The sequence below is a fragment of the Pongo pygmaeus genome, chromosome 3 (assembly GCF_028885625.2).
Source record: "Pongo pygmaeus isolate AG05252 chromosome 3, NHGRI_mPonPyg2-v2.0_pri, whole genome shotgun sequence".
Lineage (NCBI taxonomy): Eukaryota > Metazoa > Chordata > Mammalia > Primates > Hominidae > Pongo > Pongo pygmaeus.
Window position 1 is genome coordinate 68,744,499 of NC_072376.2, and position 72,089 is coordinate 68,816,587.

General features: G+C 42.2%; 1 protein-coding gene, 1 non-coding gene and 2 pseudogenes across 2 annotated transcripts; 3 read left to right on the forward strand and 1 right to left on the reverse strand.

Moving 5' to 3' along the window:
• Positions 1-9,933: 9,933 nt before the first annotated feature.
• Positions 9,934-10,037, forward strand: LOC134739543 (U6 spliceosomal RNA). Its single transcript, XR_010126322.1, has one exon. It is a non-coding gene; the product is annotated as a U6 spliceosomal RNA (small nuclear RNA).
• A 13,884-nt stretch (positions 10,038-23,921) lies between these two features.
• LOC129032742 (proline-rich protein 36-like) lies at positions 23,922-36,569 on the forward strand (annotated as a pseudogene).
• Positions 36,570-37,718: 1,149 nt separating this feature from the next.
• On the forward strand, positions 37,719-43,204 carry LOC134739508 (putative uncharacterized protein FLJ44672; annotated as a pseudogene).
• A 1,103-nt stretch (positions 43,205-44,307) lies between these two features.
• Positions 44,308-47,384, reverse strand: LOC129034771 (protein capicua homolog). Its single transcript, XM_063663708.1, has 2 exons — positions 44,823-47,384; positions 44,308-44,347 (listed from the first exon to the last, which is right to left on the reverse strand). Exon 1 carries the CDS (start codon positions 45,525-45,527, stop codon positions 44,871-44,873), a length of 657 nt encoding a protein of 218 aa, XP_063519778.1. The 5' UTR covers positions 45,528-47,384; the 3' UTR covers positions 44,308-44,347; positions 44,823-44,870.
• Between the last annotated feature and the right edge of the window lie 24,705 nt (positions 47,385-72,089).

The window sequence follows — 72,089 nt, forward strand, 5'->3', positions numbered from 1 at the left end:
ATCCATTGAATTATTTATTTATTGTTTTTGAGATGGAGCCTCACTCTGTCACCCAGGCTGGAGTGCACTGGCACGATCTCGGCTCACTGCAACCTCCACCTCCTGGGTTCAAGCAGTTCTCTGCCTCAGCCTCCCGAGCAGTTGGGATTACAGGCGCCAGCCACCGCGCCTGGCTGATTTTTGTATTTTTAGTAGAGACAGGGTTTCATGATCTTGGCTAGGCTGGTCTTGAACTGCTGACCTCCTGATCCACTCACCTCAGCCTCCCAAAGTGCTGGGATTACAGGTGTGAGCCGCCATGCCTGGCCAAATGTTTTTTTTAAAATGAATTATTTCTCTTAGTCTGCTTTGTTAAATTTGGAATTCATCTGGGCGCAGTGGCTCACACCTGTAATCCCAGCACTTTGGGAGGCCAAGGCAGGCAGATATCTAGGTCGGGAGTTCGAGGCTAGCCTGACCAACATGGAGAAACCCCGTCTCTACTGAAAATACAAAATTAGATGAGCGTGGTGGTGCATGTCTGTAATCCCAGCTATTCGGAAGGCCAAGGCAGGAGAATCACTTGAACCCAGGAGGCAGAGGTTGCGGTGAGCCAAGGTTGCACCATTGCACTCTAGCCTGGGCAAGAAGAGCAAAACTCCATCTCAAAATAAATAAATAAATAAAATGTTCGGTACTCACCAAGATGCCCCTGTTGTCTCTATTTTTATCTTGATGTATCACTGAATTGATGTTAGATTTCAAATTCATCATTGCCCTTATACTATTCTATGCTGAAGCCACCTTTATATAATGATGAAAGAAATTAGCGATTTGTTATTATCCTCTCTGTTGGTATACATCAAATGCTCACCTAAAAAGAGCAACAACCAGTGGAAAACACATGATATTTTTATTTGGATGACTACTTGTAACCTACTAGCAAACTATAAAATTGTATGATATGCAGAATTTTAACTGAATTGCTTTAAGTGGACATTTAAACATGATAAACCATATTGATGGTATTTACGTTAATATACTTAAAATGAACATTTTTCTTCATCATGAGTAATATAACCTACTCCTCAATGAAAACCTAGCATTAAATTTGCTAATGAATTCAATAACATTTCCATAATATTTTTAGTTACATGCTTAAGGTTCTCCTAGTGTTTCTCCCACTTTCTAATAGCTTATGCCTTTTTCGCCTTTGGTTTTTTTTTGGTTCATTTTAAAACAAAAATCTCACAACATGTGACACCTGGAAACACTGTAACCTAGTGGTAAGACCATAGGCCCTGGGGACACAGGCTGGCCATGCCTCCTCTCCTGTCTGAGCTTTAGTATCCTCTTTTGTGGTCATGGGAACTGAAGATCTGTCCCGAAGATTTCATAAGATAGTAAAGTGCTTCACATAATACCAGACATATAAATACACAGTAAATGCTTCCTCCTTATATTTTTATTGATTAATTGATTGAGACAGAATCTTGCTCTTTTGCCCAGGCTGGAATGCAGTGGCGTGATCGTGGTTTCTGCAACCTCCACCTCCTGGGTTCAGGCAATTCTCCTGCCTCAGCCTCGCGAGTAGCTGGGATTACAGATGCCTGCCACCATGCCCAGCTAATTATTGTATTTTTAGTACAGATGGGGTTTTACCATGTTGACCAGGCTGGTCTCGAACTCCTGACCTCATGATCTGCCTGCCTCGGCCTCCCAAACTGCTGGGATTACAGGTGTGAGCCACTGTGCCCAGCCTGTCTTTTCTCTTCACATCCACAGTTCATGATGAAATATTAAATATGTACTAGTGGATATTACTTTGCTGAATATTACCTAGTGAATATTAAGTATTCTCACCTTTCAGACATGAACTTATGAATTCAACAGGTGAAGATTTACAACTTGATAAATCAGCTTTGTGAGGTACATCTTCAGTCTTAAGTCAGATTAGAAGATTATGTGAAGTAATTAACACTTAACATTGATTTAATGGCAGCTTCCACATGAAATAGTATGCCTCTAAGTATTAATTATGTCCTAGGACAGGAGAATTCATGTTGTCAAAATTCTCATACTCTCTAGAACAATGAACTCATTTTCTTTTTATTAGTAGATATTGCATTTATGGGTAGACAAAACTGAAAGAACAATATTTGTTCTACTTTTGAGATGCAAGATTCATCTGGCATAATGCATTGAACAGGTTATTATTGAAGTCTACACCAGTCAACTGAATAAGCATTCATCAAATGTCCATGATATGCAGGACATAAGTTTTCTTTTAGAGTATGGAACCATGCATATTATCTTTTAATTAGATGATTTAGTTAGATATGTTTTTAAAGAAATAGAAATATAATTGATTTTCTTGTTTTGGCTCTGGAGTGGAGTGGGGATGAAACAGAATGAATTCACACTGTTTAGATTTACTAAAATGGAAGGATTGCAGCAAGATGATATCTGTAGTCCCCCCGTAGCAAATGTCACCTGCTAGCTGTTTTTTTTTTTGTTGGTTTTTTTTTTTTTTTTTTTTTTGGTGAAGTTTTGTTCTGTCGCCCACGCTGGAGTGCAGTGGTATGATCTCAGCTCATGGCAAGCTCACTTCCTGGGTTCAAGCAATTCTCCCTGCCTCAGCCTCCTAAGTAGCTGGGATTACAGGCCTCTGCCACCACGCCTGCCTAATTTTTGTATTTGTAGTAGAGTTGGGGTTTCACCATGTTGGCCAGGCTGGCCTCGAACTCCTGACTTCAGGAGATTGACCAGCCTCAGCCTCCCAAAGTGCTGGGATTATGGGTGTGAGTCACTGCACTTGGATTTAATGGGATCACTACAGACTTTGGTAAACAGAATATTAGCATTTTTGGTGTTCTTTTTATTTTACTCATACTATTTTTCTTTGGACTCAATCACAATAACAGAATTAAAGATCAAAGTGTAAAAGTTAAAGACCAGTACAGATTCAATAATTATTCTTTTCTACATACTGTGTTTAAATGATATCCCTTTTTCTTTTTGTTCTTATAGCTCGAGCTGTAAAAGCCAAAGATCCGGTGATGATCCCATACCCTTTTTTCCAGTCTCACGTTGAAGATTTTTATGTAGAAGGCCTTCCCAAAGGAATTTTTTTTTTTTTTTTTTTTTTTTTTTTGAGATGGAGTTTTCACTCTTAATGCCCAGGCTGGGGTGCAATGGCGCAACCTTGCTGGTCACTGCAACCTCTGCCTCCTGGGTTCAAGAAATTCTCCTGCCTTAGCCTCCCAAGTCGCTGGGATTACAGGTGCCCACCACCACACCAGGCTAATTTTTGTATTTTTAGTGGAGATGGGGTTTCACCATGTTGGCCAGGCCAGTCTCAAACTCCTGACATCAAGTGATCTTCCCGCCTCGGCCTCCCAGAGTGCTGAGATGACAGATGTGAACCCATGCCTGGCCAGGAATTTTGTTTTTTAGAAAGGCTTTCTACTAATGGAATTCCTGGCCTTGAGAGGATATTACTTTCGAAGGAAAGGATTTTTTTGTTATTAAAAGGTCAGATTCTTAGATTCTTATTGGACTATTATCTCTGTTATGAGTAATCCATCTTTAGTCATTCACCACTAGGGTTGTATTTAATTAAGTCTGAGTTATTTTATGATGGTTTTGTTTTGTTTGTTTTGTTTTTACCGAATTTTGTTCTCATTGCCCTGGCTTGAGGGCAATGGCGTGATCTCAGGTCACCACATTCTCTGCCTTCCTGGTTCAAGCAATTCTCCTGCCTCAGCCTCCTGAGTAGCTGGATTTACAGGCATGCACCACCATGCCTGGCTAATTTTTTGTATTTTTAGTAGAGATGGTGTTTCACCATGTTGACCAGGCTGGTCTAGAACTCCTGACCTTGGGTGATCCACCCGCCTCGGCCTCCCAAAGTGCTGGGATTACAGGCATGAGCCACCACACCCGGCCTGGGCCTGCTTCTTTCTCTTTTTCTTTTTTTTTCATTAGCAGCTTAAAATTGGTGCCTTATTCAGACACAAGCAAAAGGACATTAGCCCAGTTTTGGAAATAGATGTGAGCCCATATATGATTTTCCTAGTTTCTCCTCCCCCTTTGCTTTTTGCTCTCTTGTTAGTACGTTAATTGTTTTCACTCTCTGAATCTTTTTTCCCCATTTCTTTGGCAGACATTTTTACTTGTCTTGGAAGAGTAGGTGAAGAGCTGTTTTTAGGACTCTTTGAAAGGGTACAGTATGGGTGACAGTCTTGGCTAATGGTAACATCCAGGGAGCTGGGGTCAGCGTGAGCTGGAATCAGTTCAAATTAGCAAAGCACTGGCACTCGGTGGCAGGAATACAAGTGACTGCAAAGTGTTAAACACATCTGGAAAGGGATACTGACATCATCCTCAGAATCTGTGGGGAGTTCACATAGCCAGTTAAGACCCATTCCTCTTTGACCCTATAAAGATTCTTTAAAGAATAATACCCTTAGTGGTTTTCTAGCCAGCTTGCCTGCTTATTTATCTTTGAGGACGACATGCCTTGTGGAGCTCCACAGGCCCCAGAGGGGTATGGATTCTGCATTTGAAAGTGCTGAAGCTGAGAGACTGGGTCTTGGTGGACCACAAGAGGTCTGTTTCTCCTCTACTTATTGTTCCTTTTTTTCCCAGCAGCTGGCATTGCTGTTTAAATGGGTTGTTCTTTGCTGTTTTAAGTTGTTTCATAGTGGTGTGTCAGGATTTGGGTTTTCTGAGTACTTTCCAAGCTGGTGACTTGAGTGGTGGTTAGGGAGGAGCTGTTTTAGGGCTGTTCTGGAGCTATAGAGGTCAGGTGTCTAGATACTCCCAGCTTGTCTGTTGAGGAGAATGCTGTTCTCATTGTGCTGTCTTTGGTGGTGCTGTGTGTGGCTCTTTAGATGTGGTTGGAGGTGAGCTGGGGGAGTTAATGAGATCTTTTTTAGGTGCTTTTGATAAAGTAGCCTGCACTACAGGATTCATTGTGACTTTTTCCCTTAACCTGTGCATTTCTGTCTGCTAGCTTTTGCTGTCTTTCTCATGCCTTTGATTTTCCCAGCTCCTCTTGGTTGAATTAAGTGCTCTGCTATGGTTTAAATGTGTCCCCCAAAGTTTATGTGCTGGAAACTCAATCCTCAATGCAACAGTTGGGGTGTGGGGCCTAATAAAATAGCCTTTATGAATGAGTTAATGTTTTTATTGTGGTAATAGATTAGGAATCACAGAGTGGGCGCATTATAAAACAGAATTCAGCCCCTTTTACCCTCTTGCTTTCTTGCACTCTCTTTTCCTTCTGCCTTCTGTAGTGGGATGATGCAGCAAGAAGACCCTTACCAGATGCAGGCCCCTCAACCTTGGACTTCCTAACATCCAGAACTGTTAAGAAATAAAATTTATTCCTTTCCTTTCCTTTTCTTCCTCCTTTCCCTTCTCCTCCCTTTTCTTCCCTTCCCCTCCCTCCCTCTCTCTCTCCCTCCCTCCTTTCCTCCTTCCCTCTTTCCTTCTTTCCCTTCCTTCCTTTCCTTCCTTCTCTTCCTTCCTTTCCTTCCCTCCTTCCCGTCTTCCTTCCTTTTTTCCTTTTTATAAATTATGCAGTCTGTGGTATTCTTTTATAGAAGCATGAAATGGACAAAGACAGACTCCATTTTCAAGAGCAAGCACTTTTGTAGTTTCTGAGCGAATTATGACTGCAAAGGAAGTTCTATAGATAGCCTCAGATCCACTACCTAGGAAGCATGCTACCAAGGAGACCTAGGATCTAGGATTTGATCAAGTGCTGGGCAACATGATACCACTGCAATTTAGCACCTCCGTATATACCTCCAGTTGGCTCAGCCCATCAGGGCTAAAACTACCCCTCATATCTTAGTGTCTCTTGTAGGCAGAAGCCTTGCCTAAACCCTAAGCTGCTTGGCTCACATTCTATCATGTGCTTTTTTTGTAGGGGGTTCAAATACACACAAAAGAAATATGTTGAACCTCCATGCACCCAACCCGCAGATTAAGCAGTTACCTCCATTTTTCCAGATTTGTTTCATCTGCTTCAATCTCCCTAAAAATTTATGTTTGTACAGGAAAAACTGAATAAATGACTAATTCTCCACCCTACCTCTCACCTTAAGTCACTTTTCAGAGTAGTGAGTTAGTGACCTAGTAACCTTCCCTCTAATGACCAGTAGTTTTTTTTCTGAATACCATTATGAACTCATAGATTATTGTTTGCATTTGATGTATTTCAGGCCATTGCAGTCTTTATTGTTTTGGATGCTTACATTGTCTCATCTAGGTTAATAATTATCTCTTCAAGTTGACTTTCATGTCTTTTTGATGTGATCCTGTTGGACTTTGATGGCTTCCTTGCTTTCTGGCAAAAAAGATGTTCCAGGATCAATATACTGCACCATACATGGAGTCAGCCATTTCTCTAGGGAACCTTGATTCCTTTTAGTAAAGAACACAGTTTGAGGTCTTGGACTGAATGACTTTTGTGAACCTCCTCTCCTGAGACTACAGCCTGCATCCCTGCATATAGCCCATTTGGAGCTCTTGCTGGGCACCAACAGGTCTCCTAAAACTGCTATATAGTTCTGCCTCACTCTTACAAAGATTCATCTCTTGAGAGTTTTGTGCTCTACCCCCAGATGTGGTCTTTCTGGTTCTGAAGCTTTTGCTTCAGTCACCCTGAATTTTGCAAGCCCTATGCATGCTATACCTTGGATTGCCAACTTGCCCTCACTGAAGCCAGTTTCTCTGGTTAGAATAGTTGCCCCAACCCATGCCTAATACTCTAGTAAACAAGGTTCTACCTGGGCTTAGGTTAACTTTTGCTCCTTTGGGCCCTGTGTTCTACCAGCATTCTATTTATCTGAAACTCTCCCTCACCTTAAGAACTTATCTGTTCTTTAATGATTTACTGCTGCTTCCTGGGTTCGAAAGAACCCAGTTCAGGAGTTTCTGTTTTAGTTTGAGATCTTATAGGCCTGTCTCATCAGGTTGGTGTCAGCCCAGCTAGGATTAGGCAGAATTGGGTGGGGGCTGTAGTGCATTTTTGGCACAGCATGTACCTATCTGACTAATTCTCTGTCTTTTCTTTCTTGTTGCAATTCATGGGTCTTAGCATCTTCTGAATGGTATTTAGTAGGTCATCCTGTTGATTTCCTGCTAGGGAGTAGCATACTCTGGCTCTATACCATTGGCCAAGGGACTTAAGGATAGATGAAGGGCTACAGTTTTGTTAAATGGAACAACATGAAGAGATGGCATTGTAAAAAAAAAAAAAAGGCTTGGCAGCAGGGCCCATTTGAATGGTTGGTCCTTGGCTCCTGTGTTGATATAGGCAGATCCTTGATGGGAATTTGGAATGATCCCAAATATGGTATTGGTACATCAAGTCATCCTCAAGGTTGTCTGTGTAACAGTCTTGAATGATGTTTTGTCAGTCTTTGGAGATTCTCTGTATAGGGTGTAATCATTTAGTTATTTCAGTTGAGCCTGTTTAGTTTCTTTGCAAGGAGGTAAGAAATGTGAAAGAGATGCAGACATTAGGGAAAAAAGTCCGGAGCCTTGTTTCCCCACCCTCTACTTGGGTTCTGGAACTGGACTCATAGGTGAGTAGTGAAGAGCTGGGCCCAAGCACATTAATCCTAGATGTAGCTCTGCTTTGCGCTCGCTCCAGTTCTTGTATCAAATTCACTTCAAGCCACCCAGAGCAGTATGTAGAGGAGTCATTCAGGACCGTGCTTATACTTCATTATATCAAATGGGAGATCCAGTAATTTATAGCCTATTATTTCTGGAGCCTGGAGATGGCTCTGCATAAGATTTTCTGAAGCAAATTTTATTACATTAGAAGAGAACCTAGCTGGCTGCATCCTACACTGGAAGCTTTTAGATGCTAATAAGGAGGTCATGTAAAGGTCACAGAATGACTCTGGAATCCATTCCCCGCCAAGAAAGAATAATGACAATTCTATGTTGGCCTCTTTTCATTTCTCTTTGATTTTGAGTAATAAATTCTCTCCTCACTTCCCAGCTGAACGGTTTGGGAGTCTGTATTCCCTAGAAAGACTTTGGTCACATACCCATCAGATTAAATTAGGTGAAAACTCTTTGGCCTTCATGAATGTTGAAGGATTTCAAAGGGCTAATGGAAATTCTTCTAGAAGTAACTGCAACCTCCACCTTCTAGGTTCAAGCGATTTTCCTGCCTCAGCCTCCCAAGTAGCTGGGATTACAGGCGTCCACCACCATGCTCAACTAATTTTTGTATTTTTAGTAGAGATGGGGTTTCACCATGTCGGCCAGGCTGGTCTAGAACTTTTGACCTCAGGTGATCCGCCTGCCTCAGCCTCCCAAAGTGTTGGGATTACAGGTGTGATCCACCGTGCCCAGTTAAACTTCAGTTTTTCATGTTCCATGCATAGGTCAGGGTCTTAGGGAGTGATTCATTCTAGCAGAACTCCCTGGATTTTAAGGCAGGTGTTCCATTTATTAATTGACAAAGGAGGCATATTTCTCCCCTGGTAACCCAAAGATTTAGGTCGTTTTCCCAGAGACTCCATTTCCACTGTGAGGGTTCTTGGAAAACTAAGCAGAGGATGAGGAAAAGTCTGTGAACAAGCTTGCTGGTTTCTCCCTGTCCTACAAAAGAGCGTACATCTTCTGTAACCCAGAAGGCCCTTTTGATTAGTCAAGGCTGGACAGACTGAGATTAGGGGTGTGTGTGTGTGTGTGTGTGTGTGTGTGTGTGTGTGTGTGTGTGTTTGTGTGTCTGTCTTGAGACAGGGTCTCACTGTGTCACCCAGGCTGAAGTGCAGTGGTGAGATCAGAGCTCACTGCAGCTTCCACTTCCTGGGCTCAAGCGATCCTCCTATTTCAGCCTCCAGAGTAGCTGGGACTATACGAATGTTTTACCGCACCCAGTTCATTTTCTAATTTTTTGTAGAGATGAGGTTTCACTGTGTTGCTCAGGCTGGTCTTGAACTCCTGGCCTCACGGGATCCTCCTGCCTTAGTCTCCCAGTGGGCTGGGATTATAGGTATGAGCCACCTCACCTGACCTGCAACGATTTTTCAACAATGTAATTTCTCTTTTACAGAGCCACCTAAGCTGAAGATTCCCTTGAGAACAAGTACTGTCCTGTGGTTTCATGACCTTTCTTCCATTTGTGGTTCTTGTGAAGTGGAATTTAAATGACATCTTATCAAGATGGATAAACCCTAGTTTCCCAGTGCTGGAATATAGAAAATGATGGACAAGTAAATCGCACTCAGCACCCATAGTCCAGGCATGGGGACCTCAACACACCTGAGCCCCAGACATCACCTTTCATTGTGAGTAGCTCTGAGATGACACTTCTGCTGTTCCCAATTCCAGCATTAATTGAATTAGATAGTTATTTTATGAAGAATTTTCATATGCCACAATCCTGACCATATCTTCAAGTGAACAGAAAAATTCTATTAAAAAGTCAACCTTCTGTCTCACTCTGTTGCCCAGACTGGAGTGCGGTGGTGCAATTATGGCTCACTGCAGCCTCAACCTCCTGGGCTCAAGCAATCCTCCTGCCTCAGCCTCACAAGTAGCTGGGACTACAGGTGCTTGTCACCACACCTCACTAATTTTCCCATTTGTGTTATATGTGGATTCCACAGGACTGACTTCGAAAACTTGAGTATGTGTGGATTTTGGTATACACAGAAATGGGAGAGCTGGAACTAATCCCCCCATATACCAAGGGACTAATTGTATCTGTTTTTACAATTTATACTGTAGGAGACATTATGTTCCATGACAATGGTAATTTTTAATGACAATTTTTAATTGAGTGAAATTACCATAAAAATAATAATAGCAGCTAATATTTACTGAGCTGTTACTAGGTGCCTATAAATAGCATAGATTTTTAAATTCTCCATAATTCTTCCTTATTTCACTTAACCACTCTATCTTAAATTACTCATGCTTGCCTCAGTAGCACACATACTTAAGTTGGAACAATAGAGAGATTGGCATGGCCTCTGTGAAAGAATGACATGCAAATTTGTGAAGCATTCCATATTTTTTAAAAAAAGAAAAAAATTACTCCCAGATTTTCACTGTGTTTGTGCATATGACCTTTTGTTTAGGTTGAATTATATCCAAAGATGAAATTTCCAGAAGTGAGATTACTGTGAGTCACAGGGCATGAGCATTCTTATTACCCTTGATGTAAATTGCAAAGCTTTCAGGCATGGTGGCTGTCAGCCTGTAATTCCAGCACTTTGGGAGGCTGAGGTGGGAGGATTGCTTGAGGCCAGGAGTTGGAGGAGACAGTATAATGAGTCACTGTCTGTATGATTTAAAAAAAATTTCCAAGCTTTATCCTGGAAGGCTTATATACATTTTAAATACCACTAATACTACAAGAAAATGGCCATTTCACTGCACCTTCGCCCACACAGGTATTATAATTTAACAAGTTATTTTCTGTGTGATAAATGAAACACCTCATATTATTACTTTTACTTTGTCACCCATTTTTTTTTTTTTTTTTGAGACGCAGTCTCGCTCTGTCGACCAGGCTGGAGTGCAGTGGTGTGATCTTGGCTCACTGCAACCTCTGCCTCCCAGGTTCAAGTGATTCTCCTGCCTCAGCCTCCTGAGTAGCTGGGATTACAGGCACATGCCACCATGCCCAGCTAATTTTTGTATTTTTAGTAGAAACGGGGTTCCACCATGTTGATCAGGCTGGTCTCGAACTCCTGACCTCGTGATCTACCTGCCTCGGCCTCCCAAAGTGCTTGATTACAGCTGTGAGCCATGCGCCCAGCCTATTTGTCACATATTTTATCTTTCCTTATGTTAGCTTATTAGCTTTATTTCTTTATTGTCCTTTTTTTTTTGAGATGAAGTCTCGCTCTGTCTCCTAGGCCTGAGTGTAGTGGCACAGTCTCAACTCACTGCAGCCTTGACCTCCTAGGCTCAGGTGATCCTTCCACCTCAGTAGTTGGGACTATAGGTACATGCCACTATGCCTGGCCAATTATTTTTATTTTTTTATTTTTACTAGAGACGAGGTCTTGCTTTGTTTCTTAGGCTGGTCTGGAACTCCTGGCCTCAAGCAATCCCCCCACCACCCCCTCCCAAAGTACTGGTATTATAAGCATGAGCCACCATGCCTGGGGTATCTGTGTCTTTTCCATTTATTTATAGAGTTACTTTGTCTTTTACTAATTCAATGATCTGTTTAATCTTTTATTAAATTATAAAAATAGTAAATACTTTTAAATAAGTGAAAATTTTCCTTCACTCTTTAGACCCATAATCTTATCTCAGGAAATAATTGCTATTGAGAAAATGAGCCATATCCTTCAAGATACGTACATGGTGATTGAACATCACCACATTTTCATATTTCCTGGACATTTGTGCCAATACCTATTGATCTATCTTAATCCTTTTCATGGTTGCATAATATTTTATTATATTGATGTATCACAATTTACCAGTACCAGTCAACTGCTGGAGGCATTTAGGCTCCTTCTAATATTTGCTTTGAGCTCTTTATATAATTAAAAATTAACCCCCTCAGCCGGGTGTGGCAGCTCATACCTGTAATCCAAGCACTTTGGAAGGCTGAGGTGAGAGAACTGCCTGAGTGTGGGAGATCACCACCAACCTGGTCAACATAGCGACACTTTGTCTCTACTAAAAATTAAAAAAAAAAAAAATTAGCTACACGTTGCAGTGCACACCTGTAGTCCCAGCTACTGGGGAAGCTAAGACTGGAGGATCACTTGAGTCTAGAAGGTTGAGGCTGCAGTAAGCTATGATCACACCATTGCACTTTAGCTTTGCTAAGAGCAAGACTGCATTTCTTAAACAAAATAAAAATTAGATGGGAATATTGCTCAAGCCCTGGAGGTTGAGGCTGCAGTTAACTGTGATTGCACCACTGCAGTCCAGCCTAGGTGATAGAGCAAGACCCTTTCTCTAAAAATAAAATAAAATAAAAATTAATCTTCTATCATATTTCCCAGTAACACCTTCCCTCCTACGTTTCTCCTAGAAGCCCTTAAATTTTGTTTTCCACATACCATTTAAAACTTTTAAGTGCTGATGTCTGTCTGTGTCATCCCTTTTTTTTTTTTTTAGAATGTCTTTTTGTCACTTCTAGCTGGACCTACCATGAAAGACTTCTGAATCCAGGAAGAGAGACTGACTGGGCAACATGTTATTCAGGTACAAAAAGACTTGGACTGTAACTCAAAAATGATCAAATAATAGTGCATGCATCAAGTGCAATGGGAAGCTCTTCTGGAGAGGGAGAGAAGCTTCCAGTTAAGGTGACATTGAAACCAAGTCCTGTAAGATGAGGAAGAGTTGTATGAGAGTGGGGAGGGAAGGGAGAGGTGGAGGGATGGGGATTGGGCTGGGATGGGATGGAGTGAGCTGCCCAGGCAGGGAAACCAGCACTATACAGACCTGAACAATGAAGATGGCACATTTTGTTCAGGGAATGGTGAATTAAGTGTGGCAGGAATGCTTTGGAGAGATGGTCATTTGCTTGTATGGAATTTTGCCCAAGAGACCTCATTACAGTTTCTAATTTTTTGATGTTATCATGCATCACTGCCCTCGTCAGATAGTATCATGATCACAATAACATCAAGCATAATATTTCATTGATTCTCACAAAAACAGGTGGGTGCCACAGTTATCCCCATTATATGCACAAAATGATGAAGACTTGGGGTTAATGAGCGATTTGCCCAAGCTCACCTGAATATTAAGACTGAGTCAAATGTTAGTCTGGTCTGACTTTAATGCTTGCCTTGTTCATGAGCACCATCCATTGCCTCTCCTATGCAGTTAGGCAGGTAGACAGATGAGAGAAGAGCCCGTGTGATATCGGGGGAAATTCACCCCTGATATTTCATGTAGGTTCTTTTCTATTTTCCCTGAGTGTCAGCCAGTCTGAGAAATAAAGGGAAAGAGTACAAAAGAGAGAAATTTTAAAGCTGGGTGTCCAGGGGAGACATCACATGTCGGCAGGTTCCGTCATGCCCCCTAAGCTGCAAAACCAACAAGTTTTTGTTAGTGATTTTCAAACGGGGAGGGAGTGTACGAATAGGGTGTGGGTCACAGAGATCACATGCTTCACAAGGTAATAAAATATCACAAGGCAAATGGAGGCAGGGCAAGATCACAGGACCACGGGACCGGGGCAAAATTAAAATTGCTAATCAAGTTTCGGGCACGCATTGTCATTGATAACATCTTATCAGGAGAAAGGATTTGAGAGCAGACAACCCATCTGACCAAAATTTATTAGGCGGGAATTTCCTCATCTTGATAAGTCTGGGAGTGCCACATGAGCCCGGGGCTTATTTCATCCCTTATCTATGACTGTAAAAGACAGCCGTCCCCAAAGCGGCCATTTCAGAGGCCTCCCCTTAGGGATGCATTCTCTTTCTCAGGGATGTTCTTTCCTGAGAAAAAGAATTCAGCAATATTTCTCCTATTTGCTTTTGAAAGAAGAGAAATATGGCTCTGTTCCACCCGGCCCACAGGCAGCCAGAGTTTAAGGTTATCTCCCTTGTTCCCTGAAATTGCTGTTATCCTGTTCTTTTTTCAAGGTGCCCAGGTTTCATATTGTTTAAACAACTTGTGCAGTTAATGCAATTATCACAGGGTCCTGCGGGGACATTCATCCTCAGCTTAAGAAGATGACCGGATTAAGAGATTAAAGTAAAGACAGGCATAGGAAATCACAAGGGTATTGATTGGGGAAGTGATAAGTGTCCATGAAATCTTCACAATTTATCTTCAGAGATTGCAGTAAAGACAGGCGTAAGAGATTATAGAATTATTAATTTGGGGAACTAATAAATGTCCATGAAATCTTCACAATTTATGTTCTTCATCCGTGGCTTCAGCAGGTCCCTCCATTCGGGGTCCCTGACTTCCCGCAACACGTTTCTCTCTACTCACAGACTTCTGACCAAATGTATGTGTGGAGTTTCTACACCAATTCTCCAACTCTCTGGATACCAACCGCGTATCCCGCAATTGCATTCTGACACTATCTAGAGTTAGCACAGAACCCACAGGTTAGGGGCTCAGTCCCACAAGACCACCCTCACTTCAGATGCCAGTTGCAAGTCCTATGTTGTCACCTGTATTTTGACCAACCAGTTAGAAATCAGGGTTTCCCATGACCTTCTTCTTGAGTTTAATTATTTACTAGAACAACTCACAGAACTTAGAAAAACAGGTTTTTTTCTTTTCTTTTTAAGAGACAGGGCCTCGCTCTGTTGTCCAGGCTGGTGTGCAGTGGTGCAGTCATAGCTCATTGAAGCCTCAACCTCCAGGGCTCAAGTGATTCTCCTGCTTCAGCCTCTCACATAGCTGGAATTATAGGGTTCCCACCACCACATCTGGCTAATTTCTTTTATTTTTTGTATAGATGGGGTCTTCTTATGTTGCCCAGGCTGGTCTCAAATTCCTAGGGTCAAGTGATTCCACCCACCTCTGCCTCCCAAAGTGCTGGGATTACAGGCATGAGCCAGCACATCTGGCCACCTTATTTTCTATTACTGGCCCAATGTAATGGCTCCATCTCAGGAACAGCCAATGAAAGAGATGCACAGGACAAGGTAAGTGGGGAGGGGCACAGAGCTTCCATACTCTCTGTTGGGCACACTACCCTCCCAGGACCTCCTTGTGTTTAGCAACACAGAAGCTCTCCAAACCCTGCTGTTTGGGTTTTTATGGAGGCATGATTGATAAAATTATTGGCCATTGGTAGTTAAGTCAATTTCCAGTTCCTTTTGCCTCCTGGAGTTCAGCAGGTGAGGCTGAAAATTCCAAGCCTCAAAAAATGTGGTTGAGGCCAGGTGCGGTGGCTCACTCCTGTAATCCTAGCAGTTTGGAAGGCTGAGGCACATGGACCACTTGAGGTCAGGAGTTTGAGACCAGCCTGATCAACATGGTGAAACCCCATTTCTACTAAAAATAACAAGAATTAGCTAGAAGTTGTGGCACATCCCTATAATTCCAGCTACTCAGGAGGCTGAGGCAGGAGAATTGCTTGAACCCGGGAGGTGGAGGTTGCCGTGAGCTGAGATTGTGCCATTGCACTCCAGCTTGGGCTACAAGAGCCAAACTCCATTTAAAAAAAAATGCGGTTGCTTTCTCTGGCAGCTAGCCCTCCTCCTGAAGCAGTCTAGGAGCTTGCAGCCACCCTGTTAGCTCAACAGCATCCCACATGCATTCTTACCATGCTGCAGATCTGAAAGAACTTAGAGGCCCTTGTGTCAAGAACCTGGGACTAAGACTAAATATCAAAACAGAAAATGCTCCTATTACCTCTGTCACAAAGGGCTTTTTAAGAGCTTTGGAAGCTCTGTGCCAGGAACCAGGGGCAGAGACCAAATGTATATTTCTTTTCTTATATTTGAGACAGAGTCTCACTCTGCCACTGAGGCTGGAGTGCAGTGATGTGATCATAGCTCACTGCAGCCTTGACCTCCTAGGCTAAAGCAATCCTCCCACCTTAGCCTCTCTAGTAGCTGGAACTACAGGCGTGCATCACCATGTCCAGCTGATTTTAATTTTAATTTTGTAAAGACAGGGTCTTCCTATTTTCCCCAGGCTGATCTCTAACTCTTGGCCTCAAGCAATCCTTCCTCTTTGGCCTCCCAAAATGTTGGGATTACAGATGGGAGTCCCCATACCTACCAATCACAAGGATCTTTATAAGAGAAGGAGGTAGGAGAGTCAGAATTAGAGAAAGTGTTGTGGTAATGGAAGAAGAGGTCAGAGAGGGAGATTTGAAGATGCTGTACTTCTGGCCTTGAATATGGAGTCACGAGGTAAGTCAAGGAATGGGGGTGGCTTCTAGAAGCTGGAAAAGGCAAAGGAGCACATTCTTTCTAGAGCCTCCCCCAGAAGGAATGCAGCCCCTCTGACACCTTGACTTTAGCCTTAATAGACCTAGTTGGGCTTCTGGCCCCCAGAACTGTAAGATGGTAGATTTGTGGTGTTTGAAGCCACTAAATGTACGGTACTTTGTTGTAGCAACAAACAAAAATGAACGTGAAGCTGGGACCTCATGTTACAGTTGCTGATGCCTGTAATCCCAGAATTTTAGGAGGCTGAGGTAGGAGGATCGCTTAAGCCCAGGAGCTTAAGACCAGCCTGGGCAACAGAATGAGACCTCATGTCTAAAAAAACTTTTTTTTAAAGGCCAGGCTCAGTGGCTCACATTTGTATTCCCAGCACTTTGGGAGGCTGAGGAGGGTGGATCACGAGGTCAGAAGTTCAAGAACAGCCTAGCCAAGATGGTGAAACCCCATCTCTACTAAAAATACAAACATTAGCCAGGTGTGGTGGTGGGTGCCTGTAATCCCAGCTACTCAGGAGGCTGAGGCAGAGAGTCACTTGAACCCAAAAGGCAGACATTGCAGTGAGCCAACATCGCACCCTTACACTTCAGCCTGGGCGACCGAAACTCCATCTCAAAAAAAAAAAGAAAAAAAAAAAAGCCAGGTGTTGTGGCATGCAGCTGTAGTCTCAGTTCCTAGGGAGGCTGAGGCGGGAGGATTGTTTAAGCCTGGGAGGTTGAAGTTGCTGTGAGCTGTGATTGCACCAGTGTACTCCAGCCTGGGCAATAAAGCAAGACCTTGTTTCAAAAAGAAAGAAAGAAATGAGCATGGTGGGAATGGGGACAGATGACAATGTTAAGTAGAGTGGTCAGGGTTGGCCTCATAAGTGAATATTGAGCAAAAGTTTGAAGCAGGTGATGGAGCTGGCCAAGGTGCTGAGGGAAGAGCATTGTAGGCTGAGTCAACAGGATCTTTATCCTGTTGGATAAAGGAGGAAATTCTCTAGTGTGTCTGAGGCTCTGGAAGGAGGCCAGTGGAGCAAAGAGATAGAGGGAGCAAAGTCAGCAAGGAGGCCAGGGAGTTACTGGGCTGGGATTGGTACAGATCGTGTAAGCCCTGGGATGCTATTGCTGGGGCTTTGGCTTTTACTCTGACTAAAATGGGAACCACCGAGGGCTTCTGAGCAGAGAGGCGACATGGTCTGTCTCCTGATTTAAAAGCACGACCTGGCTGCCAAGTTGAGAAAGACTATGGGAAGATTTGGGTAGAAGCGTGGGGGCCAAGCTGTGGCAACATCCCGGTTGGAGATGATAGTGATCCTGACCAGGTTCACGGTGGTGGTGAGAGATGGTCAGAGCATGGATACATGTTGAAGTCAGTCAGTAGGATTTCCTGATGGACTGGATGTGAGCTGTCAGAGAAGGCAGTGGTCAAGGTTGAGTTTGATTCTAATTGAATTATTAAGTAATTTTAAAAAACACTACTGCCTTTCCCAATCCTACCAAGTAAAGGATGCTAGATAAAAGAAATCTCAAGTCAGTCCAGGTGCAGTGGCTCACACCTATAGTTCCAACAGTTTGAGAGGCAGAGATGGGAGTATGTTTTAAGGCCATGAGTTTGAGAGCAGCCTGGGCAACATAGCAAGACCTCCTCTCTAAAAAAACAAAAAAAATAAATTTAAAAAAATAAATATAGCCAGACATGATGGTATGTACTTATGGCCCCAGTTACTCATGTGGCTGAGATGGGCAGATCTCTTGATTCTAGGAGTTTGAGGCCAGCTTGGGCAACATAGCAAGACTTCTCTCTCTACAAAAATGAAAAAAAATGCCTGACATGGTGGTACTTGCCTGTATTCCCAGGTATGGGGGCACCTGAGGCAGGAGCGTCTCTTGAGCCCAGTTGGTCAAGGTTGCAGTGAGCTATGATTATACAACTGCACTCCATCCTGGGTGACAGAGTGGGACCCTGTCTCAAAATACAAATACACATGAAATCTCAAGTCAGACCAGTCCCTTCTAGGCTATATAGGCCTTGTAACCACATAGCTGCATGATCGGGTTTGTGTGGCTGTGGATGAGGAGACCCCTGTCCAATTGTCGGCTTTGTAATCAGTTTATTTTTCAATATAGTAATCAAATATATTTCATCATACTTGATGGTCTCCGATATGTGTGGATTTTGGAATTCCCCTTGGAACAGGTTGTAACATCTTATTGGCTCCATAATTCCGTAATTTTTAAAATCTGATCAGTTTTTAATAAGATCAGAGTTGATATTAGACTACCTAATCAGTTTTGTTAATGAGAAAATGAAATTGTGTTGTTTGCATTTTATCCAAGTTGGGTGTCATATTGGCTAAATCTCATCAATACTTGAACAAATGCAAAATTAGAGCTTATCATGAAACACAATGTAATTCTTGAAGAAGATGCCATTTCTTTTTTTTCTTTTTCTTTTTTTAAGATAGAGTCTTTCTCTTGTCACACAGGCTGGAGTGCAATGGTACGATTTTGGCTCACTGCAACCTTCACCTTCTGGGTTCAAGCAATTCTCCTGCCTCAGCCTCCCGAGTAGCTGGGATTACAGGCGCCCACCACCACACCCAGCTAATTTTTGTATTTTTAGTAGTGATGGGGTTTCACCATGTTGGCCAGGCTCCTCTGGAGCTCCTGACCTCAGGCAATCTGCCTGCCTCAGCCTCCCAAAATGCAAGGAGTACAGATGTGAGCAACCACGCCTGGCCTCCATTTCTTTTTTGTAGTCTTTAATAAACAGCTGCTATCATTGCAGACTTGCTATTTAGGCACTTAGGAATTTTTCACTAGAAGGCATGTAAAGAAGGACCATGGGCATTTGTAATGAATTTAGCATTTATTCTTTGACTACATGACTGTCCCCAGAGCTGTAACTTTATTAATGAATTTTTTAGAAGCTATTTAGCTAGCAACTGAGCCTAACCAGCCACTCACCCTCGTTATTCAGTGCTCTTTTACTATTGTCTATTTCTCCTCCAACTTGGCTACACTCACAAAGTGATAAAAACTTGCATTTGTTTTCTTTCCTTTTCAGAGACAGGGTCTTGCTCTGTTGCTCAGGCTACAGTACAGTGACATGATCATGGTTCACTGTAGCCTCAAACTCCTGGGCTCAAGCAGTTTTCTCACTTCAGTCTCCCAAGTAGCTGGGACTACAGACATGTGCCACCATGTCCAGCTAATGTTTTCATTTTTTATCATAGAGACGGGATCTTGCCAGGTTGCTCAGACTGGGCTCAAAACTCCTGACCTCAAGTGATCCTCCTGCCTCAGCCTCCCAAAGTGCTGGGATTACAGGCAGGCATGACCACCTGTGCCCAGCCCCCTATTATCATTATTTTAAATAATAGCTTTATTAAAATATGATTCACATACCATTCACTTTATTTATTGAAATCTGCAATTCAGTAGGTTTTAGAATATTCACAGAGCTGTGCATCGATCACCACAGTCACTTTTAGAAGCTTTCATTACCCTGTAGAGAAATCCATACCCCTTAGCCACTACCTCCTACTCTCCCCACCTACCTTCGCCCCCAGCCTTAGGCAACCATTGATTAATTTTTTTGTCACTATAGATTTGCCTAATCTGGACAAATAGAATTGTACAATATGTGATCTTTTGTGGCTTTTTTTCCCTCTTAGCACAGTGTTTTCAAAGTTCCTTTATGTCATAGTGTGTATCGATATTTCATTCCTCCTATGGCAGTATTCCATGGTAGAGACACACTGCATTTTGTTTATCTGTTCATCAGTTGGTGGATATTTGGGTTGTTTCCATGTATTCCATGTATTGGTCATTATGAATAATGCTGCTATGAAGATTGTTGTACAAGTTTTTGTGTGGACATATATTTTTATTTTTCTGGGATATATGCCTAGGAGTGAAATTGTTGCATTATAGGATGACTGTACATTTAGCCTTTTGAGAAACTGCCAGACTGTTTTCTAAAGTGGCTACACCAGTTGGGTGCAATGGCTCACACCTGTAATCCCAGCTACTCAGGAGGCTCAGCTAGGAGGATGGCTTGAGCCCATGAATTCAAGACCAGCCTGGGCAAGATAGTGAAACCCTGTGTTGATTTTTTAAAAATCCAATTAAAATGACAAGAAAAGAAATACCCAAACAAAATGGTTACACGATTTTATGTTCCCACCAGTAATACATGTGGGTTCCAATTCCTCCACATCTTCACTGACATTTTTTTTTTTTTTTTTCTAGATAGGGGCTTGCTCTGTCTCTCAGGCTGCAGTGCAATGATGCCATCACAGTTCACTGCAGCCTTGACCTCCCAGGCACAAGTGATTCTCTCATCTCAGCCTCCTGAGTAGCTGAAAATTGCAGGTGTACGCCACCATGCCTGGCTAATTTTTATATTTTTTTATGTAGTGATGGGATTTTACCATGTTGCCCGGGCTGATCTCATACTCCTGGTCTCAAGTGATCTGCCCACCTCAGCCTCCCTAAGTTCTGGAATTACAGGCTGTCACCATGCCTGGCCTTCACCAACATTTGCCATTATCTGTGTTTTTTTTTTTTCCTTTATACCTTAAAGCAGTATGAGAACAAGTGTCTTCAATTATAGGTAACAGTATAATCCCAGGGCATTGGGAGGCTGACAGGAAGATGTCTTGATGCCAGGAGTTTTTGTTGTTGTTGTTTTTGACAGAGTCTCGCTCTGTCACCCAGGGTGGAGTGCAGTGATGGGGTCCACTGCAACCTCCGCCTCCCAGGTTCAAGTGATTCTCCTGCCTCAGCCTCCCGAGTAGCTGAGACTACAGGTACACACCACTACTGCCCAGCTAATTCCTGTATTTTTGATAGAGTCAGAGTTTCACCATGTTGGCCAGGCTGGTCTTGAACTCCAGACTTCAGGTGATTTGCCTGCCTCAGCCTCCCAACGTGCTGGGATTACAAGCATGAGCCACCATGCCCAACCTGACGCCAGGAGTTTTAGACTAGCCTGGGCAACCTAGCAAGACCTTGTCTCTACAGAATATTTAAAAATTAGCCAAATGTGGTGGTGCCTGTGTATAGTCTCTCTCCCTCTCTCTTGTTTTTTTCTTTCTAAGTTTTTGTGACATAGTCTGGCTCTGTCACCCAGGCTGAAGTGCAGTAGTGTGATCATGGCTCACTGCAGCCTGAAACTCCTGGGATCAAGTGATTGATCCTCCCTCCTCATCCTACCAAGTAGTAGGGACCACAGGTGTATGCCACCCAGGTCTTGCTATGTTGCCCAGGCTGGTCTTGATCTCCTGGCCTCAAGCAATCCTCTCACCTTGGCCTCCCACAGTGCAAAGATTACAGGTATGAGCCACCATGCCTGGCCCCTACCCTGCCTATTGAGAACCTAAAGAAGGATCCAAATTCTTCTTAGCTCAAATTGAGCCATTTCCTGATTGCTTCATCAGCAAGGAGCTTGTTATTGGGCTGTCCAGGCCTCCCAAGCAGCACAGAAATGAGGTGAAGGAGTTTTCCTGCTGCTCCACTCTGTAAGGAGTTGGAGGGTGATGTTTACTCGTTTGCAGAGAGAGATGCCTTGTAGGCACCTCAGGATGGAGAGGACCCTGATTCCAATGTCCTTTTTTTCTTTCAAAACAGGACCTTGCCCTGTCACTCAGGATGGAGTTCAGTGGTCCAATCATGGCTCATTGTAGCCTCAAACTCCCAGGCTCAAGCAGTCCTACCATGTCAGCCTTCCCAGTAGCTGGGACTACAGGCAAGCATCGTGACACTCAGTGAATTTCGTTTTTATTTTTTTGTAGAGATGGGGCCTCAGTATGTTGCCACGGCTGACCTTGAACTCCTACACTCAAGGGATTTTCCTGACCTGGCCTCCCAAAGTATTGGTATTACAGGCATGAGCCATTGTGCCCACCGTCTCTGGTTCTTAACCTTCTGCCTCCCTCTTCCAGTTTTAAAGAATGCGTGTAATTACATGGGCTCTCCTAGATACTCCAGGATAATCTTGTTTTAAGGTCAGCTGATGAGCAACATTAATTTTATCTGCACTCTTAATTCCACCTTTCTATGTAATTGTGCTGTGTAACATAGGACATGAGCAATTGGTGGGGGTGGGGGTTATTACTTTGGCCACCACAGTAACTATTTTATGCCAGGTACTCAGCTAAGCACTGGTGAATTAAGCATGAATAACACACACTCCCTAATCTCCATCCATTCTTGGGAGGAGCACCTCACCTGCCATGCTCCTGAGAATCTGGGGAGTCAAAGAAGTCTTCCATGAGGAGGTGATGCCAAAGCGGACAAGTGACAGAGGAGTCAATGCTAGCTAGGAAGAGAGTAGAGGTTTAAGGGGAAACATATTATAAGCAGAGGATATCACCCACTTCAGAGACTCCCAGAGGAGAAAGAGTTTGCATTGAAGGGGCAGATGAGGCTTAGTTGGACTCCATAGCAGATGAAATGGAGAGGGGCAAGCAGTGAGGCTGCCTTGCAAGGCAGGGCAGAGCAGGGGCTGTTAAGGAGTTTGGACTTAATCCCTGAGGCAAGGAGAAGTGATGTAAATGGGGGAGTAACATGATGAGATTCATGGATTAGAGACATGGCTCAGGCTGCTGTAGAGAAGGCACCAGGGAGAGCAGATGGCTCAATGGGTGTGCAGGAGACCTCTCACTGAGTTTAGGGAGAGGTTTTTTAAACAGAAGAAGTTTGAGTAATTTAAATGATGATGGGAAGGAGCTAAAAGTGGGGGATAGGTTAAAGATACAGGAAAGTGGGAGGAAGAACTGACAAGTGAGGTTCCAGAGAGGGATAGATTAAAGATACAGGAAAGTGGGAGGAAGAACTGACAAGTGAGGTTCCAGAGAGGGCAGGAGAAGAGGAGATTCTCACAGGGGGATTAACACTTTCTTTTTTCTTTCTGAGACAGAGTCTCACTCTGTCACCCAGGCTGGAGTGCAGTGGCACAATCTTGGCTCATTGTAGTGCAGACTTCCCAGGCTTAAGGGGTTCTCCCACCCCAGACTCCAAAGTAGCTGGAACTAGGGTGTGCACCACCACCACACCTGGCTAATGTTTCTTTTTTTGGTAGACACAGAGTCTCACTATTTTGCGCTGATTGGTCTCCAACTCCTGACCTCAAGTGATCCTCCTGCCTAGGCTTCCCAAATTGCTGGGATTACAGGCATGAGCCACAATGCCTGGCCTCTGATAGTTCTGTATTCTCTAGAGTTGTCTTTACTTTGTGCTAGTGTGTCCCTCATTGTGCTGATCCTCTGTAAAAATTAATACCTTTTCTTTTTTTCAAGATGGAGTTTCACTCTTGTTGCCCAGGCTGGAGTGCAATGGCGCTATCTTGGCTCAGCGCAACCTCCACCTGCCTGGTTCAAGCGATTCTCCTGCCTCGGCCTCCCGAGTAGTTGGGATTACAGGCATGTGCCACCATGCCCAGCTAATTTTGTATTTTTAGTAGAGATGGGGTTGCTCCATGCTGGTCAGGCTCGTCTCGAACTCCTGACCTCAGGTGATCTGTCTGCCTTGGCCTCCCAAAGTGCTGGGATTATGGGCATGAGCCATTGTGCCTGGCCAAAATTAATACTTTTTATATTAAATTTACATATATATACATTTTTTCTTTTTGATACCGGGTCTCGCACTGTCACCCAGGCTGGAGTACAGTGGCACAACCTCTGCTCACTGCAGCCTCCACCTGCCAGGCTCAAGCAATTCTCCTGCCTCAGCCTCCCGAGTAGCTGGGATTACAGGTAAGTGCCACCACACCCAGCTGATTTTTGTGTTTTTTGTAGAGACGAGGTTTCGCCATGTTTCCCAGACTGTTCTCAAACTCCTGAGCTCAAAGCAGTCCACCCACCTTGGCCTCCTAAAGTGCTGGGATTACAGGTGTGAGCCACCTTGCTCATTCTAGTTTAAACTTTTGAATGGTTTGGGTCTCCTGATTGGACTCCTACAAATACAGAGTCGATGCTAGGAAGGGTACCAGGAGATAGACGCACACAGATGGGATTTAGGAGTAGGTTTGGTTATCCAAGGAGCAGTGCTGAGTTCCTTGCTAATGGGATATGGGATGCTGGTGATTTCCAGGAAGTGACTTCACAATGACTCAAGCTACCATATACTGTTGATTGTGAAATGCCAGTTGAAGCATATGTCCTGTGAGCTTAGGGGTGCTACAGGTTGACCACTGCAGCAGTAAAGATGACTCTGAAGAATGGCATGGGATGGATCCTTTCGAATGCACTTGAGCAGCAGTCTCCAACCACAGGGCCACAGAGCTGGAGGTGAGCAGCAGGCGAGTGAAGGGAAACTTCATCTGTATTTCTAGCCCCTCCCATCGCTTGCATGACCACCTGTGCTCCATGTCCTGTCAGATCAGCAGCAGCATTAGATTCTCATAGGAGCACAAACTCTGTTGTGAAGTGTGCATGCGAGGGATCTAGGTTGTGTACGCCTTATGAGAATCTAATGCCTGATATTCTGTTACTGTCTCCCATCACCCCAGATGGACAGTCTAGTTGCAGGAAAACAAGCTCAGAGATCCCACTGAGTCTACGTTATAGTGAGTTGTAGAATCATTTCATTATATATTACTATGTAGTAATAATAGAAATAAAGTGCACAATATATGTAATGCACTTGAATCATCCTGAAATTATTCCCTCACTCCCAGTCTGTGGAAAAATTGTCTTCCACACATTCACTCTGTTTTTTGGTAGAGGCAGGGTCTTAATATATTGCCCAGGCTGATCTCAAACTCCTGGCCTCAAGTAATAGACCTCTCTCAGCCTCCCAAAGTGCTGAGATTACAGGCATAAGCCACCACCCTCAACCAAGACTTTCTTAAACCAAATAAAAATTAAGTGAGATTACTTGAGCCCAGGTGGTCAAGGCTGCAGTGAGCCTGATTTCACCACTGCACTCCAGCCTAGGTGACGGAATGAGACTGTCTCAAAAAATAAAATAAAATAAAATACAAATTAACCCTTTATGACGTTCCCAGTAACTTTCCCTCCTAAGTGTTCCCCACAAATCTTTGAATTCTGTTTAATTTTCACATAACATTTAAGACGTTTAAGAACTTATGTCTGTCTGTGTCATCCCTTTATGTCAAAAGATGTCTTTTTGTCACTTCCAGCTGGATCTACCATGAACGACTTCTGAATCCAGGAAGAGAGACTGACTGGGCAACATGTTATTCAGGTACAAAAAGATATTGACTGTAACTCAAAAATGATCAAATGATAGTGCATGCATCAAGTGCAATGGGAAGCTCTTCTGGAGAGTGAGAGAAGCTTCCAGTTAAGGTGACATTGAAGCCAAGTCCTGAAAGATGAGGAAGAGTTGTATGAGAGTGGGGAGGGAAGGGGGAGGTGGCAGGATGGGGAATGGGCTGGGATGGGATGGAGCAAACTGCCCAGGAAGGGAAACCAGCACTGTACAGACCTGAACAACGAAGATGGCATGTTTTGTTCAGGGAATGGTGAATTAAGTGTGGCAGGAATGCTTTGTAGAGACAGTAATTTGCTTGTATGGAATTTTGCCTGAGAGACCTCATTGCTGTTTCTGATTTTTTGATGTCATCATCCATCACTGTCCTTGTCAAATAATTTGGAATGGGTATAATGATCACAATAACCCCAAGCATAATATTTCATTAATTCTCACAGAATCACAGGTGGGTGCCACAGTTATCCCTATTTGATGAATGGAGTGATGAAGCCTTGGGAATAATGAATGATTTGCCCAAGCTCACCTGGATATTAAGACTGAGTCAAATGTTGGGTCTGGTCTGACTTTAATGTTTGCTTTGTTCATGAGCACCACGTATTGCCTCTCCTATGCAGTTAAGCGGTAGACAGGTGACAGAAAAGCCCATGTTTGTCTCTACTCACACACTTCCGACTGAATGTATGTATGGAGTTTCTACACCAAATTCTTCAGTGCTCTGGATATTAACTGGGTGTCCCATGACTTTATTCTGACACTACCTGGAGTTAGCACAGACCCTACAAGTTAGGGCCTCAGTCCCACGAGACCATCCTGACTTCAGATGCCAATGGCAAGTCCTAAGTTGTCACCTGTACTTTTGACCAACCTGTTACAAATCGGGGGTTCCCATAACTGTTTTCTTGGGTTTAATAATTTGCTAGAACAGTTTATGGAACTCAGAAAAACAGTTTATTTTCTTTTTTTCTGAGAGAGAGGGTCTTATCTTGTTGCCCAGGCTGGTGTGCAATGGTGCAGTCATAGCTGATTGCAGCCTTGATTGTCTGGGCTCCAGTGGTTCTCCCATCTCAGCCTCCCTAGTAGCTGAGACTACATGCCTGCAACACCACATCTGGCTAGTTTCTTTTATTTTTTGTATAGATGGGGTCTTGTTGTGTTGGCCAGGCTGGCCACAAATTCCTGGTCTCAAGTGATCCTCCCACCTCAGCCTCTGAAAGTGCTGGGATTACAGATGTGAGCCACCACATCTGGCCAGTTCATTTCCTATTACTGGTTCATTGTGAAGGATACATCTCAGAAACAGTCAATGAAAGAGACGTGCATGCTGGATGCAGTGGTTCATGCCTGTAATCTCAGCACTTTGGGAGGACAAGGTGGGAGGATCGCTTAAACTCAGGAGTTTGAGACCAGCCTGGGCAACATGGTGAAAACCTGTCTCTATAAAAAATTAAAAAATAATAATAATAACCGGTGTGGTGTTGTGCACCTAGAGTTCCAACTTCTAGGGAAGCTGAGATGAGAGGATGCCTTGAGCTGGGGACTGGGGAGGCTTAGGTTACAGTAAGCTGAGATTGTGCCACTGCACTCTAGCTTGGACAAAAGAGCCTGATCCTGTCTCAAAAAAAAGAAAGATACCCAGGGCAAGTTAAGTTCGGAGGAGCACAGAGCTCCCATGCCCTCTGTTGAACATGCGACCCTCCCAGCATCTCCTGTCTCCAGCAACCCTGAAAGCTCTGCAAACCCCGTTCAGGGTGTTTATGGAGGCTTTATTATGCAAGCATGATTGATAAAATTTTTGGCTGTTGGTGATTAAGTCAGTCTCCAGCCCCTCTTCCTCCTGGAGTTCAGTGCATGAGGCTGAAAGTTCCAAGCCTCTTACCATGTGGTTGCATGGTAATCAGTCCTCCTCTTGAAGAAATGTAGGAGCTTGCAGTCACCCAGTCATCTCAACAACATCCCCAAATGCATTCTTACCATGCTGGACATCCCAAAGTTCTTAGAGGCTCTTGTGTTAGAAACCTGGGACCAAGACCAAATATTAAAACAAAAGATGTTCCTGTCACATCTATCACTGAGGTCTTTCTAAGAGCTTTAGAAGCTCTGTGCCAGGAACCAGGGACAGAGATGAAATATATATTTCTTTTCTTTTTTTTTTTTTGAGACAATCTCCCTGTGTCATCCAGGCTGGAGTGCAGTGATGTGATCATAGCTCACTATAGCTTTGGCCTTCTGAGATCAAGCGATCCTCCCATCTCAACCTCCCAAGTAGGTAGGACTATACATGCATGTCACCCATGCCCAGCTCATTTTTGTAGAGTCGGAGTTTCACCATGGTGGCCAGGTTGGCCGTGTTGGCCAGATGGGGTCTTCTTTTGTTGCCCAGGCTGGCCGCAAATTCCTGGGCTCAAGTGATCCTCCCACCTCTTCCTTGTAGAGATGCGATTTAGTTATGTCGTCCAGGCTGATCTCAAACTCCTGGGCTAAATCGATTGTCTCACTTCAGCCTCTCAAGTAGCTGGGACTACAGGCGCATACCACCATGTCGGGCTAATATTTATTTTTATTTTTTTTCTAGAGGTGGGGGTCTCACTATGTTGTTCATGCTAGTTTCAAACTTCGGGCCTCAAGTGTTCCTCCTGCCTTGACCTCCCAAAGTGTTGGGATTCTGGGTGGGAGCCATCATGCCCAGCAATCACAAGGGTCTTTATAAAAGAAAGAGAGTAGGAGATTCAGAATTGGAGCAGGAGATGTGGTGATGAAAGCAGAGGTAAGAGAGGGAGATTTGAAGATGCTTCACTTCTGGCTTTGAAGATGGAGTCAGGGGCCATGATCCAAGGAATGTGGGTGGCTTCTAGAAGCTGGAAAAGCCAAGGGAACACTTTAGAGTCTCCAGAAGGAATGCAGCCCTGCTGACACCTTGACTTTAGCCTTAATAGACCTAGTTTGAGTTTCTGGCCCCTAGAACGGTAAGATGGTAGTTTTGTGGTGTTTTAAGCCACTAAATGTAGGAAACTGCAAACTATGTTGCAGCGGCAAGAAGAAATGAACATGAAGCCAGGCATGATGGCTCATGCCGGTAATCCCAGCACTTTAGGAATTTAGGCAGGAGGATCACTTGAGGCCAGGAGTTCAAGACCAGTCTGGGCAACATAGTAAGACCTTGTCTCTACAAAAAATGAAAAAATTGGCCAGGTGTGGTGGCTCACGCCTGTAATTCCAGCACTTTGGGAGGCTGAAGCGGGCAGATTACCTGAGGTCAGGAGTTCACGACCAGCCTGCCCAACATTGCAAAACCCCGGGTCTACTAAAAATACAAAAATTAGCTGGGCATTGTGGCACGCACCTGTAATCCCAGCTACTTGGAAGGCTGAGGCAGGAGAATCACTTGAATCTGGGAGGTGGAGGTTGTAGTGAGCCGGGATCACACCATTACACTACAGCCTGGGCAAGAAGAGTGAAACTCTGTCTCAAAATAAAATAAAATAAAATACTAAAAAATTTAGCCAGGCATGATGGCATGAACCTGGAGTCCCAGCTACTGGGGAGGCTGAGGTGGGAGGATCGCTTGAGCCTGGAAATTTGAGGTTGCAGTGAGCTGTGATTGTGCCACTGCACTCCAGCCTTGGTGACAGTGAGATCTTGAAAAAAAGAAGAAAGTAAAGAAAGAAGAAATGAGCGTGGTGGGCATGGGGACAGATGGCAATGTTAAATAGAATGGTCAGGGGTGGCCTCCTAAGTGAAAATTGAGTAAAGACTTGAAGGAGGGGAAGGAGCTGGTCAAGGTGCTGAGGGAAGAGGACTGTAGGCAGAAACAATAGAATAAAGTGTCTGAGGTGTGTCTGAGGCTCTGGAAGGAGGCCCATGGAGCAGACGGAGAGAGGGAGAGAATTAGGGGAGGGGGCCAGGGAGTTGCTGGGTGGGGATCAGTACAAATCACATAAGCCCCGGGAGGTTATTGCTGGGGCTTTGGCTTTTACTCTGACTCAGATGGGAACTGCGGGAGGGTTCTGAGCAGAGCGACGACGTGCTCTGTCTCCTGATTTAAAAGCATTCTCTGGCTGCTGAGTTGAGAAAGACTATGGGAAGATGTGGGTAGAAGCATGGGGGCCAAGCTTTGGCAACATCCAGGCGGGAGATGATGGTGGTCCTGACCAGGGTCATGGCGGTGTTGAGAGATGGTCAGAGGGGAGAAGTAGGGGAGGAGGCCAGGGAGTTGCTGGGTGGGGATCTTTAGTACATGTCAAAGACAGTCAACAGGATTTCCTGACAGACTGGATATGGGGTGTGAGAGAAGGCAGGGGTCAAGGTTGAGTTTGATTGTTACTGAAATAATAATTTTTAAAATAAGTAATTTTAAAAAACACTACTGCCTTTCCCAGTCCTACCAAGTATGGGATGCTAGATTAAAGAAATCTCTTCAGGCTCATTGCGGTGGCTCATGCCTGTAGTCCCAGCTGTTTGGTAAGCAGAGGTGGGAGTATCTTTTAAGGGCAGGTGTTCAAGACCAGCCTGGACAACACAGCAAGATCTGCTCTTTACAAAAATATTTTTCAAAATTAAATAAATGTAGCTAGGCGTGGTGATGTGTACTTGTAGTTTCAGCTACTCAGGAGGCTGAAGTGGGCAGATCTCTTGAGGTCAGGAGTTTGAGGCCAGCTTGGGCAACATAGCAAGACCCCTCACTCTACAAAAAAATTAAAAAACTAACCAGGCATGGTGGCACTCAACTGTACTACCAGCTACTGGGGAGCTGAGGCAGGAAGATGGCTTGAGCCCAGGAGGTCGAGGCTGCAGTGAGCTGTAAGTGCACGGCTGCACTCCAGTCTGGGTGACAGAGCAGGACCTGTCTCACAATACAAATAAAAATACAAGTAAAATAATGAAATCTCAAGTCAGAGCCTTTTGGCTCTGCAGCCCTTGCAACCCCTCAGCCGTGCAGTGGGGTTTGCGTCACTGGGAATGAGGAGACCCCTGCCCGGGGTTGTTGCCTGACTAATCAGTGTTTTAAAACATATATTAATCGGGGTGGGCGCGATGGCTCACACCTGTAATCCCAGCACTTAGGGAGACCGAGGCGGGTGGATCACCTGAGGTCAAGGGTTCAAGACCAGCCTTGCCAACATGGCAAAACTCCTTCTCTACTAAGAAAATACAATAATTAGCTGGACATGGTAGTGGGCCCCTGTAATCCCAGCTACTTGGGAGGCTGAGGTAGGAGAATCACTTGAACCTGCAGGGCGGAGGTTGCAATGAGCTGAGATTGCACCACTTCACTCCAGCCTGGGCAAAAGAACAAGACTTTGTCTCAAAGAAAAAAAAAAGTATTATATCAACATGTAATGGTTTTATTATTAATATGTAACGAATATTAAATATTTTTAAAATCTTGTATTATATCAACATGTAATGGCTTTAATATGTGATGAATAATATTTAAGAACTTGTGTCTTATTTTCTAGTTTTAATATAATTATCTACAGAAAGAAATAGTCTCAGAGATCTTCAATAAAGTTAAAAAATGTAAAGGGATGTTAGATCCCAAAAGATTGAGAATTTCTAGTTTAGAAATATTCAGAGTAAGCCACATACTACTTGCTACTTGAACTATTTTTTTCTTTGATTTTTATTTTAGGAGATGGGGTCTCACCCTGTCACCCAGGCTTGAGTACAGTAGTGCTATCACAGCTCGCTGCAGCCTTGAACTCCTGGGCTAAGGATCCTCCTACCTGAGCCTCCTGAGTAGCTGGGACTGTAGGTATACGTGACGATACTTGGCTAATTTTTAAATTGTTTTGTAGACGTGGGGTCTCAGTTTGTTGGCCAGGCTGGTGTCAAACTCATGGCCTCAAGTGACCCTTCCACCCCTGCCTCCCATCCTAGAGGTGTGTGCCACTACAAGGAGCACTTGTTCAATGTTCTAAAAAACAAATTTCTAAAGTAAGGCTGTGGGATGATGGCAGGAAGATAAAAGAAAAACAGAAGAATAAGTTAAAATGACTTATTCACACATATTCTTTTGACAGCAAGAAGAACTTTTAGTATATACATTCCTTACAAACAAACAAAAGGCAGATAAACAATGTTGTATACGAACTTCAACACACACCGTACAATATTCCCATTTTGCTGACATAAGTTATGGAAATTTCGTTGTTTACTTGAGTGTCGCTACCAGTATTTTGCTTCTCTGATGATTTTTATCAACTTCCTCATCTGTTAACTTCTCTCCAAGGTATGTCATATCATGACATACTGCTGCTGCACGAACATGGCCAGTGTCTTCCTGTTAAACATGTAGAATGCTTTCCTAATTTCTCTTTTTACCCTCTGTCTTTGTGTTTTGCATTTTTCTTACTTTTATTGTCAGAAACTCCAGAAAGTCAATCGTACTAATTTATCACCATTTGCTTTATTAATTTATACTTTGCTTATATGGAATTTTGCCCAACAGACCTCATTACAATTTCTAACCTGTTTTATTTTGTTTTTTTTTTTCTGAGACAGAGTCTCCCTCTGTTGTCCAAGGCTGGAGTGTAGTAGTGCTATCACAGCTGACTGCAGCCTCAACCTTCCAGGCTGAAGCGATCCTCCCATCTCAACCTCCCACGTGGCTGAGACTATAGGTGCTTGCCACTATGCCCAGCTAATATTCGGAATTTTCCTATACGTGGATTCCAGAGGGGTGACAGTGAAACGTGAGTAAGCATGGATTTTGGTATATGCAGAGATGGGGGGCTGGAACTAATTCTGTATACTGAGGGACGACTGTATATGTTTTTACAATTATGCTGTAGGATACATACTGTTGCATAGCCTTGAAAATAATAATTTTTAATTGAGTGGAATAATAATAATATTGATAAAAGTAGCAGCTCGCCAGGTGTGGTGGCTCACACTGGTAATCGCAACACTTTGGGAGGCTGAGGCAGGAGGATGGCTTGAGGCCAAGAGTTTGCGATAGGCCTTGGAAACAAAGGGAGTCACCATCCCTACAGAAAAATACATGAATTAGCCTAGTGTGGTGGCATGTTCCTGTAGTCCCAGCTCCTTGGTAGGCTGAGGTGGGAGGATCACTTGAGCCCAGGGAGGCTGAGACTGCAGTGAGTCATGATCAGGCCTCTGCACTCCAGCCTGGGTGACAGAGTGAGACCCTGTCTCAAAACGACAAAAAAGTAGCAGCTAACATCAACTGACCTTTTACCAGGTGTCTATTAATACCATAGTTTAATTTCTTATAACTGTTTCTTATTTCACTTACCAACTCTGTCTTCAGTTACTCCCAGATTTTTACTGTGTTTGTACAGATGACCTTTTGTTTAGATTGAATTGTCTCCCCAGAAGTAAGATTACTGTGAGTCACGGTGAATGGACATTCTCATTACCCTTGATGTAAATTGACAAGGTTTTGGGTGCCTCCCAGCTATAATCTTAGCACTTTGGGCGGCTAAGACAGGAGGATTGCTTGAGGCCAAGAGTTGGAGGAGGCAGTATGGCAGTATGGTGAGACCCTGTCTCTATTATTTTAAAAAATTGACAAGCTTTACCCTGGAAGGCTTATACACAATTTAAACACCCCTTATAGTATAAGAAAGTGCCCATTTCACTGCACCTTTGCCAGCACAGGGTATTATAATTTAGTAAGTCATTTTTTGTTTGATTATTTTAAATAGATAAAAGACCTCATATTACTTTACTTGTCACATTTCAACATCTTTCCTTAGCTTATTAGCTCTATTACTTTTCTGTCTGTAAATGGTTGTTGTTGTTTTGTTCTTTGAGACAGGGTCTTGCTCTGTCACCAGGCTGGACTGTAGTGGCATAATCATGCCTCACTGCAGCCTTGACCTGCCAGGCTCAAACTGCAGCATTCTGAGTAGCTGGGACTACAAGTGTGCACCACCACTCCCAGCTAATTTTTTTCTTTTTTTGGATAGAGACTGGGTCTCACTGTGTTGTCCAGACCAGTCTCTAGCTCCTGGCCTTAAGCAATCCTCCTGCATTAGCTTCTGAAATTGCTGGAATTTCAGGCATGAGCCACCATGCCTGGCCTGGGCTAGTCCTATATTCTCTAGAGTTCTCTTTACTTTGTGCTAGCCAATCTCTCATTATGCTGTTCACCTGTTATAATGAATAATTCTCTGTATTAAATTTTACCACTTTAAACTTTTGAGTGGTTTATGCTTCCTGATTGGACTCTGACTAATATGCTAGGAAGGGTCCCAGGAGATAAACGCACACAGATGGGATTTGGACATAGGTTTGGTTTCCCAGGGGGCAGTGCTGAGCTCTTTGCCAGTGGGAAATGGGATGCTGGTGATTTCCAGGAAGTGACCTCACAATGACTCAAGCTACCACTTACTGTTGATTGTGACAAAATGCCAGCTGAGGCACATGCCTTGGGAGCTAAGTGGTTGCTGCACTTGACCACTATGAAGACTGGTGTGGGAAGGGTTGTTTTGGATGCACTTGAGCAGGGGTCCCCAACCCCTGAGCCATGGAGCCGTAAGGAGCCACACAGCAGGAAGTGAATGGTGTCAAGTGAGGGAGTGAGGGAAGCTTGGTCTGTATTTACAGCCACTCCCCTTTGCTCACATTCCCGCCTGAGCGCCACCTTCTCAGATCAGCAGCAGCATTAGATTCTCATAGGAGAACGCACCCTATTGTGAGCCGTGCATGTGAGGGATCTAGGTTGCGCTGTCCTTATGAGAATCTAATACCTATTGATCTGTCACTTTCTCCCATCACGCTCAGGTGGGACCATCTAGTTGCAGGAAAACAAGCTTAACACGCCCACTGATTCTACATTATGGTGAGTTCTATAAATATTTTATTATATATTACAGTGTAATAATGGAAATAAAGTGCCTAATAAATGTAATGTGCTTAAATCTTTTGGCCCAGCTCCTACCTCCCGGCAGCCTCTCCAGGCCCAGAACTTTCTCCAGTCAGCCTCTACAGACCAAGCTCATGACTCACAATGGCCTATTTAGGCCCATACCCTACCTCACAGCAGTCTCTGCAGATGAGGCTACTGCCTCACAACAGCCTCCACAGGCACAGCTCCATCGTTACAATGGCCTCTTTAGACCCAGTTCCTGCCTCCCAGGCTTCTCTCCAGGCCCTGAACTTTCTCAAGTCGACCTCACCAGGCCCAGCTCCTGCCACTCATTGGCCTCCCAAAGGCCAGCTTTTGCCTCACGGCCACCTTCCAAGACCCAGCTCCTGTTGTACAGTGGCCTCTTGAGGCCCATCTTCTGACTCCGGGCAGCCTGGACAGGCCCAGCTCCTGCCTTACAATGGCCTCTTTAGTCCCAGCTCCTGCCTCTTTGCAGGAGGCCCAAATGTCCTCAAGTCCAGGCCACAAAATCCAGGGCCAAAATGTCCACAAGTCGGCCTCTCAAGGCCCAGCTCCTGCCTTTCGTTGGCATCTCCAGGCCCAGCTGCTGCCCCCAGGTGGCCTCTACAGGCCGTGCTCTTTCTTCTGACTGTGTCTGGAGGTCCAACTCCTGCCTCAGAGCAACCTCTTTTGGCTCAGCTCCTGCCCAGCTCCTAGTGGCCTTTGTAGGCCCAAAACTGCCTCAAGTCAAGCTTTCCAGGCCCACCTTCTGCCTCCCAATGGCCTGGACAGGCCCAGCTCCTGCATGACAATGGCCTCTCCAGGCCCAGCTTTTGCCTCACAGAAGCCTTCCCCAAACAAGGTCCTACCTGCCTCCCAGCAGCCTCAACAGGCCCAGATCCTGCTTCACACTAATCTCATTAGGCCCAGCTCATACCTCACCGTGGCCTCTCCAGGCCCAGCTCCTGCCCCTCGACAGGCTGTCTGTGCCCGAAACTTCCTCAAGTCGGCCTCTCCAGGCACAGCTCCTGCCTAACATTGGCCTCTTTAGGCACAGCTCATGCCTTGGTCGCCTCTCCAGGCCCAGCTCCTGCATCCCAGCACCTTCTCTAGACCGAGAACTTTCTCAAGTCTGCCATTCCAGGCCCAACTCGTGCCTTCCGTCAGCATCTACACGCTCAACCTCTGCCTCACAGCACATTTTCCCAGCCCAGCATGTGCCTCACCGCAACCCCCTAGGCCAAGCTCCTGCCTTTCAGCAGCCTCTACAGGCCCCACTCCTACCTCAATGGCTTCTCTAGGGCAAACTTATGCCTCACAGTGGCCATTCTGGCACAGCTTTTGCCTTTTGGCAGCATCTCCAGACCCAGAACTTCCTCAAGTGGGCCTCTCCAGGCCCAGCTGTTGCTCCCGGTGGCCTCTGCAGGCCCAGATTGTTGTCAAGTCGGCCTGTCCAGGGTCAGCTCCTGCCTCCCGGCGGCCTCTGCAGGCCCAGGTCGTCCTCAAGTCGGCCTCCCCGGGCCCAGCTCCAGCCTCTCGGCGGCCTCTCCGGGTGCAAAAGTTCCTCGAGTCAGCCTCTCCAGACCCAGCTCCTCCTGCCTCCCAGTGGCCTCTTTCAGCCCAGCCCAGCTCATGCCTCCTGGCGGCCTTCCCAGGCCCCGCTTTTGACTTTTGGCGGCCTCTGCAGGCCCGAATTTGACCTCCAGTCGGCCTCTCCAGGCCCGGCCTCCTGCCTCCCAAAGGCCTGCACAGGCCCAGCCTCTGCCTCACAGCAGACTATCCACACCCAGCTAGCCCTCGCCTCACTGCGGCCTCCCCACTCCAAATCTCCTGACTCTCAGCTGCTTCAGCAGGCCCAGCTCCCGCCTGCCAGTGGCCTCTTCAGGCCCATGGGGCTCATTCCTCACAATGGCCTTTCCAGGCCCAGTTTTTCCCTTCCGGTGGCCTCTGCGGGCCCAGAACCTCCTCAAGTTGGCCTCTCCAGACCCACTTGCAGCCTCCCAGCGTCCTCTCTGGGCCCAGTTCTTCCTCCCGGCCGCGTCTCCAGGCCCGACTCCGGCCTCCCAACAACCTCTTTGGACTCAGCTCCCGCCCAGCTCCCGGCGGCCCTGGTAGGCCCACAACTTCCTGAAGCCAAGCTCCCCAGGCCCAGCTCAGGCCTCACAGTGGCCTCTCCAGGCTCAGCTCCTGCCCTCCGATGGCGTCTCCAGGCTCCAAACGGCGTCTGGTCGGTGGGCTCCTCCTGGCCCAGCTTGGGCCTCCCGGCAACCTCTGCAGGCCCAAGTCGTCCTGAAGTCGGCCTCTCCAGGCCCAGCTCCAGCCTCCCAGCAAGCAAGCTCTTTTGGCTTAGCTCCTGCTCAGCTCCCGCTGGCCTTTGTAGGCCCCGAACTTTCTCCAGCCAAGTTCTTCAGGCCCACCTCCTGCCTCCCGGTGCCTGAACTGGCCCAGTTCTGGCTGAAGAACAGCCTCTGCAGGCTCCGCTCTTGCCTCCCAGGGGCCTCTCCAGGCCCGGCTCTCGACCCACGGCAGCCTCCCGGGGCCAACTCCCTGCCTGCCTCCCGGCAGCCTGTGAGTGGCCCAGCTCCTCCCTCATGGTGGCCTGCTGAGGCCCAACTCATGCCTTTGGCACCCTGCCCAGAGGCGTGAGCCCCTGCCTCACACTGGCCTCTCTCACGCTAGGACTTCTCTCGGCGTGAGAGAGGACCTCAGCGTGAGAGAGGACCCGTGAGAGGACCTCTCTCAGCGTGAGAGAGGACCTGTTAGAGGACCTCTCTCAGCGTGAGAGAGGACCCCTCTCAGCGTGAGAGAGGACCCCTCTCAGCGTAAGAGAGGACCCCTCTCAGCGTGAGAGAGGACCCTCTCAGAGGACCTCTCTCACGCTGAGAGAGGACCCCTCTCAGAGGATCCTCTCTCACACTGAGAGAGGTCCTCCCTCACGCTGGCCTGTTGAGGCCGAATTCATGCCTCTGGCACCCTGCCCAGAGGCGTGAGCCCCTGCCTCACACTGGCCTCTCTTAGCGTGAGAGAGGACATGTTAGATGACCTCTCAGCATGAGAGAGGACCTCTTTCAGCGTGAGAAGGGACCTCTCTCAGCGTGAGAGAGGACCCCTCTCAGAGGACCTCTCTCAGTGTGAGAGAGGACCCCTCTAAGAGGACCTCTCAGCGTGAGAGAGGACCCCTCTCAGAGCGCCTCTCTCACGCTGGCCTGTTGAGGCCCAACTCGTGCCTCTGGCACCCTGCTCAGAGGCATGAGCCCCTGCCTCACATTGGCCTCTCTCGTGCTGAGAGAGGTCCTCTCTCACGCTAGGAGTTCTCAGTGTGAGAGAGGACCTCAGCGTGAGAGAGGACCTGTCAGAGGATCTCTCTCAGCATGAGAGAGGACCACTTTCAGCGTGAGAGAGGACCGCTCTCAGAGGACCTCTCTCAGAGGTCCTCTCTCACGCTGAGAGAGGTCCTCCCTCATGCTGGCCTGTTGAGGCCCAACTCATGCCTCTGGCACCCTGCCCAGAGGCGTGAGCCCCTGCCTCACACTGGCCTCTCTCACGCTGAGAGAGGTCCTCTCTCACGCTAGGACTTCTCAGTGTGAGAGAGGACCTCAGCGTGAGAGAGGACCTGTCAGAGGACCTCTCTCAGCGTGAGAGAGGACCTCTTTCAGCGTGAGAAAGGACCTCTCTCAGCGTGAGAGAGGACCCCTCTCAGAGGACCTCTCTCAGCATGAGAGAGGACCCCTCTCAGAGGACCTCTCTCACGCTGAGAGAGGTCCTCCCTGATGGTAGCTTGTTGAGGCCCAGCTCATGACTCTGGTGGCCTCTCCAGGCCCAGTCCCTGCGTGTTGGCTGGCGGCTTCTAGAGGCCCAGCCTCTACCTCAACAGTGGGCCCTCCAGGCCCACCTCTTGCCTCGCCGTGGCCTCCTCGGGCCAGGCTCCCACCTTGGGACGGCCTCCGCAGGCCCAGCTCCTGCCTCGCGGAGGCCCTCCGGAGGCCAAGCTCCTGCGTCACGGCGGCCTCTCCTGGCCTGGCGTTTGCTGCTTTGCATGTGCTCCAGGCCCTGCACTTCCTCCAGTCAGCCTCTCCAGGCCCAGCTCTTCCTCCCGGCAGCCTCTGCAGACCCAGACTGTCATCAAGTTGGCCTGTCCTGCCTCCCGGCGGCCTTTGCAGGCCTGGGGTGGCCAACTTGAGGACGACTTGGGCCTGTAGAGGCCGCTGGGAGGAAGAACTGGGCCTGGAGAGGCCGACTGGAGGAAGTGCAGGGTCTGGAGTGCATGCAAGGGAGCAAACGCCAGGCCGGGAGAGGCCACCGTGACGCATGAGCTTGGCCTCCGGAGGGCCTCCGCGAGGCAGGGGCTGGGCCTGGAGAGGCCACCGGAGTCATGAGCTGGGCCTCAACAGGCCAGCGTGATGGAGGACCTCTCTCAGCGTGAGAGAGGCCAGTGTGAGGCAGGGGCTCACGCCTCTGGGCAGGGTGCCAGAGGCATGAGTTGGGCCTGAACAGGCCACCGTGAGGGAGGAGCTGGGCTGCACACAGGCTGCCGGGAGGCAGGCAGGGACTTGGTCCCGGGAGGCCACCGTGGGGAGACAGCTGGGTCTGGAGAGGCCCCTGGGAGGCAACAGCGGGGCCTGCAGAGGCTCTTCTCCAGCCAGAACTGGGCCTGTACAGGCCACCGGGAGGCAGGACGTGGGCCTCAACAGCTTGGCTGCAGAAACTTCGGGGCCTACAAACGCCAGCAGGAGCTGAGCCAAAAGAGCTTGCTTGCTGGGAGTCAGGAACTGGGCTGGGAGACGCAGCCAGGAGGAACAGCTGGGCCTGCAGAGGCCACCATGAGGGAGGCAGACGCTGGGCCTCCTCAAGTTGGCCTCTCCAGACCCACTTGCAGCCTCCCGGCATCCTCTCTGGGCCCAGTTCTTCCTCCCGGCTGCGTCTCCAGGCCCAACTCCGGCCTCCCAACAACCTCTTTGGACTCAGCTCCCGCCCAGCTCCCGGCGGCCCTGGTAGGCCCACAACTTCCTGAAGCCAAGCTCCCCAGGCCCAGCTCAGGCCTCACGGTGGCCTCTCCAGGCTCAGCTCCTGCCCTCTGAAAGCGTCTCCAGGCCCCAAATGGCGTCCGGTCGGTGGGCTCCTCTAGGCCCAGCTTGGGCCTCCCAGCGGCCTCTGCAGGCCCAAATCGTCCTGAAGTCGGCCTCTCCAGGCCCAGCTCCGGCCTCCCGGCGGCCTCTCCAGGGGCAACGCATCCTCAACGAAGGCCCCTCCGGTGCCAGCTCCTGCCTCCCATTGGCCTCTAGAGGCCTGGCCTCTAGGGGCCTGGCCTCTACCTCACAGTGGGCCCTCCAGGCCCACCTGTTGCCTGGCGCCGTGGCCTCCTCAGGCCAGGCTCCCACCTCGGGGCGGCCTCCGCAGGCCAAGCTCCTGCTTCCCGGAGGCCAAGCTGGGACGTCACGGTGGCATTTCGTGGCCTAGCGTTTGCTCCTTTGCATCCGCTCCAGGCGCTGGACTTCCTCCAGTCGGCCTCTCCAGGCCCAGCTCTTCCTCCTGGCGGCCTCTGCAGGCCCAGACTGCCCTTGAGTCGGTCTCTCCAGGGCCAGCTCCGGCCTCCCGGCAGCCTCTGCAAGCCCAAGTCATCCTCAAGTTGGCCTGGAAATGGGCCTGGAAGAGCTGCAAGTCAGCTTCCCAGGGCCCAGCTCCGTCCTCTCGGCAGCCTCTCCAGGTGCAAAACTTCCTCAAGTCAAGGCTGGGCATGGTGGCTCACGCCTGTAATCCCAGCACATTGGGAGGTCGAGGCAGGCGGATCATGAGGTCAGGAGATCGAGACCATCCTGCTAAAACGGTGAAACCCCGTTTCTACTAGAAATACAAAAAATTAGCCGGGCGCGGTAGCGGGCGCCTGTAGTCCCAGCTACTAGGGAGGCTGAGGCAGGAGAATGGCGTGAACCCGGGAGGCGGAGCTTGCAGTGAGCCGAGATAGCGCCACTGCACTCCGGCCTGGGCGAAAGAGCGAGACTCTTCCCCTAACTCATTTTATGAGGCCAGCATCATCCTGATACCAAAGCCTGGCAGAGGCACAACAAAAAAAGAATTTTAGACCAATATCCTGGATGAACATTGATGCAAAAATCCTCAATAAAATACTGGCAAACAGAATCCAGCAGCACATCAAAAAGCTTATCCACCATGATCAAGTGGGCTTCATCCCTGGGATGCAAGGCTGGTTCAATATACGCAAATCAATAAATGTAATCCAGCATATAAACAGAACCAAAGTCAAAAACCACATGATTATCTCAATAGATGCAGAAAAGGCCTTTGACAAAATTCAACAACCCTTCATGCTAAAAACTCTCAATAAATTAGGTATTGATTGGTCATATCTCAAAATAATAAGAGCTATCTATGACAAACCCACAGCCAATATCATACTGAATGGGCAAAAACTGGAAGCATTCCCTTTGAAAACTGGCACAAGACAGGGGTGCCCTCTCTCACCACTTCTATTCAACGTAGTGTTGGAAGTGCTGGCCAGGGCAATTAGGCAAGAGAAGGAAGTCAAGGGTATTCAATTAGGAAAAGAGAAAGTCAAATTGTCCCTGTTTGCAGATGACATGATAATATATCTAGAAAACCCCATTGTCTCAGCCCAAAATCTCCTTAAGCTGATAAGCAACTTCAGCAAAGTCTCAGGATACAAAATCAATGTACAAAAATCACAAGCATTCTTATACATCAATAACAGACAAACAGAGAGCCAAATCATGAGTGAACTCCCATTCACAATTGCTTCAAAGAGAATAAAATATCTAGGAATCCAAATTACAAGGGATGTGAAGGACCTCTTCAAGGAGAACTACAAACCACTGCTCAAGGAAATAAAAGAGGATACAAACAAATGGAAGAACATTCCATGCTCATGGGTAGGAAGAATCAATATCATGAAAATGGCCATCCTTCCCAAGGTAATTTACAGATTCAATGCCATCCCCATCAAGGTACCAATGACTTTCTTCACAGAATTGGAAAAAACTACTTTAAAGTTCATATGGCACCAAAAAAGAGCCTGCATCGCCAAGTCAATCCTAAGCCAAAAGAACAAAGCTGGAGGCATCACGCTACCTGACTTCAAACTATACTACAAGGCTACAGTAACCAAAACAGCATGGTACTGGTACCAAAACAGAGATATAGATCAATGGAACAGAACAGAGCCATCAGAAATAATGCCACATATCTACAACTATCTGATCTTTGACAAACCTGACAAAAACAAGAAATGGGGAAAGGATTCCCTATTTAATAAATGGTGGTGGGAAAACTGGCTAGCCATATGTAGAAAGCTGAAACTGGATCCCTTCCTTACACCTTATACAAAAATCAATTCAAGATGGATTAAAGACTTAAATGTTAGACCTAAAACCATAAAAACCCTAGAAGAAAACCTAGGCAATACCATTCAGGACATAGGCATGGGCAAGGACTTCATGTCAAAAACACCAAAAGCAATGGCAACAAAAGCCAAAATTGACAAATGGGATCTAATTAAACTAAAGAGCTTCTGTACAGCAAAGGAAACTACCATCAGAGTGAACAGGCAACCTACAAAATGGGAGAAAATTTTCGCAACCTAGTCATCTGACAAAGGGCTAATATCCAGAATCTACAATGAACTCCAACAAATTTACAAGAAAAAAACAAACAACCCCATCAAAAAGTGGGCAAAGGACATGAACAGACACTTCTCAAAAGAAGACATTTATGCAGCCAAAAAACACATGAAAAAATGCTCACCGTCACTGGCCATCAGAGAAATGCAAATCAAAACCACAATGAGATACCATCTCACACCAGTTAGAATGGCAATCATTCAAAAGTCAGGAAACAACAGGTGCTGGAGAGGATGTGGAGAAATAGGAACACTTTTACACTGTTGGTGGGATTGTAAACTAGTTCAACCCTTGTGGAAGTCAGTGTGGCGATTCCTCAGGGATCTAGAACTAGAAATTCCATTTGACCCAGCCATCCCATTACTGGGTATATACCCAAAGGACTATAAATCATGCTGCTATAAAGACACATACACACGTATGTTTATTGCGGCATTATTCGCAATAGCAAAGACTTGGAACCAACCCAAATGTCCAACAGTCATAGACTGGATTAAGAAAATGTGGCACATATACACCATGGAATACTATGCGCCATAAAAAATGATGAGTTCACGTCCTTTGTAGGGACATGGATGAAATTGGAAATCATCATTCTCAGTAAACTATCGCAAGAACAAAAAACCAAACACCGCATATTCTCACTCATAGGTGGGAATTGAACAATGAGAACACATGGACCCAGGAAGGGGAACATCACACTTTGGGGACTGTTGTGGGGTGGGGGGAGGGGGGTGGGATAGCATTGGGAGATATACCTAATGCTAGATGACAAGTTGGTGGGTGCAGCGCACCAGCATGGCACATGTATACATATGTAACTTACCTGCACATTGCGCACATGTACCATAGAGCCTAAAGTATAATTATAATAATAATAATAAAAAGAAAAAAAAGAATGTATATTCTGCAGTTATATGAAGCATGCTATAAATGTCAATTAGGTCAAAAAAAAAAAAGAATAAACGGTGGTTTTCAAGGGCCAGGGTAAAGGGGAAATTGAAAGTTGCTGATCAATGGTTATAAAATCTCAGTTATGCAAATTGAAAAATTTCTAGGCATCTGCTACCCAACATTGTTCGTATAGTGAACAATACTGTATTTTACATTTAAACTTTTGTTGAGGGTAGACCTCATGCTAATTTTCTTGCCACTATAAAATAAAAATTTTTTAAAAAGAAAAAAAAAAAAAAAAACTTCCTCAAGTCAGTCTCTCCAGGCCCAGCTCCTCCTGCCTCCCAGTGGCCTCTTTCGGCCAGCCCAGCTCGTGGCTCTTGGCGGACTTCCCAGGCCCTGGTTTTGACTTTTGGCGGCCTCTTCAGGCCCAGAACTTGACCTCCAGTCGGCCTTTGCAGGCCCGGCCTCCTGCCTCCCAAAGGCCTGCACGGGCCCGGTCTTGGCCTCACGGCAGACTCTCCAGGCCCAGCTAGCTCTCGCCTCACTGCAGCCTCCCCATTCCCAAGCTCCTGCTTTTTGGCCGCTTTGGCAGGCCCAGCTCCCGCCTGCCAGTGGCCTCTTTAGGCCCAGCTCATTCCTCACAACAGCCTTTCCAGGCCCCGTTTTTCCCTTCCGGCAGCCTCTTGGCCTCTAATTTTTTTATCTTTTGTGTATAAATCCCTAAATATGGAATTTTGGGATATTTCCACCATTATATAAATATTTTGGTAGGTAATTCATTTGGAGTGAGTTTCTGCACCAAGCCTGAAATTTTTATTTTATTTTCCTTATTATTTGGTGTTAAACAGATTTAATGATGGTCATGGCAACTTTTCGGCACAATAAGAAATATCGCCCATGATCAACGTGTTCTGTTCTGGGGAAGGGGGCAAAGGCAGGGTGAATCACTTTTTAAAAAGTACAATTCAAGTTGAGAGTGCAGAGGGAATGGGGAGAAAACCCTCCCACTGCCTGTGTCGAAGTGCAGGAGCCCCCACCCCCATACTCACCTGAGTCCAGCCCCTCTGGGGAAAGAAGGGATGCATGAACTCCCCCTATTCCACAGGCGCCTCCCTGTGGCCCAAGGCCCTCTTCACACTCCATCTTGTAGCCCCAGCAGGAGCTATTTTCCGAAAAGTGAAAAGCTCTGAAGGTCCCACACTTCATGGTATGTACAGGGGCTCGGAGGAGGGAAACTGCCCAGCTTTCCCCTGGCACAGCTGCAGGGGTAGGGGGTATATATAAGAGGAGCAGGCCTTGGCCAGGCATGGTGGCTCACGCCTGTAATCCCAGCACTTTGGGAGGTGGAGGCAGGCGGATCACGATGTCAGGAGATCAAAATCAACCTGGCCAAGATGGTGAAGCCCTGTCTGTACTAAAAATACAAAAATTAGCCGGATGTGGTAGTGTGCACCTGTAATCCCAGCTACCCGGAAGGCTGAGGCAGGAGAATGGCATGAACCTGGCAGGAAGAGGTTGCCATGAGCCAAGATTGCACCACTGCACTCCCGCCTGGGCGACAGAGCAAGACTGTGTCTCCAAAAAAAAAAAAAAAGAAGCAGGCCTTATTCCGTCCCACCCAAACTGAAAGGATTAAATGGCTTTACCCGGCAGAAGATAACCATCCTGCCCTCCATTGCTACCCCCACATACTGTCCATGTTCTCAGGGGGTACTGTGAGTCCTGGGATCTTCTTTGGGGTCACCCACCTGCCTGTGGTAGTTATGGAGGGACCCAGGTGTTGAGGCAGGGCTGGGGTGTCCCCTTCCAGCCAGGCTGTCAAGGCCCAACTCTGGGGCAGAGGCAGTGGCAGGGCAGCCAGGGTTGCGCCAGAGCCTGAGCAGGGTGAGATGGGGTCAGGCAGGGCTGGGAGTCAGGGCAGGGGCAGCAGCAGTGGACCCGCTATGCACACATCTTCTTCTCCAAGGTTTGTGTGCAGAACATCCTGCCCATGCTGCCCCAGCAGCTTCAGTTGGCACCTGCCCCAGTCCAGCCTCTGGGACTCATGCAGCGTCTCCCAGCGGCCCTGCACCCACCACCAGCATCCATTTCATCTGCAGTTGAAGATCCGTGAGGTGCCCAGAAGATCATGCAGTCATCAATCCCACAGAGCAGCCCGCGAGGCTGAGGCTCCTCCCACTGGACCGCCCCCCAACTGGCACCACTGCTGCCCCTGCCCCTACTGTCAGCCTCACGTGACTCTTGGGCAGAGGCAGTGGTGGGGCAGCCAGGGCAGCGTCAGAGTCTGAGCCAGGTGAGGTGGGGTCAGGACCCCCGCAGGGCTGGGAGTCAGGGCAGCGGCAGAACAAACCTTGGAGGGGAAGATGTGTGCATAGTGGGCCTGGAGGGCGGCTGTGGCCTAGTGGACAGGAAGAAGCAGTGGGCCTGGAAGAGCTGCATGATCAGGGCCGGCACTGGTCCAGGGCGTGTGCAGTGAAGAGGACAGCGCCTTCTCGGTCTCTGGTTCCCTGAGCCCGTCCTCAGCTTCTCCACCTGTACAGACAAAGGGGAAGCTGTCCCCATCACACATGGCACACTTGGGGGTGTTAGACTTTGGGCTGCAGCTGGAGCATCTTCTCATTTTGCATTTGGGCATGGTGGGGTCCTCCAGTGTGGGATCCATGTCCGTGGTGTTCCCTCTGCCCTGACCCCCAAAGCCCAGTCGGTTTCTCCTCTTCAGGCTCTGCCCCCCGGGTGGCTCAGCCCAGCTCCTGCCTAGGAAAGCCTTAGTGTTGGGAGGGACCGCAATGACTGAGGGGCCTGGTAGCTCCAGGTCGCCCACACTTTCAGGTCTCTTGCACCAGAAGGTGGCAGGATCCATTGGGAGGAAACAGGTTACCTTGGAAGGCGTCCCTGGGCCCCCATCCCCAGGGATACAGGCCGTAGGGGGCCCGCTCTGCTGCCCTGACCAGACTCCTGGGCTTGAAGGCTCCTGGGCCCAGTAAGAAGGAGGTGGGTGCCAAGGTTGAGGAGGAAGCATCCAAGTATGTGTAGGAGGAGGACGGGGTGGGACCATAGACTTTGCCAAAAACTGCAGGTGGATCGGGGGACCCTGGGGGCTCAGGATCCAGCAAGGGGCGGCAGGAGTAAAGGAGGAAAAAATGACAGGTGCAAATACCTTCCCACCAAAGCCCTTGTTGCCCTCTGGCTCCTCCCCAGAGCTGTCCCCACTCTCAGCCGGTCACCCACTCCTTGAACTTGAGATCAGTGTCAGTGGTGCTAAAGCCGTCATCAGCAATGACATCATCACCCCCTCCTCGTGGATGACCATGTGTTCCTCGTCACTCGCTATGTCCTCACTGGCCATGTGCTGGGAATGAGCAGCTCAGGTGGGCAGCTGAGTTTCATGTCCTTACATTTTAGTTATACTCCTTATAAAAAGCAACTATATAGTTGAACTTTTTTAAAAATTGAATTCCACAAATCTCTGTCTTTATGAAGACATTTAGTCAATTTCCAATTATTAGGTTTATCATTTTTTTTCTGTGCTGAATTGGAAATTATAAACTCAATAGTTATTGTATGGTTGGTTATTCCTGAATTAATTTTAAAAGTCTAGAATTAGTTAACATCTTTCTATCTATACTGAGAACCAGTGAGATGTCAGAACACTTTAAATATAAATATCCTTCATCTGACCTACATGACATTATATCTAGTACTTAAGCACAGAAAAGAATATAAATTGGCATTGTTATTGTTTCATAAATATAACATTTGCTAAAATATATAACAGCCTCTTGGCTCATCATTTTTAGAAACTGCCTTAGCAAAATTTGATTTCGATAGATAAAACACTCTTATTTTTTACTCTAAACAAGCCTTGTAACTTACTCATTTAAAAAAAACTGCTCAGCACATAATTTAAGTATATTGTTTGAGGCTTTAAATATAATTAATACTTTAGTATGTTCTCTTTCTTTAATGAAATACTTAATTAGCCTTAACTCATTCATCTCTCAGATAAAGTTATGATTTTTAACACTTAATCTTTCTTGAAACAAGCGTTTATACTAAATGAGTAGATAGTAAACATCAATAGCAGTGAAAATTTATGTGCATATGTGTTTGTGCGTATATCAAAGATGATGTTCCCATGTGAATGCATTTTATTTAATTTTGTAACCAAGTATTTTAACTTTGAAATTCATTTTAAACCTTTTTTTTTCTTTTTTTCCTCTCAAGTCTTAAGATGTAACCTTGAAACAGATTGTAGAAACATTTTTTCTTAGCCTTGAGATAAAGCCTTGAAATGTACTTCGAAACTCTGCTTCCCTGTTTCCCAGCAGACAGTCCCTTGCACCATACACACTTATCTAACTGCATGCTTGTTAAGAAATTCCAGGGTCTAATTTTATAACAAGCCAGGCAAGGAGGCCCAGCTGCGGAATTCTCCCCAGCAAGGAGATTGCCTCAGGACAGATAATCTACAACCCAGCCACAACCGAGATGGTCCAGCCAGCACTCCAGGTGGACGGTGACTCAAGATAGCCTTTGGAACAAGATATTCAGACCTGCACCCTGCGTTTCTCCTGCTGGTTTCCATACCAAGTCTCTCCCTTTTAAACCCCTTCTCCCAAGACTAACATTTGAAATGGTCTTTTGGAGGCAAGAACCTGACCATTTCCCAACTGCTAGCATTTGAATGAAGTTGCTTTCCTTTCACTACACTTTGCTTCTTGTATTCTGGCCCTCGAGCAGTGAGCAGCTGGACTTGCATTCAGTTACAATTCTAAAAGGTTAATTTTGACAGCTTCTTTAATAAACACGTATATACACAGTCCCTGGGATTTTAAAATAACTGTTATATTTGCCTTTTTTAACCTTTCTAATTGGATATAATTATTTATATAATTATATATACAAATCTTAGATTCAGTGTGAAAGAAGACATTACTTCATTTGCAAATCCTTCTTGTATTACTTTTGTAATCTATATGTTATGTGATGGTATATAATTCCTAATTCTGAAGTGCATGGCTTTTTCACTCTGGAATACTCCATCTTTCTTACAGGTATACAGCTCATTATTATTATTATTATTATTATTATTATTGTTATTATTATTATTAGAGATGGAGTCTCACTCTGTTGCCCAGGCTGGAGTGCAGTGGCACGATCTCGGCTCACTGCCAGCTCTCCCTCTCAGGTTCACGCCATTCTCCTGCCTCAGCCTCCCAAGTAGCTGGGACTACAGGCGCCCACCACCATGCCTGGGTAATTGTTTATATTTTTCGTAGAGATGGGGTTTCACCATGTTAGCCAGGATGGTCTCGATCTCCTGACCTCGTGATTCGCCTGCCTTGGCCTCCCAAAGTGCTGGGATTACAGGTGAGAGCCAGCTCATTATTTATTTCCAAACATACTGGCTTCTGAATGGTACTTTATAATAAATGTTTGTGAAGTGAAGGATAAATAAATACATAAATTAATATTTCAAAGTCATTAAAGTCTCCAAAATTAAGAATACAGTAACTACATGTGGTTTCTATTTGAGTGCTTATTTCTGTGGTTAATAACAATTACTTTTTTAAGAAAAATTGACCATATATGGATTGATTGATTATATATATAAAAATTGATATAATGCCCTAAGATCCAAGGATCAGTGATTCAGTATATTGCAAACTGCACTACATAAACATTTAAAGAATTTGGGATTATTCTATTTAACTTGATTTAATAACTGAGTTTTTAGTATTAAATGCCTTACCTGATTCTTAGCATTTGCATGCCATTCTTTCTAAAAGTTAAATTTGCTTGCCTCCCATATGCAAGTGTAGGATAGTTCTAGCCTCCAGAAAAAAAATCTAACATTTTAGCAGAAGAAATTTAAGGAGCACCTCGCCAATATTAGGCAATACCCTGACTACTAATGACTCCAACTTGTGCTCATCCTGGTTACCCATTTTGCTGCTGACATTTTGTTCCTACCTTGTATTCTCTTTTAATAACCATAACCTTATCTAAGAATTGGGTTTTGAATTATTCATTGCTTTTGATAAACTCAACTCCTCTACTAAGTCTGTAGAAGACTGTCCCTGTCCCTGAACTAGGCCTATGAGTGTGACACTCTCTTTAAGATGTTTAACAGAATCCATTCCTCCTGAAACTCAGTGGGGTTTGGAGTCAGACACACCTGAGACAGAATTCTAATTTAGTTTCTTTCAAAGTAATTTCTAATTTACTTTCTTTCATTAATGCAGATCCATTTATTAAATTACTTGAACTCTAGTTTTCTATAAAAGAAAGCAGTGTAAAATATTGTTTCTACAATTGCTATTAATTATAACTATAGTAGTACTGCTTATAACATGCTAGGACCTGTTTTAAGCATTTTACATGTTGATAATTGCATTCTCATGACAACATTTTGAAGCAGATATTCTTAGGAATTTTTCAATCACCAAATGAGATAACCTGTGTAACTTTGCTGGAATATAGTAAACATTCAACAGTTTAATAAATGTTATTCACTGTAACTTAAACAAATGAACTATATTTGGCAAGCATGTAAGTCTGTACATTATCAGACTTTGAACAATCAAAAATAAATAAAACATCCACTTAAAAAGTCAAGTATTTTCCCTCCTATTTTTTTCCATTTTAATCTCTAAATTTCCACCAGCATTTTTCTGACACACATGCTAATATTTCCTCATTAACAACAAAACACAAAAACTACATAAAATAACTTTTCTTATGTTTGTTATCTTCTGTAACTCCCATCCTCACTAAATTCCCTTCTCTTTGACAGTAAAACTTCTAAAATAATTTGTATTTTATTCCAGCTGCTATCCTCTTCCATCAATTAGCTCAAGCCTTGAGTCATGACATTTCCCAGAGAGTCTACAAGAATTTCTCTCTGAAGTCATGGAAGAAACTTTAAAAGCAGTAGGTTTTTCGTTTCATTTTTCTTAATGCAAGTGTAGGATAGTTGAAGTCTCCAAATAGTGACCCTGCTTTCCTTCACTGCATGGGCTTCTATGACGCTACTCACTTTCCACCTTGTCTTGCTTCTCTGGCCACACCTTTCCTTGGTCTTATTACTGCTTTCTCAGTGAAGCTATTCTCAAGGATTATCTTCACATTTTCTCTCTTTTCCTCCTACACTCTATCTTTCTCAGAGTTGTAACCATAATCTCTGTAATTTCTAAAACACTGTCTTCGTTTGTATCTCTCATGAGACTTTTTTCTGTTTTTAAATAAATGTTTCCCCACTCCTTTGGTTGACTGTATTTATTTATTTATCTATTTATTTATTTTGAGATAGATTCTTGTTCTGTCACCAGGCTAGAGTGCAGTGGCACGATCTCGATTCACTGCAGCCTCTGCCTCCCGGGTTCAAGCAATCCTCCTGCCTCAGCCTCCTGAGTAGCTGGGATTACAGGCACCTGACACCACACCCGGCTAATTTTTGTAGTTTTAGTAGAGATGGAGTTTCACCATGTTGGCCAGGATGGACTTGATCTCCTGACCTCGTGATCTGGCCACCTCGGTCTCCCAGCATGCTGGGATTACAGGCATGAGCCACCTCGCCCGGCCTGGTTGACCCCTAAGAACCACTGCTTTCTGATTATGACTAGATTATTCATCAGTCTCCAAAATCTCTGAACCTTTGGTTGCTTGTAATTTCTTTCTCCCATCTCTGGCCATGCAAGTAAGCCCACCTTTGGGGCACATAATTTGTGGTTCACTCAGTATACATTCCCATCATTTTACCAGTCTCATCAGATTCACTGTCATGAACCTTAAAAGATAAAACTTCTTTCCAGAGTCTCTTATAGGAAGGGATGATCATATGACACATTTCTGAAAAATGACAGAAAACTGGAAATGTGCCAGGCATAGGAGGGCAAATTTGCTCTACTAATGCAGGTGTCAAACTTCCCATTTCCTTTTTCTCCCCTGCTGTCTAAATAATGTTGTAATGGCTGGAGCTTCAATATCCATCTGACAGTATGAAGAATAGAGAAAGGAAATTTAGCCCCAGCATCCTCAAGCTGGTGAACCAAAGCCAGGCACTATCTGGCTGTGAGCACTTTTTATAAGAGGAAAAATTTCAGTGAATCCCCCATGTTTAGCTGAAATGTGTCACATGCAGATCAATGCGATCTCTAACGAGCATAGTACCCTTTAGTATCCAGTTTAAATTCTGATCATTTCCCTCCAGCCCAAAGTCATTGCTCCCTCTTAAGTTTCCTTCTTTTCGTGTAGGAAAAGATACACTGGCTTTGTCAACAGGGACCAGAATTAGGATTCTGCCACTTAGGTGCTAACCAGATTATGCAATTTATTCTCTGTTCTTCTGTATATGCTTTTAGAATGGAAAAGAAACATCTGGAAGGTTTAATGTTAAGGGATGAAGGAGAAAATGGAAAACTGCATGACATTTAAAGGAATCTTCCTAAGAAAGCCATGGAGTGAGCCATATAGACATGCTTTTCTTAGGTAACTCTGCCAGATACAAGCTGCTTAAGGGTAGGCAGCATTTCACATGTAAAGTGGGAGTAACAATAAAATTTTCTAATAATTTATATTGTTACTATTATTAATTGACAGTTGATTGTATGTCTAGCACTGTCCAAGTTAAAGATATAGGGCCGGGCGTAGTGGTTCACGCCTGTAATCGGCACTTTGAGAGGCTGAGGCGGGCGGATCTCTTGAGGTCTGGAGTTCGAGACCAGACTGGCCAACAAGGTGAAATCCCATCTCTGCTAAAAATACAAAATTAGCCGGGCATGGTGGTGGGCAACTGTAATCCCAGCTAATCAGAAAGCTGAGGAAGGAGAATCACTTGAACCTGGTAGGTGAAGGTTACAGTGACCCATGATCATGCCGATGCACTCCAGCCTGGGTAACAAGAGTGAAAATCCATCTAAAAAATTAATTTAAAAAATTTTAAAAAAAGATATAGCTTAATTCTGACAGCAATTTCATGCATTAGGAACTACTATCTTATTGTGAAGAAAAAATAAATGAGGACTCAAGATATATAATTTGTCCAAGGGCACAAAGTCAGAGTGCAGTCATAAAATTATGATCCCCGCCACTCATTTCATATGATAAAACTTATTAGGTAAATGCAAAGTATTGGGAAAGCATCATGTTTCTTGTGGCATTTTCTGCCTCCTAACTCTGAATCGCCATCCTTGTCAATCAGGCACCATGTACCTTATCTTCTTTGTTTAACAATTTATCTCTTTGAAGGCCAATGACTTCAAATTACCTTATTTTTGCATCCCCCAGGGCCTTGCACAAAAACATTCAGTAAATTTTCCTGACTAAATAAAATGCTACATTAAAAATCCAGAAAATTGTGGTATCCTAAAAATTATAAATTTTGAAACGTTGACCATGATTTATTACTCATATTTTTTCATTAGCGTATATATGTGTGTGTATATATATATATATATATATATATAATTCATTAATAGATTTAAAATTTTCTTAGAAATTTAAAATTTCTTAAAAATTTCTTAGAAATTTAAAATTTTCTTAGAGACTCTGGTCACCCGTATATCCTTATTTAAGAGATATTTGTTCATGTCAAATCAATTGAACTATTTTCTATTTTTTCTCAATGTTTCCTCTTGCTATAAAATATTTTTCTGGTGGTGCTATACTATATAACTGTATCATTTGACCCTTCAGAGTACAATAGCAACATTCTAATAAAAAATAAATGTAATAGAATTAAATGAATTTATTGTACAGATAAGTCACAGTGATGTGGGGATGACATAAATTGATTTTTTAAGAATTTTTTTGGTTAATATTTAAAATTCTTATGTGTTTTGTTAAAGCTACTAAGTTGAATATATGCAACACAATATGGAGTAAAATGATTTTAGCCTTAAAGAGTGTGTTTTTGGCTGGGTGCGGTGGCTCACACCTGTAATCCCAGCACTTTGGTAGGCCAAGGTGGGTGAACCACCTGAGATCGGGAGTTCAAGACCAGCCTGACCAACATGGAGAAACCCCATCTCTACTAAAAATACAAAATAAGCCAGGTGTGGTGGTGCATGCCTGTAATCCCAGCTACTTGGGAGGCTGAGGTAGGAGAATCACTTGAACCCGGGAGGTGGAGGTTGTGGTGAGCCAAGATTGTGCCATTGCACTCCAGCCTGGGTAACAAGAGCGAAACTCCACCTTAAAAAAAAAAAAAAAGAAAGAAAGCTTTTTATGTATGACTATATGGTTTTGTTTAAAGATTATGTAAAATCTTTTGTATGATGGCAACATCTTCAAATTTGAAGCGTGGCTTTCTTGGAATTTAGCCTCAATCTATAAATATTTGGTATATATAAAATAATTTAAGTAAACATGTGTTTACTCAAACAGACCTAACCTTATTTCTACACTTAGAATTTGATAATCTGCTTAATTTTAATATACTTGTAATATTTCTTAATTTTGGTCACACTTTTGAACTTTGACTTCAGGTCCCTTGGCTCTCCAGTTTCTCTCTGTTTAGAGTCCTACAGAAATTCAGAATTTAAAAACATCCTTCGTAATTGAGAACTAGTTGAAAGCTATCAGCTTGCACTGTGGACATTTTTCAAATCTCAATTATATAAACAAAAAAAGAGGGAGTTCTTCTACTACATCTTAGAGAAGCCTTATATAAAATCTCTCTCTTTTTCCTCTTTGTAATATATTCTGCTACAGTACATTTTGTTTTTAAATTTCTTATCAACCAAGATAAATATTTTTGTATCTGAATGGTTCAGTAAGTACTTCACCTGATTATCGTTCTGCTCAAAAAGGACTGAGAGATTTATAGTATAAGATAATTCAGCTCCAATAGGTGCCTAAATTTTTTCCTGAGGCACAGGAAGGGAATTCAGTTCAATGCTTAAATGCCTTCATAAAGGATTAGATGATATTAAACAAACAAACAAAAAACAAGAAAGCAAACAGAAGATACATTTGCCATGTAGACAGCGTATACATGAAATATATGTGATAGGATATTAAAAGATATGTCCCCTGTCATTTCAATTTGAACTGAGGCACAGAAATGGGAACAATTGGTGATATATATCTTGATAATTTATTCAGGACTTGCTGAGGGATTGACCCAAAGTTGGTTCTTCAGATTTTATCCCATCATCTACCTAAAGCTTATCTACAAATACAGAAACATGTATAGAGAGTATTTATTGGAAATAATTGTCAGAATGTTAAATATTTCTCCCTTACACCTCAAACTTCTTCAAATCAATTCGATCAACCACCTAGAGATCTGCATGTAGCGAATTTGGTATGTGACTCTGACATCGACACTTTTAAAAGTAAAGCTGAGGAGAAAGATGAAAATGGCAGAGAATTAGAGACAGGAAGCAAGAAGCACTAATAAGAAGGGTAAGGAACAAGTGTGTTAGCTATTTTCAGGGTCCAAGAGGACCCTGGTAAACAAAGAGACATGAATTATCTTGAAGGTTACACTGATGAGATGAGTGTATAGACTCCATCAGGAGTCTTTTTGTGGTGTAACACCAGAAGCAGGAAGTGAGAAGAGAATACAGAAGGTACATTGACCTTTTCACAAAATATTGCAGTGATAGCTTCCCACATGGGGGAGTTTCAGAACAACCCACAGAATAGTCCATTGAGAGACAGACATATTTGGGCATCTATCCCAGCTAAGACACCAATGCCAGATGTCAGATACACTAGTCACTTTTGACTTGGCTTTTATTTTTAGGGAAACTCCTCTCTGAATTTGAGTACAGGAGAAACATTAAAGGACAATTATTATTAAAGAGTTGGAAAGAAAAGACAAAAGAAAGTGACCATGTGCCCCTTCTTTATGTAGGTTTCTGAAACTGAATCATGATAAAGTTTGGGTAGGGAGAGAAGCATTGAACTGAATGAAAAACTCACATTTTCCTTTAAATAGCAATGAATATTTTAATGCCCCCAAGTTAGACCTCAATATCTAAAATAAGCACACTTGCCACAAGGTCTGCCACAAATATTGTCCAAGCAGAAAAGGGAGATCTACTATTTTATGTTTCAAAGACAGTGGCATGAGGAAAAACTAAATTTCATGATTTTACTTGTAGCAACTCCACTCATTCAATAAACACATATATGAAAACATGGCACAAAATAAAATTAAGATACGCTAAATAATAGTTGTTTCTTTGTCTTATCAATTAAATGTCTGCTGGAGCCATCTGGATGGTCCAGATTTGCTAGTAATCTTGAGTTAGTTTATTTACACTCTGAGGGATAAGGCTATGTTCAGTCAGATGGTGTGAAGTTTCTACAGCTGGTGCAACTTTCTATGCACAGTCATGCCTGTAAAGATGTTTCATCTGAGAACATCTCAGGCAATGGCTGTCAGCCACTGTGTAGATTCCCTACCCAAAAAACCCTGTGACTAGTACACAAGGAGATCCCTTACACTGCACTTTCAGCTGTGCCCAACAGATTCCATTCCTATTTTCTTCTGTTTTCTCTCATGAGTAATCTCTATTAAATATTCTCCAAGGAAACTATTCTAAGCCAATTAAAGATGGTCAAAGAATTAAATTGCATATTCCTGGATATCATGAATAGTCTTCTAATATTTTTGATGCAACATTGTTATGGTCTCATGTGAAATTTATCAATAACTTAATCACAACAGTTGTCTGTAATAGCCCTAAGAATATTTGTGTCCAATAATCACAGTGCATAACAACCACTTGGCATAGTATTACATTCATGAAGTTGAATAAATGTCCTAAGAAAAATACAAATTGGGTTGAGGAAGCACTTATAAATAATATCCAGTTCATTTTTGTTTTGACCCATGATATAGTTTGGCTGTGCTCCCACCCAAATATCATCTTGAATTGTAGTTCCCATAATCCCCATGTATGGTGGGAGGGACAAAATAGGAGGTAATTCAGTCATGGGGGTGGTTTCCCCCATGCTATTCTTGTGATAGTGAGTAAGTACTCAGGAGATCTGATGGTTTTATAAGGGGCGTCCCCCTTCACTTGGCTCTCAATTTTCACCTTCCTGGCACAATGTGAAGAAGAACATGTTCATCCCCAGGTCTGCCATGATTGTAAGTTTCCTAAGGCTTTCCCAGACATGCAGAACTGTAAGTCAATTAAACCTCTTTCCTTTATAAATTACCCAGTCTTGGGGATGTCTTTATTAGTAGTGTGAGAACAGACTAATACAATGCACATAAATCAATTGTTTTTTACTTCAGTGAGATTCATATTCAACATTTTCCAAAGAAAACAAAAAGGAATTTTCTCAAGGGCTTAGAAAATTTACTATTTTTAAATCACTGAAATATATCACACCTATCATCTACTTCTATGTTTTCAAATATTTGACATATTTCAGAAAAAGAAAATGGTGGCAATAAAATTCTGGTGCTATAAGCAAAATTCAAGAGTGGCAAGGAAATTAGTCTCTAAGAATAAATTCAGGACACCCTTTTTCATGGTGTCCTTTGACTCAAAATCTGTACCCTTGTGGAAACCTGTTGTTTCATCTATTTCTAGGCTACATATCCCTCTTATAGATGATGTGCAGGAATATGTAAGAAGTGCGGCACTGTTTTAAGGACCACCTGGAAACAGGGGTCAAGTCTTTACCAAAAACGTGGGATGTCAACATCTTGGTTAAAAAAAATTTCTTCTATCCACAAACTGGGGAAAAAACTTGAAAAATGAAAACTATGAGACCTTGTCATTTGAGCATTTTTACTTCTATGCTAGACAATGATTTAGCTAAAGCAAAAGTGCATAAACATCTGAAATTTATTGTTTCATCTTACAGACAGAGCTTTGAATGTACTTAAAAGGAAACAGAATCACAGGGCTGTTTGTTTCTGAAGATGTGTCTAAATTGGTTTTAATTACAATATAAGAAAATAGCTAAAATTTATCAAATGCTCACTGTGGTGGTTAATACTGAGTGTCAACTTGATTAGATTGAGGGATACAAAGTATTAATCCTGGGTGTGGCTGTGTGGGTGTTGACCAAAAGAGATTAACATTTGAGTCAGTGGCCTGGGGAAGGCAGATCCACCCTTAATCTGATGGGCACAATCTAATCAGCTTCCAGTGAATATAAAGCAATCAGAAAGACATGAAAAGATGAGATGGGTCTAGCCTCCCAGCCTACATCATCCTCCTGTGCTGGATGCTTCCTAATACTATGTGCCACGGATACTTCTCAACATTTATAAAGCAGGTTTAAGTGGTCATGTAATTGCCTGACTAGGTTTTCCTCTGCCTTCCTTTCTGAAATATTTACTTGATATATGGTATAATTTCCAAGACAATACTGCCACAGTTCTTAATTATATTAGGAGAAAGATATCCATAAAAATACCTAGATCTTAAGGCATATTCTAGTAAACATCTATTAAGCTATAGTAAATGTAAAGCAGAGAAGAAAAAAGTCCTGTCTAAATGCATTAAGGGAGCTACATACAGACACTTGTATCTGGGTCTGAAAAGCTGAATAGGATGTGGATTGAGACCCATGTGTACAAAATGTTTTTAGCCAGAAAGATCTGATGTAAAACTGACAAGAGACAAGAAAATGCCATGCAAATATAAGCAAAGGTGAATTTCCATGTGAGATATAATTGTACACAAGGAAATCACTATGTGTTTCTGAGAAATATTGAGAGTTAAGGTGAGAAAAGTACTCTAGAGTCAGGGCTTGGTGGGCCTTAATGTCACAGTGTGCAAGTAGGACTTTAGGTTGCTGTATTTAGGGCTACTGGAGGTAACTGAGATGTTCTTAGGAAAGGTGAGTATAGCAGTGACATACCGAATGCATTGTGCTAAAGATTGTCTCATAATGGATTTTATTATACCACACATAGGACAAAAGCTACCTGGCTCTGGAAATGTTAAGAAAGGATCAAATGCTCTGTTAATTAGTGCTTACACATTTGTTAATTTTTTTAATATGCCTTGCATGATTAGGAATAAAATTATTACTTCTGTTCTAAAATCTAGATTCTCTTCATCATTTTTAAATAAATAAAACCAATAGTATAAAATCCCATATATACTTGGAAAATATATCATCTTAAATTCATTCTTCTCTTCCATCTCTATGCCATATACAGTTAGTATTTTCATCAAGCAGGTATTTATATTCTCATAAACCAGAAAAGCTGTGTAGTACACTTGAATGTATTAAAATATTTTCAAGGTGACATATTTTAAGACATGTGAATAACTTTCTTGAACAATTTTAGTAACAATCTGTGTAGTTGTAGTATCCTATTAAATGACCAGTCTGTTAAAGTCTTTCTTTAAATGACAACTTGTATATGACATTTTTGTCCTATGATTTCTTAAAGATTATAGAATCTGAATGAATAATGAAAGACTATTTTTATAGATCTTTAAGAGTGAAAAACTATTTTTAAGTCTACTGACCTGCACATGTATAGGAGGCAAGAAAATATAGACAGGATTTCCCATTACCAAAGCATATAATGTGGGAAGATTTCCTATTTGTCAGATGTAAGATTCCTGTTGCTTCACTTATATCTAGAGTCCATCCAATAGCATTTACAAATGTTTAATAGCAGGAAGTACATAATTAAGGAGAATTGGCACAATGGAAATATAATTTTTTCTGGGAAGATAATATATCATGCTGAGTAAAAGTGAATGTTAATTTATCAATTAGATTTCAATCTGACAAACCAGTTGAGAGATGATTATTTGCTCTTAGGAGAAAGCCCAGAAGGTATTTGAACTTATCAGAAGGACCCAGAAGTAGGATGGATTCTTTGTGTAGGAAAACTGAAGATTGGAAAAAAAAAAAATCAGCTATCTCAACTTTTGACTGAAGTCATCTGTTAAAAAAAAAAAAAAATGAACAAAAAAACAAAACAGTCTACAGCCTTGCCAAAGTAGCAAAACCCCATCTCTACTAAAAATACAAAAATTAGCCAGGCATGATGGCGGGCACCTGTCATACCAGCTACTTGGGAAGCTGAGGAAGGAGAATTGCTTGAACCCGGGGGGTGGAGGTTGCAGTAAGCCAAGACCACACTACTGCACTGTAGCCTGGGTGAGAAAAGTGAAACTCCATCTCAAAAACAAAACAAAACAAGTCTAAAATATCTAAAACCTTAAACCTTAAACAAAGATAAACTTTACAATGAACAATATGTTCCTTTTGAAAAAAAAATGCTGCTATGGGAGATATAATGTCACAAACACTATTATTTTTTTCTATAAAATTGGATAGTTTTATAAATTATTAAAAATTCTTAATTTTATAAAAATATATCTACAAAAAATTAAAATTACAAGTATAAGGTTATTATACATTACCAAAGTGTAACTGAAGCTTCTCAATGTTCCTGAAAGTAAGCTTGAACTTACCTTTTTTCCACTTTAAGTCTATTCTATACAAGTGTTAAGTATAATCATCTATTACATAATCATCTATTACAATAGTTAAATTAAATGTCAAATGCACTGATAACCAAAGAGCTGAAAACTTTTCTAATGTTTTGAACGTCTATTGGCCTTGTACACAACTGCCTTTTGACAATTTTGGAATTATCCACAGTGAAGGTTTAATAAAGAGTGTTGTGTACTACGAAAAGGATGATTTTGTGCAGAAGAAGAAATATTCCCACATTATAGAATGCATTAGGTAGCCATGTAATCAAAAACCAACTATACCCCCTAAAATGATTGAAATTTTACAAAAAAGAATGCATCAGGGACAGAAGCATTTTAGTCTTGTCTAGTCATTTTTTATAGTTATTTCACGTTCAAACTGATTATTTCTTCAGAAGTTATAATCATTGTAAGTTTTTACTATGGCTCTATCATGTATATATCCCCATCACACATATGTTTTCTGCTCTTCTAGGTAACTTTAATCCTTGTATAAACTTTGGGCATATAGAACATGTCTAATTGGGATTTTGGCTCCACAATTTCCTAGAATGGTTCCTCTATGGTTACTAAAATAAAGCTCCAGTGCTGACTTTCGTGAAGTCTTTCATATTAAAGTTGAAGCGATAATACAAAGTGGGGAGTAATATTGAATCTTTCATCTTCCTAGTAGATTAGATTGAAATTAGAATAGAAATCCAAAAACATTGGATTTTTAGCTCTATAGATTTTGTTTTAACATAGTTTGCTCTGCGTAACATAAACCTTTTCTTGAATGCACGCTCACCTCTCTTGGATGGCTTTATTATGTTTTATCTTTCTTCCAGACTTTGTCAATATATTTAGTTTTTGACAAAGCAAAACATCTCAAAGAGTCCTTTGCTAAAATCTGGAAAGCTGCCAGAATATGTAAGGGATGAAGTAACAAAAAAGTATATTATCATTTTCACAAAGTGGCTTTAAAAACACTAGTGTCATATATAAACTGACCTGGAATCCTAGTGTTCAAATAGAATATATGTTTTCAGCTTTTGATATTAGGGTTGTGAACTTCATATTTGTTTTTCTCATAATGGTACTTATAAATTATGTTCATATGATATTGAAATGCTTATATTAAAAATAAATTATGCTATATGGATTATTTTATTTTTAGGTTTCTTACCACTTGAATAAAGTAATGTATGTTGAACTAGCAATCTTATAATTTAACTGCAGTGTAACTCAGTTAACTGCATTACCCCACCACCACAACCAAATTAAGATAAACTAAATTATACTGCCTTAGGCTTACATGATTTAGAAATCTGGGGCAACAGATGCTCTCAGGGTGTCTTTGCAAATGTCCATCCCTTTACTCTTCACTTGACTCCATATTATTAGGCCTCCACTAATACCAATAAATTTTTAGAAATTCTATTTATCCCCTTTATTTTATTTGGAGGCCAATGAAGATAGATTAGCTTAAAAATCACAAATTGAGCCATCTCTGAGACTTTCAGAACTAACATAGGCACGTGGCTTTCTCCATTCATCTAATTATGGGAGAGTGAACTCAAATAATCATTATATGCACTTATATGTGTTATATTTGAACCAGAATGAAATAACTTGAATAGATCCTTAACTTTTTACAATATATGTATTTAGCATGTACAAATGATTTTTTTAAATTAAAAGACTGTTTAAGTTCTTACTGTTAGAATCACCTGTGTTCTAATATATGAAAATTCATAATTTTAAGTTACTAAAAATGTTCATGATTAGTAGTAATCCTATGCTGGAGCACAACTAGAGCATTTTACTGTTGTTGTTGGTGGTGTTGATACTGTTTATAGCCCCAGATGTAATCTGCCTAGTTTAAAATTGTATATTTAACTGCCTTTCAAATGTATGCTATAATTAGTCTACTTCTATGCAAATAGGCTTTCCTCCTCTGTGGATCCCAAACAAGTTCCAGAAAGGAGTGTAGAGGAAATCTGGAGTTATACTCACCTATAAAAATGAACCCGTAAAATTACATGTCAGGGGCTAGGGAGTGGCTCTTCATCAATGCCTTCAGCGCTTCCCAGGAGTTCTGAGTAATGACAAATGTGCTGCTTCGAGCGTCTGGGAGTGTGTGATCTGAGTTCTTCAGTCATTGCTTGCAGACAAATCAATCTGCTAGTCGGATTCTTAATAGTTGAGTTTAACTGATTATATTTATTGTGAATTGCAAATACTTTTGTAAACTGATTTTAGGTTTTCTTTTTACACTTTTCCTCCCCCTTTTTTGTTTATTCTCTCCTCCTGTTTCTTGGTTCCTACATCACTGTGCAGTGTTTAGGCTCACCTCTTGACAAAGACTTAGCAAAGTTTACCCTGCTACTAAATTGAAGACCCAGATTACAATTTTATCTTGAGTTTTAGTTTCATCTTTTTATCACAAAAATAGTTAATACTTTGTCAAAGCGTAATTATATTTACCAATACCTTTTTATTAATTATTATTATTATTTTTTTTTTTTTGAGACGGAGTCTCACTCTGTCACCCAGGCTGGAGTGCAGTGGTGAGATCTTGGCTCACCGCAACCTCCGCCTCCTAGGTTCCAGCGATTCTCCTGCCTCTTCCTCCCGAGTAGCTGGGACTACAGGCGCCCGCCACCACATCCGGCTAATTTTTGTATTTTTAGTAGAGACGGGATTTCACTGTGTTGGCCAGGTTGGTCTCGATTTCCTGACCTCGTGATCCACCCGCCTTGGCCTCCCAAAGTGCTGGGATGACAGGTGTGAGCCGCCACCGTGCCCGACCTTTTTTCATCAATTTTTATAGATACCTCTGTTTCTTGGTTACCATGCCATTCATGGCTTCAATATCCTCTTCGTTAAGTCAAAATATTGAACAGGTCTTTCAGAAAAGGTCTTTATTGGTTTAGTCCCCTAAAGCTGCTCTGAAAATATCTTTATTTTTGGTATAATTCTGAAATATGTTAGTAGAGAAGACATTTTATGTGAGTATTTTCCTTCAGTTCTATGTACATACTATATACTCTGAGATCATTTTACTGCTGAGAAATCCGTTGCAATCTATTTTCACCTGTTTATGGGTAATCCTTCTTTCCTCAGAGCCTTGAAAAGCTCTTAATTTTTGATTATCTGCATTTCACACCGCTGTGCCCAAGTGGACACTAAATTTCATTTAACATTCAATGTGAGGACTTAGTTATTTCCTCAAATGTTAGAAAACAAAACAAAACAAAACTCTCAGCTACTATTCCTTCAAATATTCTTTCTCTACTATTGGTTTTATTTTTGTATTCAGATAATTTTATTATTTTACTTACCATGGAATATTTCAATATATACTTTTTCTAATTGAATTTCTTCTATCTACCTATTCTTGTTTTCTGTCATTTGCTTATAATGTATAAATTCCTTTCATAAAAGATGTTTATTCTTCATTTATCACTTTGGGACTATAAACATTTTTAAATACTTTTCTGGTTGTTAAGATATTTTATTTAATTTTCTGATTATGGATGCATTTGGCTTTCATCATATTAGCTGTCTTCTTGTTATGAAATGATACTTTATAGAAACATTTTAAATAATCCCCCCCTTTGTCACTCTTTTTCTAATTTATGACCACTTGTCTCCATGGTCCCTTAGTGTAGTAGTTACACAATGAATTCTACCTAGCTACCCAAGTTCAGAATGCAAAACCAGGTCTCATATTAGCAGTTTGGTGTCCCTGCATTAGCTAACACTGGGAAATATTGGGTAATATTAGGGAAATATTGAAAAATCCAAATACCCATCCATTTACCATAGCACTTAACTACAAGCTTGGGCCAGTATTTTCCCATCTTCTATTAGCTGCATCCCCAATTAATAGCTTTCTTATTTATGTCTCCAGTCACATGTGAAAGATCGCTATACCAATCCCTCGGTTCAAATCATAAACCTTACTTCATTCCTCCAACTAACGAAGAACAATTTAGAACTTTATGTGAGCCAAATTCCCAGTCACATAATGTTGACTGCTTCAAAACCCCAGGACCCAGTAGGCCGAGGGCTTTGGCAAGGCTCATCTTACTTTTTCTGTTTGTCTTCTGTGACATATCTTGCTTATCACTTTTTATAACTTATCTATCAATGCCATGGTTTTGGAATTTGGATAGGGGAAGTTGCTCAAGGTATGACCAAAAGTAGTATGATCTTTAAAAACAGACCCAGAATTAACTCTTTTTCATATTTAAGAAATGTTGATTCATAAAGTATTCATATTTTTCCAATTTATATAACATTGTAAGCATCTAATAGCATATTTTAGTTTATTATGTGCTTCATTATGTTGCAATAGAACATAATCCTTGATTATGTTGTATGGAAATTTCAACTGATTACACTTCTTTGCAACATTTTCAGTATAGGTCACACACATTTATTTTTGCAATTGCTAATTGCAAGATCACTATCTGTGGTTCCCCAAAATTCCAGGAAATATCTTAGATTCTTTATTTACATATACAAACATACACATACATATGCAAACACCCTTTAGTGTTGACATCTTTTAAAATACATAATTTTCTCATCTGAAATGTTGTCATGCTTTTAACTTATTCAGATTATCTTATATTTATTTATTTTTTACATGGAGAACATCAAAATCACATAGATGGATGAATGGATGTATAGAGAAATTTGTTTTTTGAGTTACTTCAAAGTGATTAATGTAAATTATTTAGCTTTAAGCTTTTTAAATATGTCATTTAAGAAAAGAATATACATAAAATATGTAATTTTATATATATTTTGTATCAGCACTAATAATATGTATTATTAACTTCCTTAATTTTTTAATTTTGAGTTTCTAAGTCACTAATGATATTAGCTGCCAAAATGATGATTTAATCTCCTTTCTAATTGCTTCAAATTTTAGTGCAGTTTTCTTGCTCTATTTTATTTGCTCCTTTCAGAAAGAAATACAATAAAAGTTGTGAGAGCAAAGGTTGTTTCTGTCAGGCCTCTGAGCCCAAACGAAGCCATCGCATCCCCTGTGACGTGCACATATATGCCCAGATGGCCTGAGGTAACTGAAGAATCACAAAAGAAGTAAATATGCCCTGCCCCACTTTAACTGATGACATTCCACCACAAAAGAAGTGTAAATGGCCGTTCCTTGCCTTAAGTGATGACATTACCTTGTGAAAGTCCGTTTCCTGGCTCATCCTGGCTCAAAAAGCACCCCCACTGAGCACCTTGCGGCCCCTACTCTTGCCCGCCAGAGAACAAACCCCCTTTGACTGTAATTTTCCTTTACCTACCCAAATCTTATAAAATGGCCCCACCTTTATCTCCCTTCGCTGACTCTCTTTCCGGACTCAGCCCGCCTGCACCCAGGTGGAATAAACAGCCATGTTGCTCACACAAAGCCTGTTTGGTGGTCTCTTCACACGGACGCGCATGAAAGTTTCCCTTTATCTTACTTGAAGAGAATGTCTGTACTGTCAATTTACTGTGAAATATGACAGAGTATTTTTTGTTAGTTGATTTTTTTCCTCCTGGTTAATTATTTCTGTTCAATATTTGCAGCTTTAAATTAAAAATGAATCATAAAAGATTTTAAATGATAAAAGCTCTAATACATGACTGTTATCAAAATCACAAATTTATGCTTATGATGAGATATAACTCCTGTGTCTTTATGTGCCAGATAGTATTCTAAAGTCTTGAAATATTTTGACATATTAAATCTCATAAAACTTCCTTGAAGGGAGTACAGATATTACCCATGCATAAGGAAAGACAACTGAGGCACAGGCAAGTAAATTCTCCAAGGTGATACAGTCCACAAGTAATCGGCTGGGACATGTCCTCGTGATTAATTAGGGGTCATGATTTCTAAAAATTTATATATATAAATGAAATTTTGTGAAGTATGAGTTAAATTTATTATAAATGACTTAATTTAGAATGATTATTTTAATTTGAGTTGCTTTAATTTTTTCATAAAGGTACAATTAGGAAACTGGTGACTTATTCATTTGATTATAGAAGTACTATATCCAAGTTCAAATATAGAAAATGTTCAAATTCATTAAGTTACATTTTTTTCAGAAAGAAGACATTTTCAAGACATGAAATAATGCTGATTTCCTCTCTCTTTAAAGTACAATCATTGTTTAAATTGCCCAAGGGCTCACTAGCCAGATTTACCTTTGGAATTTCAGATATTTAAGTTTCTGTACAATTTCACCATGATCTGGTCCACTGTCAATTCATAATAAGTGCTTTTTGGCACTGGACAAGTAAATCCCTTTAGGGAAATAAAGAGAAAGCAAAAGTTAGAAATTAAGAGAAACAGTCTGATTATTCTTGAAATATTTCCAAGTAATTCATGCCAGAACTGCCTTACCAGCATACTTGTCTCTCAACCCATATGAAGCCATCCCCTTCAGCTTGCTGACATTTCCAATACTTTAATTGGGACACCAACTCCTTATTATATTTTGCTTCAGGGATCCAATAGTACCTATGGAACGTTTTAAATTGAGTAGCCCTCAGGTCAGTTCCTCCACTGTGCCCAAGTGATAATTGATGAATATGCTTGTCTTAATTCTTTATTTTAAATTGCTCCTTTTCTTTTTTGCTCCTCATGTTTAATTTTAAATAATTTCCTGCCTCATTCCATTAGATAGTTGATATCAGATTGCTAGTTCTTAGGCATTATACTACTTAACTTTAGTTAAGTGCTATGTTAAAAAAAAAAGAAAGAAAGACAATAAGGTTCTTAATTCTACAAAGATGTAAAGAGGAATACCTCCTACATATAAATGTATTAACAATCATCAAATGACCTTGTTAACTTAGATGATTGTCAAATAAGCCATGAAAAATGCAATGATATCTTGTTAATGATTCTGAAAATATCTAAAAAGTGATTAAACTCTAATGAACTTAGTAAGATTTCCTAATACAAAACCAAAACCAAAAAAAAGACTCATTTGAAACATTAATAAAGCAAGGGAATAAAACAGATGATAACAAAAACTCAAGGGAAATATCTTCATATACCAAAAAAAATTCTAATTTAGAAAAAAATCAGCATATTTTTGAATGTTTTCTTAATAACTGTAACTATTTTTTCTAAGAAATTCATTCTGAGCAAGCCAAAATGAAGTTGATGTATGAGAAAAATGACCAGTTTAAAACATTTTATTATTTTCCAGGATTATATAGTTGATTACATACACACTAGAAGACACAAAAATATTCAAACCAGCACTGATCATAATATCAAGAAGGAACCATAAGCCATGGACAGGAGAATAGATAGACTGTTTCATTTTCCCACAGCAAAGTGTTAAACAATAACAATTACAGCTATCTGTAATAATATGATTAAATATGAGGAACAAAATATTGGGCAAAAAAATGACTCTAAAGTTTACATGCAGAATAATATTTTCTAATAAATTTTAAAATAAGCAAATGTAAACGTTATATTTTTTAGATAAATGTGTATATCCAGGAAAATTATAAAAAAGCAATGGATTGATAAACACAAAATCAAGATGATGGCTATGGGGGATGGAGCATGCATGGAACGGTAAAACAGAAAGAGCACGCCAGCAGGCCGAAGTCATCCGTCAGGTTCCAACTGAATTAAATTTAAGAAAGCATGCATTGTCCATGGTGAATACATGCTAAAAACAAGATTTGAATTAAATCAATTGTATGCATCTGAAATAAAAAAAGAAAAATAATTATTGCCAAATGTGAAGAGAAAAATTGCAAACCATGCTCTGAAATTGAAGTCACTGAGTTTCTATAGATAATAATGTTAACGCCAATGCAGTTACTTAAAAGCAAAATTAGACTTTTAGAATTTCAGAGATGAAAGATGCCTAAGAAATCACCTACCCAATCTCTTCATTTTCATGGTAAGAAAATAACGATGGATGTCAGAGGGGGGATAAATTATGTTATCCCATGTTTCCCAAGTTCACACAAGATAATGATTAATGAAAGAAAAGAACATGTGGGATCTGTGTTGAGATATTAGAACTTCATGCATCATTAGCTGTAATTTTTCTAAGAAATTCCAGCTTTCATGGAGTTGGGGTTTGCGTTGCTACAAACCTCAAAGTTCATGCCACATACATAGAAGGTAGGTCCACTTTTTCTACTTAAAAAAGAAACAGGATATGAGATTTAGAAACCATAACTGCATTCAAGGAATTCAGGTAATATGTGATTAATGACAATATTTACTGAAGAATCACTAAAATTGATAACAAAATGTGTCCTAGAATATACGATGTAATCTATACATTATTACTGTCCTCAGTTTGAAATTTCACATGGAGGAAACAGATTGAGAGCATAGAACTCTATCCCTCTTCCTTACTCTTCCCAGCAAAGATAACTAGCATACAGTTTAAATTGAGGGATTCTTAATTAGGGAAAAATACTTTGATAAGTACACAGTAAGGTACAATTATGTGTGCAACTCTCTCTTTTAGGTGATGTGTAAAACAGAATAACTGAAATGAGAATTCTACCCTCAGTAAGGAGAATATACACTCTATTCCAATGAGGAAAATATATATGTGTATATTTTTATGTGTGTGGATGAAGATAAATAGCAAAGATTCATAGGAGAAATGGAAAAAGAACCATTTGTATTAGAACAGGAAGAGATTCTGGTGAGTTGAAACAGGCAAAATTTTAGAGAAAGCACATTCATGCTCACCTTTGAAAGAAACAGCAGTTGAGGCCGGGCGCTGTGGCTCACGCCTGTAATCCCAGCACTTTGGGAGGCCGAGGCGGGTGGATCACAAGGTCAGGAGATCGAGACCTTCCTGGCTAACACGGTGAAACCCTGTCTCTACTGAAAATACAAAAAATTAGCTGAGCGTGGTGGCGGGCGCCTGTAGTCCCACTTATTCGGGAGGCTGAGGCAGGAGAATGGCATAAATCAGGGAGGCGGAGCATGAAGTGAGCCGAGATCACGCCACCGCACTCCAGCCTGGGAGGCAGAGCAAGACTCCATCTCAAAAAAAAGAAAAAGAAAAAGTAAAAGAAAAAAAAGAAACAGCAGCTATCAATGATAGAGCACTATAAAATGGGAAAAGTACAGCAGAAAGAGGCACAAATATGGGGAGCTGGATCATGCGTACGAGCAAGAACAGTGTAGTTTATTACAAGACCAACGACTGAAAGCATTCCCTATGTGCTATTGTGGCTTGAATCTCTGGGCATCAGATACTATTTCAGGTTTTTGAGGAAGCAATTGATACAGAAATGACTTACTCCTTGAGATTAATGCAGTATGAACTGAAGAATGAATAGACATTTCATAATAGAACAAAAACACAACAAATATAAGCCACCTAGTATATCTGAGACAAAATTTCAGAATAAGATATATTCTCATCCACTCCCCCCCAAAAAAATGAACTAATGACCCATTTCCAGCTCCATGATTCTATTTGAGTAGTTTAATATCCAGTGATATTAGCACAATTATTTATTTCATATCAACAAGCACTAAGTTTAAAAATAAGCACTGAAGAGGAGAATTATCAAACTTACAGAAAGTGCTACAAATTTCTATGAATGAAGTCAAAGATACTATAATCTTTTTAAAACTCATGCTGTTAACTCAAATTCATGTTATTACCATTGACTGTCTGGAAAATGGCTTTAAAAATATTTCCATAATTTTGAATGTAAAATATCCCAAATAATGGGAATTATCTTAGGAATACAATGTAGTTTTTTTTAATTAGGTAACAAAATATTTAACAGTAAATCAAATTCCATTTGCACATGGCCAGCTCTTTGTTGCTTTTTTAAAATTTTATTTATTTTTAATTTTTTAATTTTAATTTTATTGTTTTAGGGACAGAATCTCGCTCTGTCACTCAGGTTGATGTGCAGTGGCGCACCCCACTCCCAGCTAATTTTTATGTTTTTGAAGATTATGAGATTTCACTCTGTTGCTCAGGCTGGCCTGGAATGCCTGGCTTCAAATGATCCTCCCACCTCAGCTCCCAAAGCCTTCTTTCTTTTTTATACATGGATATCCTTTATGACAAGGACAAATCCATCTTCAGCATTCCACAGTTGTTGAATGAAGGAAAAAATGAATGGGAAATAAGTTGATTAGTAAGCTAATCAGAGATAATCATAAGTAATAAGTTGATAAATTTTCATTTCTACAAATGACGTTCATTGCATATATTTGCTGAATAAAGCACTAATATTTTCTTCCTGTGACTTGGCACATTCTGCTCCCTCAATATTTTTTGTTTCCTGTCTCATCTTTTCCAGATTCAAATGCCTTTTCCTTCTTGAAAGATAACATCAGATAAATATAATCCTTTCTATATTAGTGGGAATTAATATTTTTTTCTTTTGCACTACAACAGCACTTTATCTGTAGTATTGCCTTGAACTGTGATTAGGGTTGTAAATTTTTTTCAGACTGCAAATTATTTAAGCACAATAAATCTCACGTTCACATTTGTTCCCTCTCTGTCACCTACCATAGTGAAGTTTTCCAGTGAAGGAGTAGTGTGTATGTGTGCCTGTGTATGTGAGAGCACAAATACATACACAGGAATAGATACCTATGTAAAAGTTAGCTCTTATTCATATAAATACATATGTATTGATTTTATTATATACACTAATCAAAACCACAGCAAAATGTATCCGATTTAGATCCTGATGTGCAGATTGGACTAGATGAATCTTAGATCCCTATCAGCTCCAAATTTCTATGATTATTAAGAAAAACTGCATATATCCATGGTTTCTCAATACTGACCAAACATGACAATCAATAATAAAATACTTTCAAAATAAAGAATTCCAGGTCACTTTCCTGGAGATGACAAGGTAGTAAGTCTGGAATAGTTCTTGATTTTTTTAAACTAGAACTTGAAATGTACCCAACACTTAGACAGGATAACACCGGGGTAAAGGATACCCTAACTACACTGACTTGATCATCACACATTCTATGCATGTAATAACATTTCACATATACCCCACAAATATGGACAAATATAATGTAGCAAAAAATAAAATAAAAAAATTAAAACCTTGCAGAATCTATTGTACCTTGCAGCCAGGATTCATAACCACTGCCATATATGCACTGTAGACATATTACATGTCTGTGATACTTTGTGAGCTTCTCATTAATTTTACATTGAGTAACCCATAGTTCTTGCATATTCTAAGGGTAAACATAAATTTTCCCTCTGAATAATTTCTTATTTATAAGATCCTTAAGGCTAGATAAGAGTAGTTTAAGTGCTATAAATATGCTTTCTGCTGAAAGAAAAAAGAAAGTGTACTCAATTACATTTTATACTTCTTCAGTATAAAATCTATCAAACTTTCATAGCTGGAGTGCCCTTGTGTGTGCTCTGATTCTGACTTGGATAATTTATGGGAATAATTTTATTTCATTTTTTTTTAAATCCAGATATATCTTCAAAACAGATTGAGGAAGTTCAAGAATATAAATATGTAGACACTTATTTCAAAAACGATGTATCTGTATCTGCTTATATAGCTTTCACCAATATTTAATTTATGTTATGAATGTGTATTATGAGTTGTATAATAACATTACAGCCTTTAGGATTTTCTCTTCAAATTATTAAAATGTTTTATAATGAATGTTCTTGCATATTATCACAAAATATCACATATATTTGAAATATTAGCTGGGTCCTCTTAAAGCAAGACCATTGTCTTTTTGACTAGAAAATGATTATATAATGCATAGATTATATAATCTATGTATACATAGATCTCTATAAAATATGAATGCTCTTTTCTAAAGTTCACACATTGTTCTTAATCAATAGGAATATTTTTCATCACTGTGGTCACCAGATGGTGGTTCACTGTCAGATTTACTAAACTAGAGGTTAAATACATGCATTCTGAGACAATATTCCCAAGGCAGACTCTTCTTCATCTCTTCACTTTCTAATTTCCCTCCCTTTCAGGTGGAAATTGCTTTCAAAAAATGATAATTGGTTGTGCTTTTCAGCACTGAAGTGTTTCCTTCAGGTTAAGACTGTCTTTTACATTAAGACATACAAAAACAATACCCTAACTTTTCCTCTCCTTCTATCTCATCATTTGTAAATGTTATTTCATGAATTTCTTTATATTATTTTCCAAGAATCCCAAAGCTTCTCTGCCTCTGCATATTACTTTTATTTAATGTTTTTATTTTACTTCTTTCTTCCTCTCACTCTAATTCTAGTTCTTGCTAAAGAAATGCTCTGCAGCATAGTGTATAAAACTCAGCATTATAGCTAAAAGTCTCCTCATAAATGACAGGAAAACAAAACACTTTGGACAATAATTCCTTCATCTGCAATGAGATCTGCAAAAAGGATAGACTAGCAACATTCTACAAGTATTCTTCCCGCATGATTTTTGTATGGATGTGTTTGATTTTTACTATATTTGGAATTTAAAAGTTAGTCTTCATAAATGTATATGTATCACCATGCCCTTCAATTAGAACTTTCTTTCTCCTTCTGTCTACCCTTTTTTCTTCTGTTTTTCTACTTAGGATTTTGTGACCTTTACAATATTATATTATGGTGTCTGTATCTTAGGAACTTCATCTTGTTCTGACACCATTCTCCATCTGCAGAACAGGATATCTCTATTTTCATTGTACTTTTGCCCAGGAATGCAAGGAACGGTGCTATTAATCAATACAATGAGGAAAGAAGGAAGAAAAATAATTGGAGAAGAGGTCTTTGATTTTGGACATCTTGACTTTGAGATCTCTAATCTATGTAGACATTGTTAGTAACCCAACAGAAGTAAAATTAAGGGACATTACCACTACCACTAATAACAGATGTACTCTTCAAGGAGAGTCATCTTTCTTTATTCCTTAGAATGACAATGCCTGTTAATTATCAGATTTCTAATAGAAATTCTGGCCAAGTAGAAAGATCCCACAGCATGAACATGGGGTAAAGGTAGATTATATGAAATCATTGATGACGCCCAAGAGATAGTTTCTGTAATAAAACAGGGGTCAGGTTTTAAGCATAAGGACAAATAAAAGATGAGAAATTATGAATTCCAGAAATAAAAATGTGCAATAATTGTTGTTTAGGCCACAAGCAGAC

What these genes read in the sequence shown, in the direction of transcription:
- LOC129034771 (XM_063663708.1), bottom strand. Translation starts at nt 45,527, where the DNA reads ATGGTCCCACCCCGTCCTCCTCCTACACATACTTGGATGCTTCCTCCT.